At 41.2% G+C, this 60948-nt stretch overlaps 4 protein-coding genes and 1 pseudogene across 5 annotated transcripts; 4 read left to right on the forward strand and 1 right to left on the reverse strand.

The window, feature by feature from the left end:
- Positions 1-23451: 23451 nt before the first annotated feature.
- On the forward strand, positions 23452-30122 carry gch2 (GTP cyclohydrolase 2). The gene is made up of 6 exons (XM_079577283.1): positions 23452-23849; positions 25115-25224; positions 26478-26533; positions 27477-27508; positions 28595-28679; positions 29664-30122. Exons 1-6 carry the CDS (start codon positions 23561-23563, stop codon positions 29791-29793), a joined length of 702 nt encoding a protein of 233 aa, XP_079433409.1. The 5' UTR covers positions 23452-23560; the 3' UTR covers positions 29794-30122.
- A 2559-nt stretch (positions 30123-32681) lies between these two features.
- On the reverse strand, positions 32682-34451 carry cript (cysteine-rich PDZ-binding protein). The gene is made up of 5 exons (XM_079577827.1): positions 34325-34451; positions 34074-34139; positions 33741-33795; positions 33557-33660; positions 32682-33100 (listed from the first exon to the last, which is right to left on the reverse strand). The coding sequence occupies exons 1-5, from the start codon at positions 34338-34340 to the stop codon at positions 33036-33038; spliced, it is 306 nt and encodes a 101-aa protein (XP_079433953.1). The 5' UTR covers positions 34341-34451; the 3' UTR covers positions 32682-33035.
- A 1201-nt stretch (positions 34452-35652) lies between these two features.
- pigf (phosphatidylinositol glycan anchor biosynthesis, class F) lies at positions 35653-39003 on the forward strand. Its single transcript, XM_079577001.1, has 5 exons — positions 35653-36017; positions 36610-36701; positions 36798-36914; positions 37046-37154; positions 38741-39003. Exons 1-5 carry the CDS (start codon positions 35787-35789, stop codon positions 38852-38854), a joined length of 663 nt encoding a protein of 220 aa, XP_079433127.1. The 5' UTR covers positions 35653-35786; the 3' UTR covers positions 38855-39003.
- A 4350-nt stretch (positions 39004-43353) lies between these two features.
- On the forward strand, positions 43354-45434 carry LOC306978677 (E3 ubiquitin-protein ligase TRIM21-like). Its single transcript, XM_079577325.1, has 2 exons — positions 43354-43521; positions 43772-45434. The coding sequence occupies exon 2, from the start codon at positions 43778-43780 to the stop codon at positions 45380-45382; it is 1605 nt and encodes a 534-aa protein (XP_079433451.1). The 5' UTR covers positions 43354-43521; positions 43772-43777; the 3' UTR covers positions 45383-45434.
- Positions 45435-47752: 2318 nt separating this feature from the next.
- LOC306978256 (zinc-binding protein A33-like) lies at positions 47753-53374 on the forward strand (annotated as a pseudogene). Its single transcript has 2 exons — positions 47753-48906; positions 51747-53374. The product of its transcript is annotated as a zinc-binding protein A33-like (transcript).
- Positions 53375-60948: the final 7574 nt, after the last annotated feature.

A 60948-nucleotide genomic window follows, 5' to 3' on the forward strand; every position in this document is an offset into this window, starting at 1 on the left:
ATACAAAGACATAACAAAACACTTTAAAAATGTTGCGTTAGGATCAGTCTTAGCTTTCAAATGAGGCATTACACTGTTGCTTTCCAGGCTAGAAGTGTTTAGTTTTGGGTGAAGCTGAACTGGACAAAATGCTCTGGGAGTAAAAAGGTTCAATTGTGAGTACATTTAGAACAAAACCTCATTTTATTGACGCATCTAAAATGGCATTGGGGCTTCTAGTTTGCAACTTTGCTGTATTGGGAAAATACCTGCATAAAAAGCATATTCATTCAGTCTGTGTATGGTCTACATCAGGGGTTCCCAAACTGTTCAGGCCGTGACCTCCAAAATCCCTCAACATCAAGACGTCGTTCTGTAAAATGTAGCCTAATTAGTAAAACAAGGTTACTTTGGATACTGTATTTTGACATTTGGCTTAATGAAGTTTTTAATGTATTGTTTTTTCTTTTATTTCATTGTCGATTCTCACTGAAGGCATTAATTTATGAATGAACATATATAGAATTGTTTTTATGTATAGAGTCGAAATCAGACTTAGAATTACCGATGCATTTGTGTTAGACTACTGTAATGGCCTGCTCACTGTCAGACAGCTGCAGTACATCTGGAACGCTGCTGCTCGAGTCCTGACAAGAACCAGGAAATACGACCATATTAGTCCAGTGCTCTGGTCTCTGCACTCAGCTGTCCCTCAGAGAACAGCTCCGTCTTTTCATGGTTTAGCACCAAAGTAGCTACATCTCTGACATGTTAGAGCCATATGTACCATTTTGGGCTGTGAGAACTTCAGGAAGAGGTCTACTGGTGGTTCCCAGAGTCGGGACTAAACATGGTGAGGCTGCGTTTCAGTTTCATGCAGCTAAAATCTGGAGGAGTCTTCAGGAGGATGTGAGAAAGGCCTCAACTCTGACAATGTTCAAACCCATACACATGACAACTGAAAGTATTTTATCTGCACTCTTGCTTTCTACTGTAACTTTTTTTTTTGCTCTTAAAATCCGATGCCAGTATCGGTACAGTTTATGCTGATGCTACAGATTTTCCTGGTATCGGTGAGAACCTAAACCCAAACCTATCCAATATTAAGTGTTTTTTGGGCTATGCAGACTATAAAACCCCTGATAATCTTTTCCTGCCTACATAGAATCAAGCAGCATAAGTCACAGCGCACAGACTTTCTTTAATGTGCACAATGAGACATGTGCTGTATGTTTTAACATTTAAAAAAAAAAAATGTACAGGCTCCGTTACTGTTTTTATTCACTTGTAGTATCGGACTGGCACTCTGTATTGGCGACTACTCTGGACCCAAGTATCAGTATTGGATCAAAACAAAAAAGACCCAAAGCGATATTCTTCCAAAACAGTGAACATTTGGAACAAACTACTGTAAACCAATGAGGGAAATTAGGCTATTGGATACACTTGTGTATTTGCTTTATTGAACAATCGTTAAAAATCTAGTTAAAAAACAACATTACAATAGGTTAAAAAAAACACAGATTTTACACTGACACCATAATCAATGCTTCTCCAGGCTTCATTTGCACTGGATAGGTTGTTGATTTGTTAGTCTTAAACATCATGCTATCTAAAACTGATTCAAGAAACACATGTTGATAATTTCACACAAGGCACTTGAACATGATGCCTAGAAATGTAATGTGCAACACAACATTGTAATATGTTCTAACCCTCCATGAGATCAAAGGATTCAACAAATACTGCAATACCTTTGTGCACTGATAACAGAAGTTTCATTACATTGCGATATATAATTACTACTATCCATGGTTAAAATGGGACCTGTGGGGTGGTGGTGTTGGTGGTGTTGAAGGGGGTGGTGGAATTTGCAACAGGCAAATACAACTTCATAGAAAATCTGCCGATGATTAGCGCACCAAAGATGACCATCACAGAGAACAATACCGAGCCACGGCGTAGAATGAGCTGCTTTACGGACAGGACGTCTCCCACGACTGTGGTGGTTCTGACCGGGACCGGGTCTTCCACTACAGCAGCTTCAGCGCTGGGTCCTGTAAAGATAATACAACTTCATGTAATAACTAATGTTGTATGCCACTGAAGAGGCGGAGAAACAAACAATAGCATGCTTTTGCATCAATGGATTATGACCCTACTGCGCTGGATAAATGCAGAAGTGCTGAAGTAACAAACAGTTTCAAAATGGCTAAACATGTTCAGAACTCCCTTTGTCACATCCAAGTTTGGACCAATGTTGGAGGGGCTGGCTGTGGTCAGGTGGGAGACCACACTCACATATTATGGGCTTCTCCTACAACTAATTATTGGAAAGACATACAAAATGAAATTTAAAAAATGTTTAGGTGTTGAAATTCTATTGGAACCAAAAGTAATAATATTGGAAATATTCTCTTGCAAATTAAATTGCATCATTTCCCAACTAAAAATAATACTCTTAATTGCAAAGAAAATGGTTGCCATCTCTTGGCTCAAGCCTCAGCCCCCCACCATTTCTCGATGGAAAAATAAACTGAAAGAAGTGTATCGTATGGAGCAAATAACAGCAAGAACTATTGTCTTTAATTGAAAAAATGTATTGCATACGCTTTGTTTTTGATATTTTCTGTGTGTGTGTGCCCCTCAACCGCCACCTTAACGTGGTGGAGGGGTTTGAGCACCCGAATGATCCTCTGGGCTCTGTTGTCAGGGGCCTCGTGCCCTTAGTCCCAGGGCAAACGGGTCCTAGATGACGGGTCAGACAAAGAGCGGTTCAGAAGCCCCTTATGAGAAACCAACAGGCCTGTTTAATCATGAGGCCGTCCTCCCGTGGACCCAACACCTGCACGAGGAGCCACGGGGGCTGGTGCAATGTGATTTGGGCAACTCCAATGGCCGCCCCACAACCCAGAAACATGGAAGAGAATGGAAGAGAATGGAAGGAAGGAAGGAAGGAAGGAAGGAAGGAAGGAAGGAAGGAAGGAAGGAAGGAAGGAAGGAAGGAAGGAAGGAAGGAAGGAAGGAAGGAAGGAAGGAAGGAAGGAAGGAAGGAAGGAAGGAAGGAAGGAAGGAAGGAAGGAAGAATGGAAGAATGGAAGAATGGAAGGAAGGAAGGAAGGAAGGGATTTACTGTATGTTGGAAAATATTGAATATATATATTTTTAAGTTAAAAATAAAAATACAAAATAGGAAAAAAATGACTGAATGGGTGTACGTGCTTCAGTGCAGATGGACGTCTGAGAGCCATAAATTATCTCAAGCTAATTCTCCCAAGCCACAAAAATGGGAAATGGGAACTGCAGTATATTCAATTGTTACCTAAATTGTTCATCTCTATTTCATCTTTAATCAGGATGCCCGCTGTGGTCTGAGCCTGTAAAAGAACAAGTTTATGTTGAGTACGCATTTAAACACATCGTTTAGCTCAAAGAAAAACTACCAGTACTCACATTTTTAGCAGCCTTTTCCCAATCGAGTCTGCACAAGGTGACAGTGAAGACAGACAATAGCGAAGCCACACCAACAGCCATGCCAATCTGAATCCCTACAAAGGAAAAAAAATTCATTCGTAATCATTGTGCAATTCTGAACCAGTTTAGAGCATGAAATGCAACTGTGGCCAGCAGAGCGCATATGGAAGACAAGCAGGTTCAGGCACTTAACAGTTTCAAGGTATTTCTACTGAAAGGATCAAGGTACACTTCAAACCACAAACTTTCCTACCCTCTTAAAAACAAATGACTCAAAATAATAATTGTTTGGATGAGCCCATTTAGGCCATTGTGAAACTCCCACTGACTGGATGATGTCTTGAGATGCTGGTTCAGTATTTCTACTTTGAACTTCCATCTGCAGCACCAACCATGTCATTTATAATAATGAAACACACATAAATGTCATGTTTCAGCTGCAACTTTAAAATAAACTGAGGTCCGTCCCATGACAGCACATGAACAGGGAGTTTTCATGTCTGTAGAGACCGCTTTAAAAAGGGACATTTCAGGATTTTTGACATTGGATGACTAGGAAATGAGACCCTGAGTGTTGTTGATTTCTCGAGATATATATTTTTTAATTCATGCAGTCCTTTAGACTTTAGTTTAGTGCTGCTAGAAAACAACACTCTGGAAATGAGGCTCTGTCAAAAATCCTAAAATTGCTCATGTAAATATAGGCCCATAAAGAGGCAACTCCAGGTAAAGCTTACCGAGGATGCCCATTTTGCTCATTAACCAACAACAAATTGGGATTCCAATGAGGTAGTGACACACAGCGTGACTCAGGGCACCAATCCACAGTTTCCCTGCTCCTCTGATCACGCCTCCGAGCACGCACTGCAAACACAGGTTTCATTGGGAAGCGAAAGATTGTTCTTTAACTGCCCGTATTTACATAGAAAACAAACTTACCGCAATAGAGTCAACGAAAAATATGGCAGCAAAAAACAGCATATCATCAGCCGCCTTGCTTATAACTGCTCTGTAAGCAAAAGAGGGCATCTGAATCATTACAGGGTGTTGTTGCTACAAATGTTACACCCGTACTGTCCACACTGAGAGGAATTGTATCATTCTGAAACAAAAGCTTTTGTGACAAGAAATGCAACGAAAGAAAGTCTTTTCAATCCATGTGTTTTGCAGTGACGGTTAACCCTTGAGCCTTGTTAAAACAGTTGTTTTTTTTCCTTTCTTATTACAAACAATGAAAGGGGCAGCCAGTAAATTACATTCTTGTGGTCCAACATTTCACAACTTTCAGGGTCACTTTCAAAAAAATGCTAGAAAACAAGCCCACAAGTTAATGAAACTGATAAACGCTTTATAAATAGATACATTGTGTTATTTCAACAAATGTCTGACATGTACTAAAAGAGAGCAAAACAAATACTGTTTTGTATCCATAAACTGTTTCAACTCTAATACTCTCGTTATCACCTATACATTTATATAGATAAATCTATACATTTATTGGCATTTCCCCAATTTTTTCTTTATACCAATAAAAAAGTGACTAAACAGAGTAAAAAAAAAAAATTACAAAAGCGACAAAAAGATCTCCAACGCAGCAACGAGAAGAAAAATCTTAGATCCGTTTTGTAGGTCTTACCTTTGAAATGAGGCGTTACACTGGCCTATAAGCTTTTAGATTTGGGTAAAGCCGAGCCCGGGGTTAAGGTTGGTCAAGGCTGGGGTTAAGTGGATGTTTAGAAATATTTAGAGACTAATGGTGATAAGGCAAAAACTCACGTGTCTTTGGAGAAAAACTGTCCAAATTTATTCCTCAGCATAATCATGAGCGCTCCCGAGACAACTGCCGTTACAACTGGGATGAACAAAATACATGCATTATTTTCGTCTGTTAAAAACACACAAAAACATGAAATTTGACAAATGTTCTGTATTACCTCCACAAAACACGACGATCTTGGATGACAGTTTTGCTCTCTCTACATTATTAGCGCCGAGAGCGTTCCCAACACGTATGCTGGCCGCCGCAGAAAGTCCCAGTGGGACCTTTGAATTGATATTGATACTTTTCTAATCCTCAAAGCGTTTAAAAATGTTAATAAAAACACAAGGTTTGCATTTACCAGAAAAACAGCAATGTACACATTGTAGATCACAGTTTGCACTCCCAGCTCAAACTCACTGATGGAACCGGCCAGAAAAATCCACAGTTCAAACACCCAGAACTCCAGACACAGCATGGCGGTACTGCAAAGAGCCTCTAGGCTAAAGGACCCCCACTCCTGAAGACAGTCGAGGGACCAGCCTGTGTAGAAGAGAAGATTTTAAACACTTTGGAAACCCAAAATAAGCACGAGAAGCATAGGGAATAAGAAGGGGAGTATAGCTGGCCAATAGATCAATTTCCATACTGCAAGAAGTCAATATTTCTCAAACATCACTGAGGTCCTCCAGATTTTCAATGTTTGGTACAAGGAATCAACCAAAGCAACATAAAAATGTGTTCAGTTTTAGTTATTTTTCCTGATATAGCTAAATTTTAGCTTTGAAAACCCAACTATAATAAAATTCCATGATGATTGTGATTGATTAAAAGTTTGATTACCCAGCCCTAACCTGAATTTATTCAACCTCCTCCCGTTTGTCCAACAGTTCTATTGTGTGTCCTCGTCTCATTATGGTGCAAACAGTATGGACTGGGGCACCGCATGATATCAGCAGATGGGGCAAGTGTTTTGAGCTGCTAGAAAGGTTTATCATGAGGAAATAATGTTCAGCTCAGCTACGACAAAGCTGGATAACTAGATCTCCATGGAAACATGCCCGTAGCGCAAAACCTGCTCTGGACCAGGTTTACATCAGAACTTAGAAGACCAATCAGGAGAGAAAGGTAACTTGTTTACCTTAATAAATCCTTTTGTAGTCCCTCTGGGAGTAATACAAGTATTAATGGGATGATTAATACTTCACGAAGAAGACGCTAACTGTGGGCTAGCACCACTTTTAACAGTATTTACAGTTTGAGTGAAAAAATTGTGTCCATTGTGTAATTGGATGTACAATATCCCCCTCTCCCTTTGTCTTTTCTGTGTAGTATTTATTCTCATGGACAATTAATAAGTTAAAAATTGCAACTGTGGTGGAGCTTATGGCCTCTGGGGCAAGAGTTATTTCGTACTGCTTTAACTACATAAAGTGTATTACTCAATTAAATCACACTTTAGCAGATGGAACAGACACTTTTTCAGTTTCCTTTATCCTGAAAGACGTGGCTGAGGGACGAACATGCCGTAAAGCCGAAAACTATTTTATTGTCACAGTTACATTAAAGAGACTAGATGCAAGTTGGTGATTTTATGTTCACTACTGCCACCTCAGGTCTTAGGCGTAACTGCAGCGTCTATATTAAGCTCGTGCATGACGGCACTTTGGACCTGAAGTAACAACTTTTCGAGTGACAGTGCAGGATTTTAGAGGCAGTTGTGGTGAACAGGTCTGAGCTCATTCTACACATTAGGACATGGCTGGAACATGTAGGGGGAGGAAAATACTTAGTTTTAACATTTTTAAAATTCGGTATAGTCCCTTTAACTCAGGGGTGTCAAACTCATTTTGGGTCGCGGGCCGAAATTCAGCTCCCACGGCGGCTCGCGGGCCACATATAGAGAAAATGTTTCCAATAAATGAATAATAATAAGCTGTGATTGGATCAAAGCCCCAACTTGACTGTAGCTTCATTAATGATAACGGCTTACACTTGTATTGCACTTTACAAGCCTGTGTCACAAGTTCCTGAAAGTGCAGTAGTCATTATTCATTCACTTGGTGGTGGTAAACTGTTATTGAAGCCACAGCCGCCCTGGGGCAGACTGTCCATTTACCACATGGCTATATAATGTGTTGTTCATATCCTGAGCTCTTATGTCAGTGCCCTCTGCTGGACACGTGTGGAACTCTATCCTTTTTTTTTTATTTAATGCCCCCTAGTGGCTAGAATTAGCATTCTGGTTATTCTTTAAAAATTCATAACTCTGCACAGGAATGGGCTCGAGACTTCCTGTTTTTTTTTTTGACATACTCTGGAATTTATGCTCTACAGGGCAGGGTCCGGATTAAATCATCTCGCGGGCCGGATCATCATTCTCCTATGACTTGGGGCAAGATGAAAATTAAACTACAATTGTCTTTGAAGTGAAAGGCCGCTTAGCACAGACTTCTGTTTCACATGAATGCGTTCACAAATCCTCAAAAACCCAGGGTCAACTCAAAGGACTGATAACACGTTTTGTAGTACCACTCATCCAGAAGCTCCATGTCTGGGAACTAATCCAGGACATGTTCAACCAGCTTTGTAGTACAGTGTCGCCCTCTGATTAGCAAAAGGAGCATTGTTTTGACCAAACATTTACACAGAAATTATTCAATCTTTGAACAAAGAGGAATCTAGTAAATTAGCAATGATCAATGGTCTGAGAGGCCCCTCTCTGCCCAGCAGACTCATAAAACCTAGTCTTTTAAAGCATCTCACAGCTTTGGATACAACACCTCAACAACACAGTCCACTAGTTAGGGCAGCTGGGGGAGGGCTTGTTGGTTGGGCCTACTGCCCTCTCCTAACTGGCCCACTCCACACCCTGGCTTTTTAATGCACCACACTATATAGGGCAACAACAAAAAAACAATAACAACAACCAACACTTGTACATAAACATCGTAGTGGCAATAGTAAAAACAAATGTTTTATCAGGATCTCTGTGTCTAGTAAACAAGATTCCATTTAATCTCTGAATATTAAATATGCCTGTATAATAGTAAATTATTGTAATAATATTACAATAGCAATATCTAGGATGCCATCAAAAATAATAAAACAAATAATTGTAATGATGGTAATAACATTCATAATATTAATAATAATAACAAATGCATTTGTTTGTATGATCATAATTCTCATTTTGATGTATGCAATAGCATAAATGCAAATCTTAAACACAGTTGTATGTGCCTGGGTATGGAAAATTGAATACATGAATTTTCTTATTTTCTTGTTACTTGTTCAGTATCCAATAGGAAATGTAAGCAATGGAGTTCATGCGTTTCACTCATGTAATCTCATATCGTTTTTATGTGCAAACTTCTTCTTGGTTGTGGATACAGTCCTCATGTATTTCTGTAAATGGTAAATGTTTATTATGTTGCTTCAGCCTACTCCTTTTGAGCATCTGTGACTGGTTAATGTGTATTTGTAAATCAGGAAAATGTAGTTGCTCAAATAAAATTAAACTAATCTAAACTAAACAGTGGTAAATATTGACTAACCTGACCATGTTGCTCCGTGGATTTTTTTGAATCGGATGTAAAGCCACAGAAACCCGGCGAAAAAATAGTGAGAACTCATGCCGGCTAATGCTGACCCACTGCAAGTCAAGAATGTGAACAATTTATGAATGTATAGTACGACAGTAAATTATGTATTGTCCCACACTTACACAAGGCCCAGTTTCAGAACATTTAGGAAAAGATGATGGATGATCCCATTAAGAATTAAAGCAACTATTCCAATGGCAATTTGAGGGAAAACTATTTTCTGTGAAAAACGTACACAAAAAGTTATTAGATTTATGCCATTCATAAGATTTTGACCTCACCTGGTTTTGTAGACACCTCAGTTGGAGCTGATATATGAAACAGGCCTGTGAATGAATAAAAAGGTATAGCGTAATAAAATGATGTATTGGAAAGAAATGAAGTCAGAATCATCCACATAAGTTCTATGTTTCTCTATGTTGCTCTGTGCTTTTAATTATACGCATTTGAAACGTAGTACTTTAAAAAAAAATGACTTCAAATTTGATTGTACTTCAGTTGAGGTGTACTCTTTTACTCCATTTGTACTTTCAAATCAGTAACACGTGTATAAAACTTACTGGTACGGCTGGCATTAGGATATAGACGTACGTCTGAGCCATGCTGCAATAAAGAAACGCTCATCGTCATCAGAACATACAGTACTGTAGTGTTAAACAGCAAGAGAATAGAGCCACTGCACAGCTTTTGGGATACGGTTGGAACATTAGAACAATTACAATCTTTCTTTTTTTTAAAAATATTATTAAGTGAATATAAACTTCTGGTTATTAGTGTGCGGATATCAGAGAGACATCATGCATTTGTTATGGAGCGATGTTTAAACTCATTTTGTTCTTTCAGACCTGGCCACCTCTGAGGTTTGGTTGAGGAGGAGGATAACAGGTTCCGTGTAGAAAAGAACGCCACAACAGACGAAACACGCCAATAACATGAAGAGCAACGCTCTCTGCATTAACACCTTTACCCGCTCCAGGTTACCACCGCCATAGGTCTGCATGGGACAGAAAAAAAAGAACTGTGGGAGAGTTCAAGCTTTCTGAAGTAAATGAAACCAAATGAAAAAAGAAAAACTGTTTACCTGGGATATGAGCGTATCACAGGTTTGAGCAAAACCCATAGCAATGGAAAGCCCAGCGATATTGAACATCTGCCAAAGGGAGAAAACAACAACAATGAACACAAGTTTTATTGTTTGTCTGGCAAGGAAAAAAATATATAGACCAGAGCTGTCAGCAATGGAGGTACAGGAAACGAGGACTAAGGGGGGGGAGCAATAAAGCAGCATGTTTGTTGTTGCTAGGGAACATGTGAAACCTTTTAGCCCCAAGCACATCTGTCGATGGCACTGCTTGAAACCAAGTTTGTGGCATCACAATAGAGTAAAGTTGGACTTGTTGTGCATCACACACTCACACACATACACACACTCTTCATTACCGCGATAGCCAGAGCTGCACTTGAAAGTTGTTCGGCTCCAAGATGACCAGAAAATGCTGTACTGACTAAACCAATCAGGAAGGTTTCAAACTCTACCACAAACTAGAAAGGAGAAAAAAAAATTACAAATCACAAAAGGAAAAACTGCTGAACAGCCATGGTGGCATCAACAGATCTACAGGATGAGGCGTGAGAACCTTTTTTGTAAAGGTGTAGAGATATGCTCTGGTCGAGGGAGCAGTGTCCTTTTGTCAGAAAGGCGTATATTTCTAACGACCTCTTGATCATATCATCTCTTACCAGTGTGAGTCCAAGAAAGAGCACTTTCGCGAGCTCAATCAAGTAATTGGCTGGGATGTATTTGATGGGGCTGATCACTTGAGGCTGTGGGTCTTGCTCCAGGCTCTGTCCTGCAAGAGGTGGATAGAGTAGTAAAAAGTAACTAGCTAAATTACAACAATTTTACTCAAGTACAAAACAAAACAAGTAAAAAAAAAACGAGCCTAGCCCAAATTAGTGTAAATGCACATTTCCACAAAGACATATTCTAACCTCCCCGTCTTAACCAAGTGGCTTTTCTCCAGTTCGGCCTTACCTTAATCTAAAAGCTTTTCGACTCGAGAGCAACAGTGTGACGCCTCATTTGAAAGCTAAGCCCTACAAAAGTGATTGTAACTTTTTTTCAGTTTGTCAAATTTTTGTTGCTTTTTGGTCTCTTTTTCATTGCTTTGTCATTGTGTTTGTCACTTTTTCGTTGTGTTTTTGTCACTTTTTTTGTTGCCCTTCCGGCACATTTTTGTTCCATTTTAATCCTCGTTTTTGTCGCTATTTTTCTTTTAAGCTTTTAGATTTGGGTAAAGCTCGGTTAAAGAGGTTAAGGAGAAAATTGAGAGGCCAGACCGGTAGCCCTAGAGCCAGTGGCCCTTCTGTGCCCTTCCACAATGGACATATGGCCAGTCCGCCCCGAGTTCAGGGCTGTGATCATGCAATTTGTAGAAATCATGACATGGGACATTTAGCAGTAATGTCACTGAAGCATAATATTGGCAGAAGTTAAAAGTAGATTAAAGAAGTGGTAGATACAGTTGCTAAAAGGAGCATGTAGACTTTAGAAAATGATCAATTTTTTTTTTTTTTCATTATAAAACAATGAATGCCAATAATTGGCAATCTATGAGCAGCTCTATGTACTAGTTACCTGGGTCTCCGGTAGCAGATTTGTCTGCTGTCCCTTCTCCAACGTTTTCTGCAGGCTCTTGCGGTGGATAATCCTGTGCAGGCAGTTGAGATAAATCATCCTCTGCGGACAGTCGAGGTGGATCATCCTCTGCGGACAGTCGAGGTCGATCATCCTCTGCGGACAGTCGAGGTGGATCATCCTCTGCGGACTGTCGCAGTCGATCATCTTTTGAAGGCTTTTGCGGTGGATCATCCTCTGCGGACTGTCGAGGTCGATCATCCTCTGCGGACTGTCGAGGTCGATCATCCTCTGCGGACTGTCGAGGTCGATCATCCTCTGCGGACTGTCGAGGTCGATCATCCTCTGCGGACTGTCGAGGTCGATCATCCTCTGCGGACTGTCGAGGTCGATCATCCTCTGCGGACTGTCGAGGTCGATCATCCTCTGCGGACTGTCGCGGTCGATCATCCTCTGCGGACAGTCGCGGTGGATCATCCTCTGCGGACTGTCGCGGTCGATCATCCTCTGCGGACTGTCGAGGTCGATCATCCTCTGCGGACTGTCGAGGTCGATCATCCTCTGCGGACAGTCGAGGTCGATCATCCTCTGCGGACAGTCGCGGTGGATTATCCTCTGCGGACAGTCGAGGTCGATCATCCTCTGCGGACTGTCGAGGTCGATCATCATCTGCGGAGTGTCGAGGTCGATCATCCTCTGCGGACTGTCGCGGTCGATCATCCTCTGCGGACAGTCGTGGTGGATCATCCTCTGCAGGTGGTTTCTGTAGATCATCTTCGGCTGACTGTCGGCCCTCTTCCCTGATCGGCTTTTCTTCAGGCTGTGGCTCATGACAACCCCCTTCCCCAGTTCGGTTAGCGCTCCCTTCTCCAGTATTTTGTTCCTCTCCAGTCCCTTTTTTGTTTCTAGCCACTTCTCTGCTCTTTCGGTCCTCTTCCTCCACCATTTGGTTCATGATTTGATGTGGGCCTCTGTGTGAAATCTGGTCTGCAGAGCTAATACTTTTCTAGCTGTGGTCCAATCGGGCGGAGTGACACACCTGTGCCTAATCACACTCACCAGGTGTTTCTAGGCTGATGATCACGCGCAGGGCAGGGCCTGGCTGGTACTTAAATGTTGTGACTTATACATAAAAGGTAAAAAAAAATATACACTAAAAACAAATAGGCAACACAAATTCAAAAATGTCATCTTAAGGTGTACCAAACGGCAAAATAAAATGATTTATAAACAGGTATGCTGTTCATGGGATGCTGAGGAGTAGCCAGTCGACTTAAGAGACTGAGAGGGAGCGTAGGGTTTGGGGAGCTCAGAGGTACAATGGGGCAGCACCATTAAATCATTTAAAAACAAATAATTTAAAATGGATCATATTGTGCACATGCAGCCAGTGAAGCGAAGATAAATTTGGGGTGATGTGCCCGAATTTCCGTGTGCCAATTAAAAGACGTACAGCCACATTTTGCAGAAGCTGCAGTCAGGAAATGCAGGACTCACCCCAAAATAAAGTGCATTAAAGTAATCCAGCCGGGTAGTGAATGGAAGTGTCAAAGCGCCCACTTGACACGTTTCTCAGCCATAGATTTAGCCAACGTAATCGTTTTAAAATTGTCTAGCAGTTTAGCAATATAGGCCTATTCCGTAACATGGAAAAAAAAACCTTCAGTAATCATTTCTCAAACCCCAAGTCCATTTACTAAACACTGGAGAAAGTGAGACTGGTGGGGCGCAACCAAAAAGGAGACTAGGTCAGACCAGTTCTGGGCTCAAACAACTTTTTACATTATATCGTTGCCTGGTGATAACCAGTTAGCGACAAGTACAAGGAACGGAAGAAAAGGTGAAAGTGGCAAAATCCAAAGATTAGACAAATCAGGAAACTTTGTTGCACAAATGTTTTATTGAAGCATTAAAAAGTACAAAACATGATAGCTGTCACAATAAGAGTAAAACAACTTGCATCAAAAGGGTAATGTCAGAGTGTTTGTTGACATGGTGGTCATAGAAAATTTGCTATAGAGACCATCACAAATCAGTCCAAGACAATCTTTCAGGAACAGGAAAAGTATAAGACTGATCCAATCCTTTTTCTAAGCATTTGAACAATTGCTCTGAACATGTGATTGAATGGCACAGATTTACTGGGAACAAGCAAACACTGGTTCTATTGTTGTCGAGCATAACACTGATCATAAAGATCTACACATTTGTAAACACTTCTATATCACTACAAAAAAAAAAAAGCGAAAATCTAAAACTACACACCAAAATGTAAACATGCATAACACCAACACCAACTTGCAGGACTTGGCAAAGCTAACTTTGTGAATTTACCCAGTTATTAGGGTTCGGGACCTTTGCAAACTTGTCAGATTTTAAAAACATTCCAAGTCCAGTAGATTCACCAATAAAACGTTGATCACAATTGACACAGCGAGAATTGCCACCATGATCAACAATACCAGGGCACGCCGTTTGAGGAGCTGCTTTAGGGAAGGGACAGCTCTCACTGGGGGGGTGGAGACGTTGACCAGATCCTCTTGGGAGTTTGAGAGCCCCGCCCCATCAGCTTCTTGGGAGTTTGGGCTCTCTGCCGCTTTGACTTCCTGAGAGGAGCTTGGAATCTCTGCCCCATCGGCTTCTTGGGAGTTTAGGATCTCTGCCCCATCGGCTTTTGGGACATCTACCCCATCTGCTTTCTGGGAGGAGTTTGGAATCTCTGCCCCATCGGCTCCTTGGGAGGAGTTTGGGATCTCTGCCCCATCGGCTCCTTGGGAGGAGTTTGGGATCTCTGCCCAATCGGCTCCTTGTGATTCCGTGAGATGAGACAAATACCAGTTTAAATTCACCTGGAATCATCATACAGGGCAAATAAAGCACATTACCTTTAATGTTCCTCTCTTCTTCATTCCTGATCAAGACACCTGCCCTTATCCGAGCCTAGACAAGAGAACAAGTTTAATACATTTAAAAACTAACTATATTCAAGTGGACATTTTTAGGAAAGACTCACTTTAGCAGATACCACAGCCCAATCAAGTCTGCACAAGTAGCCAATTAAGAAAGTGCTTTGTACAGTCACACTTGCGATGATGGCAATCCAGAATGCTAACACAAAGATTTATTAACAGCAAAATCTACACAAGTGGGAAAATGTTACACAGACAAAACATCACAAGTGATATTTAGTCTGGGGACCATCAATTCATTTTCTCATGGGAGAGGTGTGGTGTACAATCGTCCATAGTCGTTAATTGGGCGCTATGAATGTCTCATGTGTGTCTGCAAGTAGCCATAGCCAATTGTATCCGATGACGTATGACGCACGATGCACCCGCTGTGTGAGTTATACGCCTTGGTTCCCAAATCCATGCCAAAATTTCGGCCATGGTCCCTAGGCTGTTCGAAATGATTCGAGCGCACACAGCAGCCTGGGTACTCCAAGGCTAGGAAAATGTTTATATTTTTATGCACATCACGTCCAGCAGAGGGTGCATGATAAACGGTACAATTTTAAATGCCTGAAAAGCAAATGTCAAGGCAATAGTGCTTAAGATCAAGGTATAATGATTTTACAAACCAAGCAAAGTGGAACAGGGTTTTTGGATCTTACAAAGAAGATCAAATGTGCAAGAATGATATGGCCCTGACAAAAAGACAGCTTCTGGTCAGACTAACCCATGATGCCCAAGTGCAAAAGATGATATAGGCAAAAAAGAGTGGTGAGACCAACGACCCAAAATGCCGATATATTACACCAGGCACCAATCCTCTGTTTCCCCACTCCTCGGACCAAACCTGCGGTCACGCCCTGCAAACAGTTTTATTATGAGGCCGGGATTTGTAATTGTGCCAAGCTTCAACAAGACATTACAATCTTACCGCAACTGCATCCACGATGTGCATTAAAGAGAAAACCAGCATTACCTCAGCCACCCTGTCTAATATTTCCCTAAAAGAGATTGTTAAAGATTTATAATGCAGTATTGTTGCTCCAAAATGTCAATTCAAAGCTTTACAAAAAAAAAAAATATCCAAGTTCAAACATTCTTGCAATTTGATAAAAAAATAAAAATAAAAACTCACTGGTCATAAGTGAAAATTTGTCCAATTATTTTCCTCACACAAGCCATGACTGCCGCGAAAACAATTGCAACTAGAGCTGAAAACAGAAAAAGTTACAGATTACATTTTTTTTTTTTTAAATTAACTTTACACAACTACCTCCATGAATTATTGAGACTTTCGCCGTCAGCTTTGCCTGTTCTATTTTGCCAGCTCCAAGAGCATTCCCAACAAGGATGCAGCCAGCATGACCAATTCCCAGCGGGACCTGTGAGAAGACATTTATGATTCTCCATGCATCGTGGTTTTAGCATAAATCATACTACAATGCCATGGTCCTTTTACATTTTACACAGAATTTGTTAAACCAAGGACTGTTCAGACATATCCAGTAAAGCTCACATCTGCTGTACAGAGCTGGGTAGAGTGGACAATGCATTACTTTAAAATTTACTCAAGTAGTGGTAACAAACTGATCAAGACTAAATATTTTAAGACAATGCTACGAGTACTACAATTACTGAGTAACTGAAAGTTCACTCGTGACCTATGCTACCTGTCAAATTTGGACACACCATTTACATTATACGATTCTCATTGAAGACCTTATTCACCACATGGATGTATGAATGTGGAAAAAAGGTGAAATGAAATTCGCTGTGCAATGACACTTACTAGTTGCCTAATTGCCACCCATTATTTGGCATTTTGCAATGAGCTTCAAAAGGTAGTCACCTGAGATGGTTACAGTCTTGTGAAATATATTTTGGTGACGTGAAGCACAATGTCAAGTGTGCAAAGCAGTAATCAAAAAGGCGGCCATTTTGAAGAATTTCCCCCATGTGTTTAAAGCATAATTCCATACATGTCCATTCATAAAACACCTTCAGTGAGAACTTACAAAATTAAAGGTCTTGAAATTAAAAGAAATTTGACATGTGAAAATTTAGTCACATTTTTAGGCAATACAGATACTTCGAACCATGACTCAAGTAATAGTTCAAAGTATCTGTACAAGCCTGCTGTGCAGATCCAGTTACCTTAGAGTTTGTAGTATTTGTATTTACCATAAAAATGACAACGTTTATTTGGTAGAGCACACTTTGAGCTCCCAGTTCCACTTCCCCGCTCCAACCAGCCACAATAGCCCCAAGTTCAAACACCCAGAACTCAAAACAGAGCATGAACACACTCTGCATGGCCAAGCAGCCGTAGGGCCCCCAGTTCTGCAGGCATTCAATGGACCATCCTGGGAGAAAAAGCATTTTAGAAATGCAGCATAACATACCATTAAGGTTATGGGCAACTTTTAGTCCCATAGTGCCACATTTTTACACAGAAATGTTCAGATTTATAGTCAATTTCCAATTGTCTTTTCCCCCCCCAATTATTGCATTGCAGTTGTATGCAGGTCCCATAGTAAGGCAGCCAATTTAAAAAGAGTTTTTCTGCCTTACACATGGTTCACACAAAAGCTAAAATGTATAATATATTTCTATTCTTTACTTTCAATTGTGTTTAATCATTGAATTTAACATGACTTCTGTGCAAACAGCCGTTTGTGTGCCTGGACACTGGTCTAGATTATTTTTATTAAGTGCTTCCAACCATTTAAAGTAAACAGTGGGAGTGAAGGTTCCCTGTGAAATTAGTCTGCAAAAATACTTTGCTTAATGCCTGAAGTATTGTCATGTTTGAAGTTTTTTGTCAGTAACGCAAGAAAAATAATTTGGACCAACCTGACCAGGTCTTTTTGTGTTTATCAAACACTATGATGTACGCGAACACTAAAGCAGCATACAAAATGTGAGAGATTGCCATGGCTGCTGCTGACGCACTGCAAGTAAAGAAGAAATAAATACTTCAACAAGTCAAAATTCTTGAGTAAGACACTCACAGAAGGCCCAGGTGAAAGACGAGTATGGCGAGATAGTTCATGAGTGCATTTAGGCCGTTGATAAACACTCCAATCCAAAGTATGGCGTAAGCATATTTCTGAAAACAAAAACATTGAAAACATCCATAAGTCCAATATGGGATTTTCCTAAAACCTGGGCCATTACCTGGTTTTGAAGATACTTCTTTTGAAGCTGAAACAGAAAAGTTGCCTGCAAAACAGTGGGGGGAAAAAATTACATTAACCAGGTACAAGAACTTTTGTTACCTAAATTTCCTATTGGCTACTTCATTGCAAAGTCATCCCATTACTCACGGGTAAGGCTGGCAAGAACACATTGACATATTTCTGGGCAAGGCTGAAAAACAAAAGCTACATTTAATTTAAATGTGTTTAAGTTAAAAGTGCATTAAACTTAGATCATGTCTTAAATTATGTCACAATTGGTCCTAAAGTAAACTTTGTAAAAAAAAAAAAATATATAAAAAACTACATTACTGCATATAAATGTTTCATTGAATACAGCCGTTATGGGGATCCCTTTTCAAATTAGTAAAAACTTTTGCACTTTTATTTTGATCAGACCTGGCCAGCTTGGGGTTTTGTCGAAAGAGTAACAGAATGGGTTCAGTGTTGATGAGGAGGGCCAAACAGGGGAAACAGGACAACAACGTGATGAGGATCCCTCTCTGTAGATACACCCCGGACCGCTTTAGGTTACCGCTCCCGGTGGTCTGTGGGACAAAACCTCAGGTTTGACGGTACATTTCCTTTAACTATGAAAATAAAAGTTAAACTCTCATGCACCCTGCTCTCTTCAGCTCTGGTGCTTTACTACAGAACATAGCAATAGATTTATGGCTTTTTATTCCGAGCGCTCTGGAATTGTACATTTTAGAATTGTTGATACTATATATTTTTTTTTTTTATTAAAGAAAACTGCTAAATACTCAAAACAATAGCCACATTAATTTAATTCAAATTATCCAATCTTACGAGGCATGTGAATAAAACTAGGCACCATAATAAAAGCTATAGGAAGATGCTTCTGACTAGAAGCGAAACTTCCTCAACTCCAGTTGATTTGACCTTTTCTATGAAGGATACTCCCTGGATGAAGGAGAGCCTTCACATACACATTAAAAGGTCGCAGCTGTCAGCCAAAGCATATACAACATCATAATACTGTATATAAAGCCAAAGAATAGCACAGGCTGCAAGGTCAACGCTGGAGAAATGCCCAAATTGGAGGAAAATCTACAAAGATACTTGACCAGGAAAAACGGGTTTTAAAATCTCTACTCATCTTGTTTTTTTATTATGAACGAGTCAGACTCCAATAAATAGTTGCCGTTTTGTTAACACAATCCTTAAGAGCCCTGGAAGGGAAAAATAGTGAGGGGGAAATGAGATATTAACTCAATCCCTACAACAAGGGTGTGCGCCTATAGGATTACCATCACAGTGGGTAGAACACATGTCATGTTCTTCAAAGATCTTGGACATTAAACAACATGTGTACTTTAAAAGGGGCTAGAAGCAAGTTGGCCATTTTATACTCACTACCGCCACCTCAGGTCATACCTGTAACTGCACCTTCTATATTAAGCTCATGCATGACGCCAATTCGGACCCGAAGTAGCAACGTTTGGAGTGACAGTGCAGGATTTTAGAGGCAGTTGTGAATAGGTCTGGGCTCATTCTACACATTGCTGGAACATGTAGGGGGAGGAAAATATAAAATTTAAACTCCATATAGTCACTTAAAGTATTTTAAGTGCTAAAGGATGCCTGACCAAAAGGGTTTAGGCTGAGGTCTGTATAGTGCCAAACCCCATTTACAAGTGACACTATGACCAAAGACAGAACATACGATTCCAACACACACAAAACTTCAGAAGCTCTCCTAAAACATGACTACACCAGGATTGGATACGTCTCCAGCTCGTCTCCATGGATGTGACTTAAATCAGCAGCTGAGATTTAAATTGGTTCACATCCAAATCCATTCTTCCGTCCAAAGTGTTACGCAGTGTGCCTTTAATAGCCTATTTTATACTTTGCTCTAATAGCCCATTTAACTTGTAGATTTGCGACATGAATGATTAATGTCTACAGTGTAGCGCTTTGAGATTTGAGAACCATACAGGCAAATAAGTGCTTTAAACAAGAACTTTACCTGGGATATGAGTGTATCAAACGTCTGAGACATACCAATGCCAATAGCAATCCCAAAAATATTGATCATCTGCAAAAAAAAAAAACATTGTAACTGCACATTGTAACTTTTTATTGCTAGTAACTGCATTACTAGCAATAAAAAAAATTAAAAAAAAGAGTATATAGGCCGATTACCGCAATTGCCAGGCCTGCACTTGCGAGTTCTGTTTTCCCAATGAATTGTCCACAAAATATTGTACTGCAGAGCCCGATCAGGAAGACCATAGTCTCTGTGAAGACCTAAAAGAAAAGGGTTTACATTCAATAAAAAAGTAAAAAAAAAAAAAAAAAAGTCTCAGTGAGAAAATAGGATATCTAAAATGGTGAACATCGAAACAGGCAAGAAAAAATTAACCCACGTTTACACTTTGGATGGATCAGAGGATGCTTATGTTAAGTGCCGAGACACGTTAAGCCCTCCTTGAAGAGCCTGCTGTGGAGTCTTGGAGACACATGGGGAAACTAAAATCAACGCATTTCGTAGCATAAACCGACGGGGGGAGAATTTATTAATTGCTGGGTTTCAGGTGACATCACAGCGTTCTAAAGGCCAATACTATTGTATGGAGGAAAAATTATTTTGTTTTTGAGGAAATTTTTGGTCTTGTACCGAGAGATCATGGACCCAGTGACTGATATTAATGATATACATTTTTTAAATTCATACATTTTCTTTAGCTACGACTTGTGAAAGTGTATTGCTGTTAGTAGGAAAAAATGGCTCCTGCCCCCCCTTGGGTCCGATGACATCATCATATTCTAGAGCCTGCATCCCAGCAATTGGCTAATAAGAGAGGCTATAGCTAATAATAAACTGGCCAGGCTGAGTTAACAGAGCGTTCTTACCAGCGGAACAGACAAACAGAACACCTTTCTCTGCACTCTCAGGCATGTCTTCCATGGCGCGACCTGGTCGACTGTCAGCGTGACCAGGTGATCGCCTTCTCCGGTCTGTGGATCATCACCATCATCACCCGCCCTCTTCTCGGTCTGTGGATCATCACCCGCCCTCTTCTCGGTCTGTGGATCATCACCCGCCCTCTTCTCGGTCTGTGGATCATCACCCGCCCTCTTCTCGGTCTGTGGATCATCACCCGCCCTCTTCTCGGTCTGTGGATCATCACCCGCCCTCTTCTCGGTCTGTGGATCATCACCCGCCCTCTTCTCGGTCTGTGGATCATCACCCGCCCTCTTCTCGGTCTGTGGATCATCACCATCATCACCCGCCCTCTTCTCGGTCTGTGGATCATCACCCGCCCTCTTCTCGGTCTGTGGATCATCACCCGCCCTCTTCTCGGTCTGTGGATCATCACCCGCCCTCTTCTCGGTCTGTGGATCATCACCCGCCCTCTTCTCGGTCTGTGGATCATCACCCGCCCTCTTCTCGGTCTGTGGGTCCTCACTTTGCCCCGTTTCGCTCATGTTTGGTGTCTCGCGTGCACTCAGTGAAGCTCTCCAGGGCACGCGCGCTTCTGTGAGAGCTTTGGGTTGAATCAATCAGAAAGGGGCGGGGTCACGCACCTGTCTCTTAATTAGACCTCGTTAACTGATTGGCTGTTTCTCAATTGCCAGGATCCTCGGCGTCTCGACCACTTCGGACGTCATTCACGTCATCACAGCGCCGCCAAGTGGTTACACTTCACCCTCGCAGCTCGACTCCTCCGAAACTTTATTATTTTGAACTCAGTTTCAAAAGGTTTTGTTCCACATTTGTGCAAACAAATTATTGTAATAATAAAATCATTGGTAGAAGTGTTGTAGGCAAGTAAAGATGTAAAAAAGAGGTTTATAAAAAGTTAATGAAAGGCCTCATAAATAGGCCTTATTGAGAAAATAGGCCCATGGTTCTAAGTCTGCAATTGTAGCTATGACCGATAAACTGGACCTGCTAAACATATTTAACATTTGAATGGAATTTCTTACAAATCCTTGCAGAAATGTTATTATTTTATTCAGGCCAAAATGTTCAAAGAGTAAGACATCCAACCAAAACCAATAGCTATATAAACAGTTTCCTGGCCTCTGTTATTCATAAATCAGTTATTTTTGTAAGCATTGATTCACATTGATTGAGTTCAAAGGCGGCGGATCCTCGCAATTGAGAACTCTAGGTGGAAAGTAGCCTTATTGTTGGCACAGGTGTAACGGTGTTCTATTCTTTGGTAAATAAAAAAAGTAATTTGGAACTTGTTTGAGCTGTGACATACTGCTTCAGCCCCTTTGAGTGAAGTGGCGCAGTTATGGTCTTCTCAAACTTTAAATCTAAAGGTCAGAAAATAAAATCACAGAAGTCAAAGGTCCGAAAACTTCATCCTGTGCTCATTGCATAAACATTTGAATGGTAAAACCTGTAAAATGCATTTGTCAATATAATAAAAGAAACATAATAAAATACAAAAGAAAAGAAATTAAAATAAAATAAAATACAATAGTACAAAAAATAATAACAAAAAGAAAATATTGTGCTTGGTGCCGAACCAAGAGCCACAGGCAATTACGTGGGCTACTATAAATCTGAATAGGGGGTGGGTGTAAATCAACAGGGGGTGCACTGCAGCCACAAACATTAGACCATTTCAAGAGCCCCTTTATTTTGATTTTGTATTTTAATCTTTAGTGCTTATTTCCTACTTGGTTTTCTTGTGGTGATGTACTTTGAGTTTAGGCTTTGTGGGTGCTGCTCATTGCAGGTTTGTTTAGGTCAAAAAAACATTGAACATTGAACTGAAAGGGTGACAGAGCATTTTAAATAGCTTCAAGTCAATGTAAATAGCCCATTTGAACTAAACCGCATGCTAGGGATCAAGTCCAAATCAGGACTAAGCCAGATTTAAAAAAGACCAAAACAAAAAACAAAAATGGGTGTTAAGAATAATGGATGAAGTAGTTTAAAGACTAAAGTCAAGGTTTAAAATTGCAGACTCCAGTGAAGTAGACCTATTTAAATCTATCTAATTACATGAGGATTCAAGCCTGTCAAATGCACTTTATTCTCTTAACTTCCACCTGAACTGAGCACATTTTCTGCAGTTGAGCTTTACCCAAATCTAAAAGCTTCTTGAACAAAGCGTCAAAACAGGGACGAAAACAAGGATGATAATAGGCCTACAGCAACATAGTGACCACAAAAAGCAACAAAAGAGCAACAGAAACACAATAAACAAGCAAGAAAAACACAATTAAAAAATGCAACCAAAAAGCAACAAGTTAAAAAGTGACAAAAAACTATGAAAACCAGACAAAAAGAGACAAAATTTTGACAAAATGTGACAAAAATGGAGCAACAAAAAAAAAGTCACTCCTGTAGACTCCAGGTGAGAAGCTTTTAGATTTGGGTAAAGCTGAACATAAGAAAATGTGCTCGGTTAAAGTGGGGGTTAAGAGGTTAAGGTGGAGTAACGCATTCAGCCAAACAATGCACCAAGCAACATTTTTTCGCGCTTTTGGGGGACCTACAACTTACAAAAGTGATTTTACTCCAACTTTATTGAAAGAAGTTACGCATTTTAAAGATAAAGAATGTCACGTTATACAAGCAAGACCTTCCTACGTGTAGCTCCACGAGGACACATCTTTCGTAGAAACTGTGGAGCACGCCAAGGGCAACACCCGAGCGGCAAAGTGGCGAGAAATGTCTCCAGATCACGCGTCCACGGCTCGGACTCTGATGACATCCAGCCACGGGGACGAAACGACGGGCTTTGACGTAGTGCGCGCCGTGGCCAATGGGACGCCGGTGCGCATGAAGCGGCTGCGCGCGCTATAAAAAGGCGGTGTGGACACTCGGTGAGAGCAGCACTCAGCATCTTCCTCCCAACTCGTATCGTGCGCGCAACAGGACCCATCTCTCTCTCCCTCTCTCTCCCTCTCTCTATCTCTCTCTCTCTTCTTGTCACAATCCGCTCCAAACGCACGACGACGCGATGAACGGACACTGCAACGGCAACGACGTGGCTGTGGAGGAGTTCCACCTCAACAACAGCTTCAGCGACCTCATCATCGACACCAAGAAGTCCGCCGTGCACCGCAAGCACGAGACGTCCCGCAAGGATGACGAGGACAAGTCCCGTCTGCCGGCCATCGAGGCGGCGTACACGTGCATCCTCCGGGAGCTCGGGGAGGACGCGCACCGAGAGGGGCTGCTCCGGACCCCGCTGCGAGCCGCTAAGGCCATGCAGTTCCTCACCAAGGGCTACCACGAGACCATCGACGGTGAGTCATGATCGGGGTGGGACTGGTTCGCCTCTGGTAAGAGAGACGGGGGGAGTCGGAGGATGCTTGTCAGGATTATGGTACCAAGGCTATACTATTCTATGACCTTATGCAAATACCTATTTCTGGGCGACACGACCAGATCAAGCTCAAAGTGGTGGTATCCCTGCCACTTTTAGTCCAGTCCATGGGCAAAAAGAGTAAGCAAAAATATTTACTCATGTAGGCTAACGTTTCTGTAATGTCAAAGTCATGTCAAAGTAAAAAGGCAGTGAAAATTAGTTTTTTACTCAAGTTGAAGTTAAAAAGCAAGTGGTCGAAATGAAACTTCAGTATAGGCTCACTGCCAGTCCTCCAAAGGGTAAAAGTCCGGATGTTTTGGTGTTGTAATCCAACAAGCGGAAAAAACAACACACTTTATTATACACTACCCTGATATATTGTACCAAACTAAATTTAGTGCATTGTAATCTGCTTTCTAACAATCTACAATAACGTGTATGTAGTAGATAAACAATGGAATAAAATGTATTAACCTTTGGGGAGCAACTATGGCATTAGATGAGGCCCCTCTAGTAACAGAACAAATGCCCCTATTGTATTGCTTGTTAAAAGGAATTCAACCCGCAACCTCCCAATCACTTAGGGTTAGGGCTTAAAGGGCTTAAAGGTTAGAGTTGGGGTCTTATGTCTTATTACATTATGTACCTTCAAACTACGAATACAAATGATTCTATTGTGTATGTAACAAACAGGTACAAGTTATTACACCTTGCTTCACATTACATTGTACTAAATTTGGCAGGTTCAATGTATAAAGGGTGGCGTAAAATAAAGTGTTTCCGAACTTGAGTCACTGACAGCTTTACTCTCTGGGGAAAGAGTATCCAAATGTTTTACTCAAGTAAGACTGTTACTTCAAAATAACACTAAAGGAGAAGCAAGAAGTACTGTAATAAAAGTACACCAAGAAGTGCAGTTTGTTTATGTACTTGACTTGAGTAAATGTAAAAACATTGAGAAACATGAAGAGTGATTGGGAAGTTGCGGGTTGGATTTCTTTTCACAAGATAAGGTGCTGTTTCTAGAGGGGCCTCATTTAAGGCCCATAGTTGCTCCTCAAACCTCCCCATAGGTTGAATGAGCAGCGTGAAAGGAAACAATCACCTCCATTGATCCCTCTAATTCCTATTTACAGTGTCCATGACTTGAGCGGAGCCCTTGTCGTTTGAGCAGATCGATTTATGGACCTGTTTGTTTTGCAGACATCCTAAATGATGCCATTTTTGATGAGGATCACAACGAGATGGTGATTGTGAAGGACATAGACATGTTTTCCCTCTGCGAGCATCACCTGGTGCCTTTCTTTGGCAGGGTAAGACTTTTTATTGTATTAGTCAACAATTTCACTTCTGCACACAACCAATGTAACATAAAAGCGTAATTTAGATCTTCCTTGAAGTCTTATGGCCCATGATCAAAAGTATCTTTTATTAGAAGGTTATTAAAGCTTCTTTTGCATTAAACGTTTGAATTGCATTTTTGTTTAAAATGTGGTAAAGTCGGTAAATGAATCTTTTGCCCAAGGCATGATAGATTGCATAGGGATGTCAAATGGGCGGCAGCGGTTTGCGCTCGTGCTTCACAACTAGAAGGCCCCAGGTTCAATCCCCTTCAACTAGGTGATTCTGACTATTAGCCTGACTCCACATCTGGAGATGAGTCCCCGGGCGCCTGCTGCTCCTACAGGTTGCCCCAGCGACATTGACAGATGGTCAAATGCAGAAAACAAGTTTCCCTAAGTATACCTTAATATCATTGAAGTGCCCGGTCCCTGGGCAAGAAGGCTTCACATGTCTCCCATTTTCTAATATTTCATATTGAACATGGACTCCTATCGCTGGTCCTGGGGTGTGTGGGGTAACTTACCTGGATCCCCCTCCCTGTTAACGGCCCTGGATAGCATTATACAAGGCAGATATTGAAACATCCTACCTCAAACGTACCTCAAACAACGACAATGACTCAGTGTGAGCATTTGTCCACTTATCAATAGGTCATAAGATCTGAATCTCAGCTCTGACAAGTGCAGTCTGTTGTTGTGTCGATGGGCAAGACACTTTACCCACTGACAGTGTTTGAACATGGTGTGTAAGTGAGTGGTGGTGGTCACAGGAAGCTGGGCTAGCTGTGGAGCTGTGGAGTGAATAAAAAGTAGAATGTGACACAAATGTAGACCATTATTATTATTATTATAACTATTAAGAGTGACATATTATTGTCAAACGTAGCATTTATCTGCCTTCCATTGTACCAACCGGTTAAAAAGTCTCACACTGAAGACTTAAAAATAGACGAAAACATCTATGTGACATCCTACAACTGTATTGACCACTTATTCTTATTCAACTATGCTATTCAGGGGCATCTGTTTGTTTTATTTTTGTTTTTTATGCCTAAGTGTAGCATTGTAGTTGGGTATTTCACATTGGATATCCAGTTATATCGATCCCAGTTCTTATGCAAGCCTCCTCATGTAGAAGTCACTGCCCTGAGCTGCCCGGAGAGGTTGTATTTGTACAAGCGCCTGAACTGATTCACGTTTTTGCTCCTCTCGACCCTCTTTAGGTTCACATCGGATACATCCCCAACAAAAAAGTGGTGGGACTCAGCAAACTGGCGAGGTATTGTATTTGCGATGCAGAAATGAATTGAGAACGGCCCCATGTGCACACTTTTAACGCAAAACACTGAACAAAACTTAACTCTTAAGGTTCATGTAGTCAGACAGTCAGACACTATAGAATTAGAGATGTTGAAATCTTTACCTTGATTTCAACACCTCTTATCCTAGTTATACCACAAACAAGCAGAAACAATGAACTTACTTTACAAAACAGGAGTGAAAGCAAAGAGTGGATTTGAGCTTGTATAATGTAGCTAACTCTGCAGCATTCAATCACAAATTGCAAATGTCTTTCCTTGTGTTGACATATTTGCTCTAATGTTAGCTCTAAACATTACCACTAAGTCTCCTGCACGCACTCCTCCTAAATCAGCAGGTCTATATTGTATAAGTATAAGTAGCTTACGGGAAAAAAATGTATAAACATGGCCTTGGCCTGTGCCGATTTTCTAAGGCCGAAAGTCAATATACTAAGAAGCATTAACATCTCTTGTATTTGAACTGTTTTTGAGCGTTGAAAAGTCTCTAAACTAGCCCGACCCCGCGTTAGCCTCTCTGCTGTAAATGCCTGCGCAGTTACTCCCAGTCGAATGCGTTCTTCTGTTATTTCAGTGCATTGACCTGGAGGCTTAAGTCTGATCCCGCAGCCTTCATCTAGTCACACGAGTCCAAACTTCATCATGAGAAAAACTCCCCTCACAACTGTGGGAATGACCTACTACCACCGCTACGTTTCCGCCTTTCTTTACTAAAATATCACCCTAAACTCACAGCACAAAAGCAACAGGCGGGTTGATGGGTTTTTGGACAAACTTGCAGACCAAGCCCTGTTAATAATTTGCTTTTTGTACGTTCGACGTGGTCGTGTTCGGTCTAAAACTTTCGATTAATGATTAAAGCAAATACAGTGGAATAAACCTTGATCTTATTTGTTTTTGTAGGATTGTGGAGATCTACAGCCGCAGACTGCAAGGTGAGAGGAAAAGGCCACATGTTGCCAAGATTGGATGTAACTGAGGGATGAATAGATTTTTGAAGATAGTTTCATGCTCTGAAGATAAGAGGAAACCAAGGTTGAGTAATAAATAGTAATCTTGCAAAATGGCATCATTAATCAAGAACTCTCCCAGCTCCACAATGTTTATTTTTGGAATACGCTGTACATGTAAACATAATAAGAATAATACAAAGATTATCTGTGAGTTGATCTGACACAGTTTTGTCTGTGTAGCCAAAGTACAAGTTATTAACATACAGTGAGTTCACTACAGGACAGTATATTAGCGCAACCTAATATTTGAAGAGTCAAAGTACAGATTTTTTTTACACTCTGGTCAAGCTTAAAATACCTTAAAAGTAGGTAATTTAAACATACTACGTAGTTATGTTTATCCAAACAAACCTGGGTCAGCCCCTTCGATGCCTCTGGGGCGACCCACCAGGGGCATTGGGGTCCATCTCCATGTGTTGAGCTAGGATTAGAATCACCTGACTGGAGGATTAACCTATTGTGCATGCTTTGTTTATTGTGCACCCAGAGCAAATCCACTCAGACACTGGGAGAACATACGAACATACAAACTCCTCACAGTCCAGGAATTGAACTCTGGACCCTCTTTAGAACACTAACTGCTCAGTCTGATTTATCCATTTGTTGTTTTGCACACGGTTCAAAAATGATATATTACTTTCCGGTTTAATCCTGGTTTATGCCTTGGTTTAACACCTACGTTAGCAACAAATAATTATGGTTAGAATAAATGATTTGACACGTTATGTGATGTTAATTATTTCACTGCCTTATTGAACTGATGCTGAGCCTTCACACTGTATCTATATTTCAAATCATTGTCCAGAAGTACGTCTTGGGCATGTCCAAACACCCATACACTAAGACTACCTTAGGCTGCACTACATAATGTTTCCTTAGATGAGGACCGGTAATAATTTGAAGTGAGATTTAGTTTTCTTTTATTCTTGTTTTGACACAGCTTGAAAAAAAAGCCCTAAATGGTCATAAATTTAATGGTGTGGGATTTTTGTGTTTTTTCCCCTTTAGTGCAAGAGCGACTTACCAAGCAGATCGCAATGGGGATTTCAGAGGCTCTGCAGCCTTTAGGGGTGGCTGTGGTCATTGAAGCATCGTGAGTAAAATAAATACTTTTGACAATTAACTGTAGACGCTGTGCAGAACTTCAAATCATAACTTGGTAGCCATTGTACATAAGATACCACTATGTTACTATTTAATCTTTTTTATGTTATTTTTCTCACATTTTCTGCCAATTTGCACGCCCTGAGTGTTTCTAAGAGCAGTATGCAACAAGTTAATTTCTCCATTGAAACTTCAATCCATATCTTATCCTATCTTATCGCACAAGAAGTGACTTCCTGTTTCGATCCAGCGCACCAAAATAAAAGCACCATCTTATTCATTTGTTCAACTTTTATTTTTGCCTAGCTATTAACAGACAAAACGTTTAAAATGTGTGTATTTAATTATATTCTTTTAATGTTGCAAGTGCTGAACTAATCAATGAGACGAGCTGTGTGCTTTTATTTTGGTGGGCTGGATTGAAGCAGGAAGTCACTTCTTGGGCGGCGTTGTTATGATTTTGAAGTTATGCACAGAGTCAATTAACTTAAGACGCTGTGCTTAACTTCAAATCATAACAACGCTGCCCAAGAGGTGACTTCCTGTTTCACTCAGCACGCCAAAATAAAAGCACACAGCTCGTCTCATTGAATAGTTTAGCAGGTACTTGCAACATTAAAACAATATAACTAAATACACACATTTTAAGTGTTTTGTCTGTTAATAGTTAGGCAGAAGAAAAGTTGAACAAATGAATAAGATGGTGCTTTTATTTTGGCGTGCTGGATCGAAACAGGAAGTCACTTCTTGGGCGGCGTTGTTGTGATTTGAAGTTATGCACAGAGTCAATTGTTCTCAAACATAAGTGTGATGTTTATGCTATTCTTTGTTTACAGTGTGGTTGTTTTATATTTGTTGGCCTAGCGTTCTCTCTCGTCATTTCAATCTCATCGCGATTGTTCCCGATTCGATATTTTTTGCGATATCGTCCAGCTGTTTTACATCTCTAACCAGACTTGCGTGTCATTTGCAGGCACATGTGTATGGTGATGCGTGGTGTGCAGAAGATCAACAGCCGCACAGTGACCAGTACCATGCTGGGCGTCTACCTGGAGGACCCACGGACGAGGGAGGAGTTCCTCACCCTGACACAGCGGGCCTGAAGCCGCCCCATCACAGCACTCACTTCTCCCTCCTCCGCTGTGAGGCAGCTCTGGACGGATCCTCCATACATGTCGCCCTATTATACTGTACTTTAATACATCTTGTGTCAATTGTTACACACATCGTCCCATACATGAAGGATCCTTTTCATCTAAAGAGCTGATGCCATGATGCAGATCTCCGATGTAGGATTGGAGCCATTCTGGAGGGCGTTTTTAAATCACTGTGAAATAAAAATTGGTGCCTTGAGTCCACGTTGTACAGCCTTAAAACATTACGTTTGTGTCACATCTTCATTCCTTCCTTATTGTAATAGGGAATTCAAAACTGGTGCTTTTTCAATGTTTTTTTGTTTGTTTTTTTGTTTTCACTCACAAGGTTTTTATGGTCATTGTAATATAGCCTACTGTGTGACATTTTGAAGATGAACTGTAACTGTAAAGCTCATTTCTGAAATCAAAACGACATGAAAATAAGTGGCTTGCACAAGTGATCGAGATCAAGCGTAGAGATTTGATTGAATAAAGTAATAACTTGAAATGTTTCCACTTGTCTGGTTTTTATGGTCTGATTGGACATGAGTTCAGTTCAGTTCTCTCCATCAAGTTTGCAGACGACACAACAGAGACGAGTCAAACTACTTGTGTGAGGTGAGCAGTCGGGCCATGTGGTACAGACAGAACAATCTCTCTCTAAATGTGGGGACGACAAAAGAGATCATTGTGGACTTTCGAAGAGCGCGGGTCCAGCATGCTCCTTTAACAATCAACGGTGCTGCTGTGGAGAGGGTGACCGGCACTTTAGCTTCTGGGTGTGCGCATAACCGAGGCCCATGCACATTGCATCACTGGTCAGGAAAAGTTATCAGTGTCTCTACTTTCTTCGCAAGTTGAGAAGAGCCAGAGTCCCAGCCTCCGTTATGTGCAACTTCTACAGAGGGACGATAGAAAGCATTCTGACCAGCTCCATCACTGTGTGGCACGGCACCAGACTCCTCCTCCTCCTCCTCCTCCAGCGCATCGTGAGAGCAGTGGAGAAGATCTGCGGCGCCCCTCTCCCCTCTATTAAGGACCTGTACTCCAACCATCTCACCCGCAAAGCCATCAGAATCACCAGGGACCCTTCGCACCATCACACAGTCTCCTCAAGGTAATGCCTTCAGGGAGGAGACTGCGGAATCCACAGGCCAGTTCCAGTCAACTGAAGAACAGTTTCATACACCAGGTTGCCAGGAAGCTGAACTCCATCCCTTCCCTGTCCTCCCTCTGCTTCCACCCCTCTCCCCCCAGCCCCTGCTCCACACCAAGGACGAGAGAATGAACTATTTCGATTCATTTGGAAATGAATTGACAAATAAAATCTTTGAATTTTAATGGTCCTGGTGCCATTCTATATTAGCTCAATGCCACACCAGTAACAGGCCCCTATAGGAGACAAAATGTATTATAGAGAAACTCGATCAAAACTTCTTTTTATTAAGAGTCGACATGTAAACTCTTGAGCCTTTTCAATTCAAAAGAATGCATAGTAGAAGGACTGATAGTCAAATTGAGCCTATTTTACAACCAAGTGAGATGGGTATTCTTTCTTCTATTCTAACCAGCATTCACTATAGTTTCATTATAAATATATTGGATCTTCTTCTTCCACACCCACATCCACACTGTTTTTCTTTCGACCACAAATAAACCAACATGGACCATTCAATAACGTGTAGTTTTTGTTGTTGTTGCTGTCATATCTCCTGATTTTGAGTTTACTCAGAGCAAACAAATCTTCGACCGCACGTGCGCTTATATAACACAGCAGTAAAACAAACCTGGAGACCTGAAGGTGATTTCAGGGGAACCACATAATAAACACTAAAAGAAAGAATTGATTCAAAACATAAATGACAAAGTAGAACAAAAAAATGTTGAAACTAAATTTGACTTCTATGCACCACTACCTTAGTAAACCAAGTGGGATTACAACAACGACAAATACTGGATTGATGTATGAATAGAATACTTACCTATAGCCAAAAGTTAGTGACTACTAGCATGAAGAATTAGTTGGATATTTGGCGTTTGATATAAAGTGTATTTTCAATACTCACTCTTGGATATTTCACATTTTTTACAGCCCAAAAAATACAACAAAGAACAATTTTTTGGAAATGTTTTGACTGATGAAGCAATGCTTCAAAATAAAGTATTTTTTAAGTGATATGCGACAGTAGACTAAAGGCTAAAAAATCAAGTCAAATCTGATTAACAATATGATTCATAATGCACAATAACAGTTTTTATCACTTGTTTTGATGCCTGACGTTTATGTCCAAATCAAGCTATGCTTTTAATTTGAAATCACTGCATTGTCCTTTCACAATGATCATGTCAATATTTTAGACATCCCAACTTTGTTGTTAAAAATTAATTTGGGAATTGATCATTTAAGTGAAAGCTGTCATCATTTAAAAGGAAAACTATGTCAATATATATAAAAAGAAATGTGCCAATGAATCTGCAAAACCAGATCCTATGAGAAAAGTGTTTTAGTAGGTGAGTGGTCCTAATGCGAACTGTGCTGCTCAACCCCCCACACACACACACAAACATACCCCAGTGCTGTTAAATAAGTAGCTTACATCACCTGCACCAACCCGTGACGTTCTAAATCAGTAATATAATTTAAAAAAACCCTGTGTTGTGCATGTGCAGCTCAAGCCCTGGGGCAAAACGAGGCCTTTCGAATATCAAATACCATGAACTTTGACCTTTTTTCCGAGGGGCTGCCACGATTGTACGCAATATCCAGGGGTAAACCTATTACTCCAAGCACACTGAGTGAATGAGGATTAATTGACGTAAGCAACTAAAATTAGGCATAAACAACTCAATACAGTCGTCATAATGGTTTATTCATTCAAAATAAAAACTATATAACACAGAAATCAATTCAAGAGCAAAAAAATATCTTTACAAGGTTCAAAAATGTCAAATGTACACATCATGTTAATCGGATTGGCCTCAAGGAAGTGCCATTTCAATGGATTTTAAGAGACAACAACAGTGCTTTGCCTAAGGAACTGCAGCAATTTACAGAGGCTTGAACATTTTTCAGACACAAAACAGAGATAGGCCTAATCAAGGGAAAATCTCCAGCAAGGGCAACTATTATTGAGCCATTGTGGGAAAATGCAGCCTAAGCACATGTTTCTCTCCAACATGTTGTATCCAGTCCAAGCAGATTGGCTCCCTCACACTGACGTCTGTTTGTAGTTCTTGGTGTCCAAAACCTTCTTGCCGCACATTGCACAAATTCCTGAAAAGAAACATAGAGCATTAGCATTTCTGAGATCGCATTCCAGCCTTCCTGCTAATATGGCAATCAATAGAAGAGGATTTGTTTGAAATAGGTGACTTTAATGCACATAAGATGTAAGAAAATAAAAAGGTCTGAATGCAAAACTAGATACAGATTAAGATTTTAAAGATAAATTGCCATGTACTTGGTGTGAAACATTTTACCTTATGACTTCATATTGGACTGTAATGCCGTAAAATGCAAGATAATGTAGAGAGCTACAGAATAGAAGAATGTTAAAATGTACAATAAACTGTGTCCAAGACAAAATGGAGACATCTTACAATGGGATTTTTTTTTTATTATACCTGATTTTTTTATTGTAGTTTGCAATATCATATTTCTATCCTACATCCATATAGAATCTCTTATAACTTTTGTAAAAAAAAATCTGAAGCATGTTTTATTTCTTACCCTTCTTGTAGGCACAGCCCTGACAGTAGTGTGATCCAGACTGATGGACGGAGCTCTTACAGATCCGGCAGATGGCAAAGCCTGACTTACTGTATGGATCAAATCTACATGACAAGTAAAAAATTACATAAATAAAACAAAAACAACAACAAACAAAAATGTTAAATGCATAACATTAGGTTACCTGGCTTTCTTTGATGTGAGGAGCTTGTTTTCATTGAGCCTACGACCCCCGCTCTCTGAAATATGAAAAGAAATGTGGTTATTGTAATTTATTGTTGGAAATTGCAAAACAAGGTCAAGTGCAAATAGAAAAGAAAACACAATCAAAATAGTCAAATAATTACTTGCGATGATCAGATCAGAAAGGTACTATTGTCACATTATGTACATGGATTATCAAATCAAAGAGCATAGTAAGCAGTTCCATGTTTGTACATAGAGAACTGTAATTACAGCATTAATAACGTGTCACATATCAAAACAAACAGAGTTGCTAACATTGTTGTCGTTTTACCTGTTGTATTACGGGCTCCATCCTTCCATGTATCGGGAGTAATGACCTTTCCCAGCTTCTTCTCACCTATAACAAAATCAACCATTCGTTAGACTAGGTATAAAAGTATTTTTGCTCCACAACGTAAAAGAAAACATAGGGCAGCAGCTAGTTAGCATAGCCTAGTAGTTGCGTAGTTGGCAAAATATTGGTCAAAAACGTCCACATTTATGTTAAAAAACAAACACATTTCCCAGGGTTGCTATACGTACATTTCTCGCAAACCATCTTTAAGCTTCTTTAGAGTATTAAAGGAGCAAATCAACAAGGAAATATTAGCTTGGAAAATGCTAGCTCTGAGGTGATTTTTGTAAACTTCCGGCGCTGTTTCCGCCTTTCTTAAAAACGTCATTCTTTTTCCACGACTGCCATTGGATGAATTGACAGTCAATCAAAAATACTGCCTCATGATTGGATAAAAACTGTCCATCAAGTTTTAGACCGTAAACCAACAAATTCCTTTATTATTTTGTTGCACAATAAAAAATAAAACGTCTAAATCATGTACACGCTAGTAAAAACGAATGGGCTATATGCACAGTTTCCCCACGTGACGTCTTCCTGGACAGTCAGCCAGACGCAGCACTTCCTGTCGCTGGTCGTTTACGTTCACAATTAGCAGGTTCCCACACAAAAATAGCGATAGCTCAGGATCTGGTTAAGGACAACGAGTTACTGATGGACAGTCAAAGCAACGTATTACAAACATCATGTCCGCTGTGAATCCAGCACCCAAAGGAAACGCCAGCTGTCGTAAGGGCGGAGCTTTTATCTTAGAGCTAAAGGCTAGTGTTGAAAAATGATAATATAACATGTAAACAAGTAAATATTATTTAAACTACTAACAGGACGATTCTTTTTTGCGCAGGCTCGTTCAAAACTTTGCGCTAGTTTTATTTTTTATTTTGTTAGCCGCGTTAGCTTCAAGACAAAAACATCCACCGTTATGAACACGGAGTTTCCTCCAGTGAAGTCGTTGCGTCTCACGTAATATTTTTTAACCTGCTCCAGCCACATCCGAACTTTTACTCGCTGTCCTTTACCAAATCTTAAGCTATTGCTTCATTTCTGTGGGACCTGCTAATTTTTAATGGGAAGAGATGACAGACAGGAAGGACAGCCTCTGGCTGACTGTCCAGGCGGAAATCACGTGGGGTCACTGTGCATATAGCCCATTACTTTATTATTATTATTATTATTATTATTATTATTATTATTATTATTATTATTATTATTATTATTATTATTATTATTATTATTATTATTATTATTATTATTATTATTATTATTATTATTATTATTATTATTATTATTATTATTATTATTATTATTATTATTATTATTATTATTATTATTATTTTTATTATTATTATTATTATTATTATTATTATTATTATTATTATTATTATTATTATTATTATTATTTAGTGGGTAGAATATATTTTACTTTTACTTGGTTAAAATCATACACATTTTATCTACACAAACTTTGTCATTTTATTGTGAAAGGTTTACAGGAAGTGCTCCCGTTGCCCTTGTGTTTACGGAAATAGCCGGGCTTAGCGATGGAGCAGCACACCTTCTCTCTTCGTGTATGAGTTAAATTCTGCTTTAGATCTTACATTTTTTTGTTATTCTATCAATCTAATCCTGTAGATAAACACTTTCGTCACCATGTGGGACCGGGAGATCCGAGCCATGGGGTCTTGCCACGCCATCCTCGCGGCCTCGGTCCTCTTGGCTACGGTGCTGCCCGCTGCCCTGGTCTCGGGGTTCTCGGTATACGGGACTCACCTGCTGTGGATCTACTCCGTGTCCACAGCGGTCACCGGGGTCAGCGCCGCCGTCTTCTGGCTCCTGGGAGTCACACCGAGGCCGACCAAGAAACACACGATCGGATACAAGGTGCACAGTAAAACAAATAATGGAATTTTATTTTGTAGTGGGCTATTATATCGTACACGTCAAATAGAAAGGGGAATTGTATGAGAGACAGTACTATGAAATGTGCTTCGTCTTCCCTTTGTGAGTAATAAGTAATAAATAAATAAGTGGCCAGGCAAGTTAATTTGTAGAGCTCATTACAATAAATATGTCAAAGAACAAGGATTTGTTAAGTATCTATGGTAGTAGTAATCAAGGAGTGGTACTACTGACTCAGAATACCTCACGAGATTTACCATTACAAGATATTACCAGACTGACAGACATCTGCACCAACTCTGACCACCACCATCATTCACACACAGACATCATTCATCCTGGCCTATTGTACATGTTTTTAGAGGTAGGGGAAACCGGAGTGCCCGGAGGAAACCTACGCAAACACAGGGAGAACATGCAAACTCCACACAGAAAGGCCCAGTCCAGGGGGGAATCGAACCCGGACCTTCTTGCTGTGAAGCACGAGCGCTAACCGCTGTACTACTGTGAATGTTTTAGTACACCCCAATTACTATGAAAAGTATTTAACAATTTTCTCCCCTTTCCCCCTCAGCTGTCCCGGTTGTTGCGCTCCTGCCTGTATTTCTTCCTGTCGTGCCTCTTCTTCCACACAGTGCTCGTCCTCTACGGAGCGCCCCTTATCGAGTGAGCATGAAAAGTTGCAGCCATTTGAATTCAGTGGATGACTATTTACACAATTACAGATCTCTTAACCAAAGCTGTTATTTCATTTCTCTATAGCTTTGCATTAGAAACATTTTCCCTGGCTGTGCTGCTGACTTCTCTCACCACCCTGAGGTGCCTCTGTGTCCTTGGTCCGAATGTGCAGGCCTGGATACGGGTCTTCAGTCGACACGGGTAAATACTGTATCTATGTTTCTGCTATTAGTTTGTAGATTAGTTATGCCCAGATGCCGGTGCTACGCTTATTTTAGGGTAAAAACAAGTTTTCCTTCACAATTCACCTGGTCCTTTCTTTATGTTTCCAGAGCTATGTCAGTGTGGGACACCTGTTTGCAAATCACTGTAGCCTGTACATTAGTAGGAGCCTGGTTGGGAGCGTTTCCCATTCCACTGGACTGGGACAGGCCCTGGCAGGTGAGACGAGACCACAAATAGTAGTAGCTCATTTACAGAGCGCAGACCACAAATAGAGCAAAAGATGGATATGAAATACAATTCAATCATCATTTAAACCTAGCCATCCAATTCTTGCAAACATGAAATCCAAATGAGTGAAACTTGGACTCGAAGATAGTTTTTGCGTAATCCATTATTACGCTCCCATAGGAACCAAACTGCTGCTTTTAAGCCTCTGTGAGTCGAACAGTCCTAAGAGAGGAGAAACCAATTGTCACCACGGTTAAACACAGATCTTGAAATAGGCCCGTATTGTTTAATGCATACAAAGCTTACAAATCTGATAAAATATGGCAGATACTTTACAAATAAATTGTCAAATAGTTTCCTGCGAAGAACTAAAGAGGTCAAGGTCAGACTTTCTGCCCTTGTTCTGCCGTTGCATTCATCGTGCCTCTATGTAGTTCTTATTCTGAGTGTAAAGAAAACTACTAAATCCAATCTATACAGTCTAACCTTCACATTAAGTTAAAAGGAGGCAGATAGAACTTTGGTGTTGATTAAAAGTAGGACAGACGAAAAGATGAAATGTGTTGTTTGAACAAGAAAGAACTATATCATCCAGCAATGATCCATCCTCACTCAGAGTCGGCAGAAAAGATTTTGTGCCACGCCACAGTTACTGAGGTCGCAATGCCCCGAAGCAGCTTGGTCCCAGCATTTTCTTTTCCATGTGGCTTCATCATAGAGAATTGAAATGAAAAAGCTCCAACATCCTTTGCAAATAGCTGTAATCATCCATTGCGTAACAGGTATGCCTTTTCCCCATTTAAGAATTAAGCAGTAATTAACAAACGCAATATCATCCCAGCTGAAAATTGCCTGGACTTTGATTCACTTGATTCAGTTTTTGCATAATTCAATTCCGTGGCTACTGGCAAAAACGGTAATTATAGTTTTAAAAGCATTGGGTAAACAGAGTTGTAATTGAATCATTAATCTAAGTAGGTTATCAAATTGTGGCCTGCATCCACAATGTTTCCACAGGGTTTCAAATTATGCCAAAATTAAGGCTTTAATATCACTAAAAAGGCTCTAATTGGAATACTTACTTCACTTGCAGCGTTAAATCTGCATTTCTTGCAAAATAATAACATTTATATTGCAATATTTAGTCAGAAAAACAATAATATTGGCTAAAACACATTCAGTAGCAGTTTTGGCTGAAATTTTACACTCTTCTCAAAAGTTGCCTGTTGTATCTTATTTGCTTTTGGATATTGATATTTCTCCTCACTCTTCTGTCGATTAAATATTGCACAGATTTTGTGTGTGTTAAAGGATTAAGAATATAGTATTTGGGAATAAAAATCAAAGAAATCTAACTTGCAGCTACCTGTATAACCCCTGCTTTCAATTCTTTAGCTCTACAGTTCAATGTTATTAGTGCAAAATCCCACATATTTTCATCTAAGCTCTTACTTTTTATCTGTCCATAAGGAATTTACTCAAAAGGCAAATGTTTTCAGAGATGTACGGCCTTATTCACAATGTGTTTGTCCAATTTTAAGCTCATAAACAATCAACATTTTTTCCTCTTTCAGATGTGGCCAGTGTCCTGTAGTTTTGGCGCCACATTCGGTTTTCTGACCGGACTCATTGCGGCCCCTGTTTGGATCCATTACCATCGGAAGCAGCTCACCTACAAATGCAAGTGAAGGAAAGATGTGGACCCGTAACTTTTTTACTAATATTTATTGGGGGTGTTGATGATCAATTGCTTCTGTTGGGATATACTGAATAATTTTGTAATAGTTATAGCGGACTAAATCAGTTGCTGCTGGTTGAACATATTCTGAAATTGAAATAAAATGTTTCTTTTATAAGTAAGGCTCTTTTTTCTATGTATGTAATTGCAAGTGCTTGTTCCCATTTTAGCCTCTAAGTGGCGCTGTTGCAGCACCAAACGTCCTAACTCCATTTCTAGTCTTGATTATAAAGCATGTACATTATACTTCCAATATAAAATCCAATATTCCTTTTTATTAAACCTCACGAGAAAGAAGCAGTACCTTGATGTGAAAAGACCTTTGATTGGTAAAAACTGGTAGGTTTTAATTTTAATCAATACATAGTGAATGCTGTTTTGTACAACAATAGTAGGAGTGGAAGAAGCTAGCGTTTGTAAAAGGACTAGATGCAAATTAAATAGTGTTAATAATTAATATAGCATCTAATAATCAAACATTACGTTATCTTGCATTTATTGTTGAGTCTTCAATTAAAGTTAGGAAGGATTGACAGGGTTTTGGACGCAGCAACAGGGTGGATGATATTGACAAGAGGATTGCTGTGTCGGCAAACTTGATATGTACAGAATAAACTACAAAAGTGCAGGAAAAGCATGGAATAACATGGACGACATTGCGACACTGTCAGGAACACTGTGGGGAAATGCTTTTATTTGATCATGTTTTTAGAAAAGTCCATATAACAAAGACATACAGAAGGTGGTAATGTACTACTAAGAAGAAAGAGAAACTAAACCAGTACAGAACTGGGTGTTTACCAGGTCATAACCAAGACGAGACCATCACAATGCAACACTCAAGCTGAAGCAAAAAGGAAACATCCTGGTTAAAATGAACCATGAAGTCTAACAGGAACAGGCTACCGTTTTTCCATGCTGAAATATGTTCTTACCTGAGCTTAGACGAGTTGATGAGTACCTGTCTGGTCTTTGTGCGTGCGCTCAGTCACGCAAAACGACCAAAGATCCATCCATCCATCCATCCATTTTCTTCCGTTTTATCCGGGGCCGGGTCGTGGGGGCAACAGTCTCAGCAGAGATGCCCAGACTTCCCGATCCACGCACACCTCCTCCAGCTGTTCTGGGGACCTCGAGGCGGCACCGGGCCAGCTCGGAGCGAAAGCCCCAGCGTGTCCTGGGCTTCCACAAGGCGTCCTCTCAATAGGACATGCTTGGAACACCTCCCGCGGGAGGCGACCACGAGGCATCCGAAACAGATGCCCGAGCCACCCCAGCTGGCTCCTTTCAACGACCAAAGATGTTTTTAGCATTTGGCCTCTCCCAATGTGTTCCTATAGCTCCAAACGGGGGTGAAGTTGGAAGCTACCATACTCTTCCACGGGCACAAACAAAGACCAGACAGGTACGTATCAACTTGTGTAAGCTCAGGTAAGAACATGTCTCAGTGTGGAAAAACGGTGGCCTGTTCCTTTAAATTGCAGAGAGCCCTTTGCACCAGAAGAAGTCCAAGCACCACAGTTTGAAAAGTACTTACCTGTAAGTTTTTGCATGTTTTATTTATTTATCAGTCTCTCTCCTTTCTTCCTCTTCCATCTTTCTCCACAGTTCCCGTCCTGGGGTAGCGAGCGCAGATTTATTTCCAGAGCATTAATTCTACTACTTGTATGCAGCTCATGTCTCCTTTTCTTGCCTCTCGGCCAGCAAAGGAACCTTACATTTTTGTCTACGCAGTCAAAACTAAAATGAGAAATGGACTCGGTGAACAAATTACTGGAATGGTTCTGTTACGGATTAAGGATTACATCTTTGTGTGACGTGACCTGAAGTTATATCTTGAGGCATTACATAATTACATTCAAAAGTAACATTCATTTTCCACAGCTTGAGACTGAAGTTATAGTCTCTCCTTTAAATTTTTAATGTGGGCTAGTGGTTATTGGCTCGTTTGTCCAAACAGCTTCGACCGAGGCTTATTTTATGGTACAACAGAACAGACTGTCAGGTTTGTGCAAAAGCAATATTCTTCCCTCACTTAAAGTACATAACAAACATATTTTAGATCTAAATCTGTTGTAAAACACTGGGAAAATGCCTTCAAGTGCCTGAACTGAGACGATTTATGCTGACTTGGATATGTTTTTTACTGTATTGAAGTCAGACTGCCAATGGAACCAGCATTATTTTGTATGAATTAATAAAGAGACATTAACTTGTACATTTATAATAAGACAAAAAGGTAAGAAAACACATGCTTTTTCCGTTAGCAATACTCCAAATCTGCACAAATCATGCAGAAATATCTTCACTTTGCTTTTACTGATGTTGAAGTACTCCTGGTATTATTACGCCTTACAATATAGTTCCCCTTTTTATCCGCTTAGAAAGTCCACATTGTTGAATTTTGTGTAACTATACTTTATCGTGTAACACTTCACGTAACCATATTTAAATAGGGAAAACGTGGAAGAGCTTGGTAGCTTCTATCCTCACCTCGTTTGGAGCTATAGAGGAGAGGAGGAGAGGCTAAATGCTAACGCCGTCTGTGCTGTGTTTACGTGACTGAGGGCACGCGTGAAGACCAGACAGGTACAAATGAACTCGTCTAAGCTAAGAACATCTCTCAGTATGTGAAAACGGTGGCCTATTCCTTTAACAAAGTGCATTTCCTCCAGTTCAGCTTCACCCAAATACAAAAGCTTCCCGACTGGAGCCTATAGGCCTGTGTAACGCCTCATTTGAAAGACCTACAACGGATATTTTCCCTTACGTTGGTGCCATGTTGTCATTGTTTTTTTTGTTTTTTTTTTACGCTCACATTTTTGTGGGTTCTTTGTCAAATCTTTTCCACTTTTTGGTCACTTTTCCATTGGTACTTTTGATCTTTTGTCATTTTTTGTCACTTTTTCATTCTCGTCTCGTCTTATTTTCGACACTTTTTTCAAGAAGCTCTTAGATTTGGGTAAAGCCAAACTGGAGAAAGTGTGTTCAGGTGGGGGTTAAGAGGTTAAGTCATATTGAGGCGAGGTTATTGTGGATGATTTGCATGGTCATACAGGACAACACCGCGGCCCTGACTGAGGCTTTTTCGAGTCAAATTCAATACTTACTAAACATTACACTTCCCAAGAACCTTTTTTTCTCCTCAGAAATGCTTTTGCTTTTTTCTAATCATCCGTGGTGTAGTTATTCACTGTACAAGGCACACAATCCGAATCCACAAATAAATAAATGACATTGTACAATAATTTGCAGTACTTTATATATACAACCACTGGGGAATTACGAGGTCGTTTTCACTTGTACCAGGGGTCAGCCGTTTCACAGCTCAGAGGTGTGATTCAGATTTTCCCTTTCTCCCTCATATGAAGCTAATAAAATACTTAACACCAGAGTTACCAGGGGAGCGAGGCGAGGAGTCTGCCCCCGGGCTGTACATGAAGGTGCAGGTGATAGAATTCTGCAGCAATGTCCTACAAAAGAGCCTGACAACATGAATCAGGTCAGGTTATATCTCACCACGCTCACTAAAACATGATAGTATCAGACAATGAAGTAAATGTTAATCTATTACAAATAAGCAACATATTTCATTATTTTTGGAAAGACCCACACAATAGCATCTATAAATTATTCAGTAAAATCATGACTTGCCAAAAAGAAAGTGTCTCACAATGCCAATTTGGTTACAGAGAATAGAAAAAGAAAATAATCATTGTTAAAGGTAATAAATGTTGAATGTGCTCTTTGAAATTCAAACTTGACTTTTTTGCCCACCTCTACTTCACAGTTACATACAGCTACAGGAAGGCAGATAAAATCAATCAATCCATTAAACATCAATCAATTAATGACATAAAAAGTGAAGAATGAAGATAAAATACTTCCAACTGTCATATGCACTGCGAACAAGAAATATATTCAGCCTGTTTTCGATCTTTGTGCTATACTAGCTCTACTTAGGACGCGATTGGGGACAGGTATTTGGATTGTGGAAGTATGGGAGAGCCCCTTTGTTCATTTCCACGCTGGTTTTATCCATAGGACTTCGCAACCTGGTGGAGCTCATTCTGTTTTCTGACTGGTCTATAATAAAAGTTAAAACATTAACATTTAAGCAAAGTGGATTCAGATATGAGGACACTTATAAGTCACATTCATGAAACAAACTATTTTAGTACCATAATAGGATTGCAGAACAGTATGCTTCTTTGTCAATTTCCTTTTCTTTTCTTTTACATATATTGAATTTGATGTATTTTGGAATGAAAACAGCATTAAACCAGATTTTAAATGTTTTGCACCATAAATTATTATAAAACCTACTAATATATTAGAGAGGGGGGTCTCAAGTTGTTGGTTGAGTGATCTTGGGGGTCTTTGCCTGAAAAGTTTGGGAACCCTGCCCTGGCTGCCTGTCTCTTTAAGGCCCTGCTGGATCAACCCACTTCCCTCATACGCTCCTTCCAGCAGAAAAAGTTTCCAAGTGGTTCGTCCAATCACTGAGATAGTTTCACTTTGACTTCACACAGCAGTTTCAACCAACACAAGTCCGAGAGGAACCCGAACAACACCCTTTATTATTTGCATCAAGTTGGACGCGTTTCCAAGTCAAAGGTACCTGGTGTGCACCGGAATAAGAACGACTGAAAGAGCCGCACAGAGTCTGTTTACTTTTATTTTGCTCTGAAATATTTACAACACTGTGGGCCTTGTTTTTGCCGTAGCTGCATGAGGAGTGTTTGTTAGTCACTTGTGTGTTTAATGACAATGGCTGTGGTGTTGCCACCGCACAGTTTCATTTTTAGTTCATATGGTTTTCTTGTGGACAGTATTATTATCACACCACATCTCCCTCTGTCCTCAGGTGAAAATGGCTGCCTCTGCGAGCTCTGATGACGAGTTCCTGTGCTCTATCTGTCTGGACCTGTTCACTGACCCAGTGTCCACTTCATGCGGACACAACTTCTGCAAAGGCTGCCTCGCTCAGCACTGGGACACCAGCGCCCCCTGCAGGTGCCCTCTGTGTAAAGAGCTGTTTCAGACAAAGCCAGAGCTCAAAGTGAACACACTGTTCTCAGAGATGGTTTCTCGGTTCAAAATGGAATCAGGAAGTAGCTCTGAAGTGTCCAAACCTGGAGAAGTGTCCTGTGATTTCTGCACTGGTCCCAAACTAAAGGCGGTCAAGTCCTGCCTGGTTTGCCTCTCCTCATTCTGCGAGCTGCACCTCCAGCCTCATCTGAGTGTGCCTGGACTGAGGGGCCACCAGCTGATGGAGCCTGTGGAGGACTTGCAGGACAGGATGTGCCCTCAGCATCAAAAACCTCTGGAGCTCTTCTGCCGCAGCGACCACAGCTGCGTCTGCACCATGTGTGCTCTGCTGGAGCACCAGTCCCATAAGTTTGTGTCTCTGAAGGAAGAGTTTGAGCAGAGAAAGGCCTCTCTGGTGCAGACACAGGAGGAGAGCCAGCGCATGGTGGAGCAGAGGAGGATGAAGATCCTGGAGGTGCAGAGGTCAGTGCAGCTGAGTGACAAAGCCGCAGACATAGAGAAGACCATAGGGCTGCAGGCCTTCACTGCTCTGATAGAGTCTGTGGAGAGGAGCAGAGAGCGCTTCATCCTGGAGCTGCAGGAGAAACAGAAGCAGACACAGACTCAGGCTGAAGCGCTGGTCCAGCAGCTGAAGCAGGAGATCTGTGAACTCGAACAGAGGATCACTGAGGCTGAGGAGCTTAAGCGCTCTGAAGACCACCTGCATTTCATCCAGCACTGCCCCTCGCTGCCCCCTACTGGTCTGAAGGACTGGAGCAGCGTGACGCAGGAACCACAGTTTGAGGGAACAGCAGCACGAGTTCTGTCTGAGCTGGAACAAAGCCTGAAGGAGACTTTCACTGAAGAAATAAAGAAAGTGATTAAAAGTGAACTGCAAAAAGTGCAGCTGTTTGCAGTGGAGCTGACTCTGGATCCACAAACAGCTAATATTTATCTGTCTGTGTCTGACGATTTGAAGCAGGTTCATGACACTGATGTGAAAAATTTCTTAGACAGTCCACAGAGATTTAATTGGAGCACTGTTATTGCAAAGCAGAGCATTTCTTCTGGCAGGTTTTACTTTGAGGTTCAAGTCAAAGATAAGATTGAGTGGTATTTGGGGGTCGCCAAAGAGTCTGTTGACAGAAAAAAGGTTCTGGCGAGTAAAAATGGATACTGGTCCCTGTATATGAAAAACATAGATAAGTATTATGCCTGTACTGACCCTCATGTCCCTCTGTCCCTGGACTCTGCTCCTCAGAAGGTGGGGGTGTTTGTGGACTTTGACAAGGGTCTGGTCTCTTTTTATGATGTAGATACTGAAGATCTGATCTACTCCTTCACTGGCTGCAGCTTCAATGAAAAACTGTTTCCATTTTTAAATCCTTGTTCTAACGAGGAAGGTACAAACTCTGCTCCTCTGATCCTCATCACAGTGAAGGAGTGACTCTCATTAATATAATCAACAGAAAAGATCTATGTGGTTTGTTAAAAATGACATGGGTGATTTGAAAATTACATAGTGTAAAAAATGTTCCAAAATCCTACTTTATTGATTACGTTTTTTTCCATATACTGCTGGCTGCTGTAATTATATTGTACAGTATGTTTGTTTTTCAGTATATGCTTTGTGGCTGTTTGTAGAACATTGTCACTATCAATACTTTCAATAAAGTAATTACCATACTTGTGACACCGGTTTTAGTGATCATGGGCTGTTTACTACCATCACCTTGGTACTCTTCACCATCACCAACTCACAATCCTTTTTTTGGTCAGAGAATAAATAGTGGTATATGAATATTTCCTCTACCAAGTAATAACACTTATATTAGTGAAACAAATTCAATTAACTATTTGTTTTGTATCCCCTTCCCTGTCCTATGAAGTGCATTTTTAGGCCAACATTTTAAATAAGAATTTGTTCTCAATGTTTTGCCTGATAAAATAAAGAAATAAATACATTTGAGCTGTGATATGGACCAAACAGAGACACAGCAACGTTTAGACTTTACATCAGGTCTAAACCCAGGGGCGCAGATAGGTTTTTGAAACTGGGGGGGACAAAGCTGCTCAGGCATGACAACCTATCAAACTTAATTGCCCATCATTGCAAGACAATAATGCGTATTGGTACGGTTTCTAATCACTCACCAAGCATGCCACATGACGTATGAAAAAGCAGTCCTGACGTAGGCTACACTGTCTGATAACCAAGTAAACCAACAGCTCGCGTTTCGCATTTTGACACACGCACAGCCCAGTCAACACAAACACATGAGCGCAATACCGTTTCTCGCCGCATATCAAAGTGAATGGTCAAGGGAGGCGCTGTTTCGCACATTGCAAAATGCTTGCAAGATATTTTTCTTCATAAAAGTGAGGGGGACGGATCCAGGTGAATGAAAATCTGGGTACGTCATGTCCCCCCCGTCCCCCCCGCTATCTGCGCCCATGTCTAAACCAGCACTAACCGATGCCTGTAATGTTTAACTAGGATTAAACTAACCAAGTAGAAACTAAATCTGAATTAATTGAAGAAACAGAGCCGACCTTTTCCCTTTCAATAATGAGACTGAACCAGGACAAAATCTAGTCAAACCAGCCATGTGTAATAGAGCAGTGCAAATGGCTCGAACAGGTTATTACATATATGAGTCTGATACATAGTTACTGAGTCTTGTTATCATTCATGGGTCTGATGGCGGTGGGGAAAAAACTGTTCATGTGGCGGGAGGTAAAAGTCTGTATGGACTGTAGCCTCCTGCCTGAGGGGAGAGGGGTGAATAGTCCTTGTCCAGGGTGAGAAGGGTCAGCTGTGATCCGACCTTCACGCCTCCGGGTCCTGGAATCGTACTGGTCCTCAAAAGATGAATCACCTTCTCAGCAGCACACACAATGCGCTGCAGTTCATGCTTGTCCCGGTCCGTAGCGCCGGGAACCACACGGTGATGGAGGAGGAGAGGATGGACTTGATGATGACCGTGTAGAACTGCACCAGCATCTTGGCAGCTTAAGTTTCTTCGGCTGCTGAAGGAAGAACATCCTCTGCTGGGCCATCTTGATGAGGGAGCTGGTGGTTGGATCCCATTTGAGGTCCTGGGTGATGGTGGTGCTCGGGAATGTGAGTTACTGTTCACTTTAAAACACTTGGACACCACAGTGAGTTAGATGTATTTACCAGCAGTAACTCAGCTGCTCACGGAGTTGTTCCTTTTCCCCCTCATTTTTTATGGAAAATGTATGCTACCAACTACAAACATGGCGGATCTCCATGGTAACTGTGGCACTTCTGTTTTACTCTCTCAGAAGGTGCTTGTTGATTTACTGCATTACATGTCAACCTAAAAATGAAAGTCTTTTCAATTTGGTTTCACTTTAGATTCACTGACATCCTCAGAAAGGCTGCCTGTCTCTTTAAGGCCCTGCAGGATCAACCCACTTCCCTCAAACCAGCAGCAAAAGTTTCCAAGTGGTTCGTCCAATTACTGAGACAGTTTCACTTTGACTGTACAGAACAGTTTCAACAAGTCCGAGAGGAATCTGAACAACACCCGTTATTATTGGCACCAAGTTGGACGTGTTTCCAAGAATCTGTTTACCGTAAGAGAAAATTATTTCATTTTACTCCGGAATATATACAACCCTGTGGCAAGTGCCTTGTTTCTGCTGTTGCTGGATGAGGAGTGTTTGTCAGCATGTGTGTGTTTAATGACAATGGCTGTGGTGTTTCCCATGCAATTTATTTTTTAAAGGTTTATCAGATTCATGTGGACCATATTATATTCACACCACATCTCCCTCTGTCCTCAGGTGAAAATGGCTGCCTCTGCGAGCTCTGATGACGAGTTCCTGTGCTCTATCTGTCTGGACCTGTTCACTGACCCAGTGTCCACTCCATGCGGACACAACTTCTGCAAACGCTGCCTCGCTCAGCACTGGGACACCAGCGCCCCCTGCAGGTGTCCTCTGTGTAAAGAGCTGTTTCAGACAAAGCCAGAGCTCAAAGTGAACACACTGGTCTCGGAGATGGTTTCTCGGTTCAAAATGGAATCAGGAAGAAGCTCTGAAGTGTCCAAACCTGGAGAAGTGTCCTGTGATTTCTGCACTGGTCCCAAACTAAAGGCGGTCAAGTCCTGCCTGGTTTGCCTCTCCTCATTCTGCGAGCTGCACCTCCAGCCTCATCCGAGTGTGCCTGGACTGAGGGGCCACCAGCTGATGGAGCCTGTGGAGGATATGCAGGACAGGATGTGCCCTCAGCATCAAAAGCCTCTGGAACTCTTCTGCCGCAGCGACCACAGCTGCGTCTGCACCATGTGTGCTCTGCTGGAGCACCAGTCCCATAAGTTTGTGTCTCTGAAGGAAGAGTTTGAGCAGAGAAAGGCCTCTCTGGTGCAGACACAGGAGGAGAGCCAGCACATGGTGGAGCAGAGGAGGATGAAGATCCTGGAGGTGCAGAGGTCAGTGCAGCTGAGTGACAGAGCAGCAGACACAGAGAAGACCATAGGGCTGCAGGCCTTCACTGCTCTGATAGAGTCTGTGGAGAGGAGCAGAGAGCGCTTCATCCTGGAGCTGCAGGAGAAACAGAAGCAGACACAGACTCAGGCTGAAGCGCTGGTCCAGCAGCTGAAGCAGGAGATCTGTGAACTCGAACAGAGGATCACTGAGGCTGAAGAGCTTAAGCGTTCTGAAGACCACCTGCATTTCATCCAGCACTGCCCCTCGCTGCCCCCTACTGGTCTAAAGGACTGGAGCAGCGTGACGCTGGAACCACAGATGTTTGAGGGAACAGCAGCACGAGTTCTGTCTGAGCTGGAGCGAAGCCTGAAGGAGACTTTTGCTGAAGAAATAAAGAAAGTGATTAAAAGTGTTAAAAGTGAATTTAAGGGAGTGCAGCTGTTTGCAGTAGACCTGACTCTGGATCCAGAAACAGCTCATCCCTTTATGTCTGTGTCTGACGACTTGAAGCAGGTTCATCACACTGATATGAGGAAGTTTTCAGAAAGTCCTCAGAGATTTTCTTGGTTCACTGTTATTGCAAAGCAGAGTATTTCTTCAGGCAGGTTTTACTTTGAGGTTCAAGTCAAAGATAAGATTCAGTGGTATTTGGGGGTCGCCAAAGAGTCTGTTGACAGAAAAAAGGGTCTGACTCTGACAAGTGAAAGTGGATACTGGTCCCTTCATATGAAAAACATAGATAAGTATTGTGCCTGTACTGACCCTCATGTCCCTCTGTCCCTGAACTCTGCTCCTCAGAAGGTGGGGGTGTTTGTGGACTATGATGAGGGTCTGGTCTCTTTTTATGATGTCGATACTGAAGATCTGATCTACTCTTTCACTGGCTGCAGCTTCAATGAAAAACTGTTTCCATTTTTAAATCCTTGTTCTAACAAAAGAGGTACAAACTCTGCTCCTCTGATCCTCACCACAGTGAAGAAGTGACTGCATTAAAATAATCAACAGAAACATCTATGTGGTTTGTTAGAAGTGACCTGGGTGATTTGAAAATTACATTTTTTTTTTTTTTCAATTTTCCATGTTATAATTGCTGTATATTGTCCAGTATGTTTGTTTTTCAGTGTGAACTTTGTGGCTGTTTGTAGAACATTGGCATCACTACTTTCAATAAAGTATTACTTAATGACACAGTTTTTTAGTGATCATGGGCTGTTTACTACCATCACCTTGGTTCTCTTCACCATCACCAACTCACATTCCTTTTTTTTGGTCATAAAATTCCATATTCCATAATTTGGTCAGAAAATAAATAGTGGGATATGAATATTTCCTCTACCAAGTAATAACACTTATAATAGTGAAACAAATTAAATGAACTATTTGTTTTGTATCCCCTTCCCTGTCCCCTTGAAGCGCATGTTTAGGCCAACATTGTAAATAAGAATTTGTTCTTAATGTTTTGCCTGATAAAATAAAGGAAATAAATACATTTGAGCTGTGATATGGACCAAACAGAGACACAGCAACGCTTAGACATTACATCAGGTCTAAACCAGCACTAACCGATGTCTGTAATGTTTAACTAGGATTAAACTAACCAAGTAGAAACTAAATCTGAATTAATTGAAGAAACAGAGCCGACCTTTTCCCTTTCAATAATGAGACTGAACCAGGACAAAATCTAGTCAAACCAGCCATGTGTAATAGAGCAGTGCAAATAGCTGGAACAGGTTATTACATACACGAGTCTGATACATAGCTACTGAGTCTTGTTTTCATTCATGAGTCTGATGGCGGAGGGGAAAAAACTGTTCATGTGGCGGGAGGTATGAGTCTGTATGGACCGTATCCTCCTGCCTGAGGGGAGAGGGATGAATAGTCCTTGTCCAGGGTGAGAAGGGTCAGCTGTGATCCGACCTACACGCCTCCGGGTCCTGGAATCGTACTGGTCCTCAAAAGATGAATCACCTTCTCAGCAGCACACACAATGCGCTGCAGTTCATGCTTGTCCCGGTCCGTAGCGCCGGGGAACCACACGGTGATGGAGGAGGAGAGGATGGACTCGATGATGACCGTGTAGAACTGCACCAGCATCTTGGCAGCTTAAGTTACTTCGGCTGCTGAAGGAAGAACATCCTCTGCAGGGCCTTCTTGATGAGGGAGCTGGTGGTTGGCTCCCATTTGAGGTCCTGGGTGATGGTGGTGCCCAGGAAACCGAAGGAGTCCACGATGGAGATGGGGGTGGGAGAGTCTGTCAGGGCGAGGGGGGATGGTGGGGCTGTGTCTTTCCTGAACTCCACGATCATCTCCACTGTCTTTAGGCCTTCAGCTCCAGCAGGTTGTTGTGTCTGCACGCCTTTGCCTGTTGACTGCCTACGCCTCTGGCACCATTCACTTCTTCAACACCAAGGTCATTTAAAATCCAGATGAAGACACAACAGCTACAACAGAGAACAACAGAAAACAACTGGACCAGCTGGACAGCTTCCTTAACTGTGGTGAGGCTGTTCAGAAATGTCTTGTGACTGTGCTGGTGAAAAAGGTTTAAAAGATCCTCTGATGAACCCCCTTTACTTTTTACGAACTTGTTGACATGAGTGGCATTGAATGTTTTATGCATAGCCTATTCATAACCTGAATATGTAAAGAACTGTTCGGGAATGTGAGTTACTGTTCACATTAAAACACTTGGACACCACAGTGCGTTAGATGTATTTACCAGCAATAACTCAGCTGCTCATGGAGTTGTTCCTTTTTCCCTCATTTTTTATGGAAATTGTATGCTACCAACTACAAACATGGCGGATCTCCATGGTAACTGTGGCACTTCTGTTTTACTCTCTCAGAAGGTTCTTGTAGATTTACTGCATTACATGTCAACCTAAAAATGAAAGTCTGTTCAATTTGGTTTCACTTGAGATTCACTGACGTCCTCAGAAAGGCTGCCTGTCTCTTTAAGGCCCTGCAGGATCAACCCACTTCCCTCATGCTCAAACCAGCAGCAAAAGTTTCCAAGTGGTTCGTCCAATCACTGAGACAGTTTCACTTTGACTTTACACAGCAGTTTCAACAAGTCCGAGAGGAATCTGAACAACACCCTTTATTATTGGCACCAAGTTGGACGTGTTTCCAAGAATCTGTTTACCGTAAGAGAAAATTATTTCATTTTACTCCGGAATATATACAACCCTGTGGCAAGGGCCTTTTTGCTGTAGCTGGATGAGGAGTGTTTGTCAGCATGTGTGTGTTTAATGACAATGGCTGTGGTGTTTCCCATGCAGTTTATTTTTTAAAGGTTTATCAGATTCATGTGAACCATATTATATTCACACCACATCTCCCTCTGTCCTCAGGTGAAAATGGCTGCCTCTGCGAGCTCTGATGACGAGTTCCTGTGCTCTATCTGTCTGGACCTGTTCACTGACCCAGTGTCCACTCCATGCGGACACAACTTCTGCAAACCTGCCTCGCTCAGCACTGGGACACCAGCGCCCCCTGCAGGTGCCCTCTGTGTAAAGAGCTGTTTCAGACAAAGCCAGAGCTCAAAGTGAACACACTCTTCTCGGAGATGGTTTCTCGGTTCAAAATGGAATCAGGAAGTAGCTCTGAAGTGTCCAAACCAGGAGAAGTGTCCTGTGATTTCTGCACTGGTCCCAAACTAAAGGCGGTCAAGTCCTGCCTGGTTTGCCTCTCCTCATTCTGTGAGCTGCACCTCCAACCTCATCTGAGTGTGCCTGGACTGAGGGGCCACCAGCTGATGGAGCCTGTGGAGGACTTGCAGGACAGGATGTGCCCTCAGCATCAAAAACCTCTGGAGCTCTTCTGCCGCAGCGACCACAGCTGCGTCTGTACCATGTGTGCTCTGCTGGAGCACCAGTCCCATAAGTTTGTGTCTCTGAAGGAAGAGTTTGAGCAGAGAAAGGCCTCGCTGGTGCAGACACAGGAGGAGAGCCAGCACATGGTGGAGCAGAGGAGGATGAAGATCCTGGAGCTGCAGAGCTCAGTGCAGCTGAGTGACAGAGCAGCAGACATAGAGAAGACCATAGGGCTGCAGGCCTTCACTGCTCTGATAGAGTCTGTGGAGAGGAGCAGAGAGCGCTTCATCCTGGAGCTGCAGGAGAAACAGAAGCAGACACAGACTCAGACTGAAGCGCTGGTCCAGCAGCTGAAGCAGGAGATCTGTGAACTCGAACAGAGGATCACTGAGGCTGAAGAGCTTAAGCGTTCTGAAGACCACCTGCATTTCATCCAGCACTGCCCCTCGCTGCCCCCTACTGGTCTGAAGGACTGGAGCATCGTGACGCAGGAACCACAGTTTGAGGGAACAGCAGCACGAGTTCTGTCTGAGCTGGAACAAAGCCTGAAGGAGACTTTCACTGAAGAAATAAAGAAAGTGATTAAAAGTGAACTGCAAAAAGTGCAGCTGTTTGCAGTGGAGCTGACTCTGGATCCAGAAACAGCTAATATTTATCTGTCTGTGTCTGACGATTTGAAGCAGGTTCACGACACTGATGTGAAAAATTTCTTAGACAGTCCACAGAGATTTAATTGGTGCACTGTTATTGCAAAACAGAGCATTTCTTCTGGCAGGTTTTACTTTGAGGTTCAAGTCAAAGATAAGATTGAGTGGTATTTGGGGGTCGCCAAAGAGTCTGTTGACAGAAAAAAGGTTCTGGCGAGTACAAATGGATACTGGTCCCTGTATATGAAAAACATAGATAAGTATTATGCCTGTACTGACCCTCATGTCCCTCTGTCCCTGGACTCTGCTCCTCAGAAGGTGGGGGTGTTTGTGGACTATGATGAGGGTCTGGTCTCTTTTTATGATGTAGATACTGAAGATCTGATCTACTCCTTCACTGGCTGCAGCTTCAATGAAAAACTGTTTCCATTTTTAAATCCTTGTTATAACAAAACAGGTACAAACTCTGCTCCTCTGATCCTCACCACAGTGAAGAAGTGACTGCATTAAAATAATCAACAGAAACATCCATGTGGTTTGTTAAAAGTGACATGGATGATTCGAAAATTACATAGTTGTAAATCTGTTCAAGAATGTTCCAAAATCCTATAATTAATAATTAGATTTTTACTCAATGATCCTGGCTGCTGTCATTATGTTGTACAGTGTGTTTGTTTTTCAGTGTATGCTTGTGGCTGTCACTGTCAATACTTTCAATAAAGCAACAACAGTACTTATGACACAGGTTTTAGTGCTGTTTACTTCATTCACCTGGGTACCTTTCTTAACATCATTAGTTGTTGTTTTTTCTGGTGGTGGGTCAGAAAATGCTGTCATACTGTAATTTATTATGTTAAGAATCAGGATCCTCCTTTGACTTTTTATCCAACAATGTCAATAGTTTCAAAAATATATAATGCCTTTAGAAAATTTTCAGACCTTTTTTATTATTATGAAGTATATATATTTCTAATTGGAAATAAATGCACACTGAATACCCTAGAAATTAAAAGTGTAAAAGTTTAATTGGGGAAAGACCCATCCAATCACACTGACATTTTGTCAAATTTCATTCATGGTGTCAAGCCTCTAAATCCTGAGCGTAAATATCAATTTGCAGATAAACGGTGGGATATGAATATTTCTTCTACCCCAGTAATAACACCTATAATAATGAAACAAATTCAATTATTTGTTTGTTTTGTGTCCCCTTCCCTGTCCTTTGAAGTGCACCCAAAGCACTTTCAGGCCAATATTGTAAATAAGAAATTGTTCTTAATGTTTTGCCTGATAAAATTAAGGAAATTAATACATTTGGTCTAAACCAGCACTATGCCTGTAATGTTTAACTTGGATTATACCAACCAAGTAGAAATCTGAATTATTTGAAGAAACAGAGCAAACTTTTTTTCCTTTTAATAATGAGATTGAACCTGTGTCAGTGTGCTTTGGACTTAAAGGTACACTGCGTAACATTTTGGACTATATTATTGCCGGCAAAGCAAAACATCCTCCTTATGACCAGCTCAACACAGAAAATGCTATTACTACAGTGTTTGGATGAGGACCAAACCTGTTTAAATCTCAAATTCTGCTGCCTTTCATCACAATCTCCATGGAAACGAGCTGGAGAAGCACCCACTCCTGGTAAAGTCACATCTTAGGAGGGGTGAGCCTCATAAATGTTTGTTTGTACATTTATGATATATTTTTCAATGATGAAATTATCTGTCATTAAATAAATGCGTGTATTTCAATTGTATTAATTGGGTAAAATTCTACGCGGTGTGGCTTTAAATTTATTTTAAAGAGAGAGATCCCACATACCCACATCTCACAGCCTCCTCGGTCCAACCATCGGGAGAGTCCTGATCCGGCCTGGTACAACTGACTAAATTATGCATCCTAATAATAATATAAAATGAGCAAAACTACTGCTATACACAATATAGTCTGCATATATGAATGTGAGTAACCAAGTAAGTGATCTCTCCCCTTCCTGTCCTGCCCCGTATTGTGGGTTAGAGTCTTGATTAGTGTTTTTGGCAAGTGTTTGTGAGTAGCACAATGTTAATGCACTATACATTATGTGCTTTACTTGTAGAATTAACAATAAAGCCAACTGACCTATAGCACAAAACAAGTTCAGAATGAAGACTGAACTAACTAAAGCCCAAACCCAAGTGGACTCGAGTTTAAAAATGGACTGCATTATGACAAAACCTACATGATATTCAACTTTTCTGTCAGACCAATCCAAATAACCCTGATCCAGGACTTAACCAAGTCTAGATCCGGGCCACATCAGGACTGAAACTGTTTGTATAACCATGACATTACGCCATAAATGACCTTAAATTACAGATTATAAAACCTTGTGCGAAGGAGGCCTATATATATCCTCTCAACACCAATCAGCCCGCGCCTCTTCACCGAGTCCCCTGCTGCGTCTTCCATTACCACAGCCTCTCCTCCAGACTTTTCTTTAATTCCACACCTCCAGTCTTGGGTCGCCGCGGCCTGTTGAGATCTGCAGAGGTGACGAACATGCGGGACCCCTTGACACCAGAGATGGAGGTCTGACCAGAGGCAATTCACATGTCATCAGCCCGACATGTGTGCATAGTCCATGGCTTCACATTTTAGTCCTATAGGGCACAGTAGGGCAGCAGAAAATATTTACAAATGATTTTCAATGCAATATATCCATGTCTCCTGAAACAAAACATAAATGTGTACAATTTAAACCACATTTAGCCTCGTTTTGGTTCTGATTTAGAACTCAGTAGTGTTGGGTTGCTCTACTTTTAACTTCTTAACCCCCACCTGAACCAAGCTCGTTTTCTCCAGTTTGGCTTTACCCAAATCTAGAAGCTCCTTGGTGAAAAATGGTCAAAACAGCAACGAAAAACGAGGATGAAAATGTAACAAAAAAGCAAAAAAAAAATGTGAAAAAGTGACAAAAATGTGACAAAACGCCACAAAAGAGCAACAAAAAAAGCCATGAAAGAGCCAGTGAAAATGCAACAAAAAAGCGATGAAAAAAAAGTGATAACGTGCCAATTGTGCAAAGAAGAAAAGATCAATGTAGATAAGATTTGTAGGTCTTAGCTTTCAGAAGAGAAAATAATAATAATAATGATGCATTGGTTTTATATAGCGCTTTTCTGGACACTCAAAGACGCTTTACACTGCATTATTCATTCACTCCATACTTGTTGGTGGTAAGCTACTATTGTAGCCACAGCTGCCCTAGGGTAGACTGACGGAAGTGAGGCAACCAGTCTGCGCCATCGGCCCCACCGACCACCACCAACAACTCACTCACTCACCACATTTGCTGCACTTGGTTAAAGGTAGCCTAACTGGTTATGTTGGCTTGTTACTCCCCTGGTAAATCAACTTGTTACGCCATTATGAAAGTTTTAGACAATCAGAAGAAATTTTCAAATAAGTGAAATGTTCTCGAAATAAATACTTTTGTCCTCGATTTGAGAGTCTAATTTCAAGAAATCTGTCCATGGGGCAAGATATTAACACTTAAATTAAGATAAACTGTTTTACCTTCATTTAAAGAGACTAGATGCAAGTTGGTCATTTTATACTCACTATTGCCACCTCAGGTCTTACGCGTAACTGCAGTCTCAATATTAAGCTCATGCATGACGGCACTTCAGACCGAATTAACAACTTTTTGAGTGACAGTGCAGGATTTTAGAGGCAGTTGTGGTGAACAGGTCTGGGCTCATTCTACACATTAGGACTTGGCTGGAACATGTAGGGAGAGGAAAATACATCATTTTAACATTTTTAAACATCAATAAGAGTTCATTTACAAAAGCAGATTTCTTCATTTTGAATTATTTTCAAAAACATGTTTGATTTGTGCTAATGTGCCACAGGTGGAAACTAAAGCTGCGTGGATTTGATGAAGACATTTTATGACACATGAATAGCTCTGGTCATTAAAAACACTTCTACAACAGCACACTTCAAATATTTTTCAATGGCACTTATCTGCTTTTGTAAAGTAACTCTTCTCTACTGCATGAAGCTTTTGTGTGAGCCTCTTTCTCTGCAACACCATTTCTATTGGGCAGAACCACACTGAGCTTCACAGTGTGAGCCTTGACCGAGGTCTTTCCCAATGTTTTCTCTCTGCCACCCGTCTTTGTCCATATAGATTTCCCTGCCGATTGTATACCTCATATTTTTGTGCGCGAGGCCGTTCTTTTCTTTCCTCGGCTCGCACAAAAGAAGCCGCTTCACAAATGGCTGCGCTCATTCAATTTGAGGGACTTTATTTATTCATCATGTTCCCGGGCCGTGGCTGTGTGGCTGAGGCGTTTTGTGCTCAAAGGTAATTTGTCATCTCTGCTCTCTGCACCGCCGGCCTTTGTACCAGGTTACTGTTTGTTGGCCCAGCTCTATAGGATTCCTCTATTGATTTGGATGAATGTGAGCAAAAGGTAGAGTGAAAATCAAACAATGTTTGGGAAAGTTGGCTTGGTTACTTTCATAGCCTTGATTTAAAAAGGCAACTGAAGGATGTGCTCTTATTGTGGTTTACAAAAACACTACAACTGAACTTGGGTTGCCTTAAAATGCAAATGAAGGCACAAACACCTATCACACTCTCATTTGAAAGCTAAGAACCTTCAGGATCTGGAGTTAGGACCTGATTGGTGAGAGGGGCTGGGATTGTGAAAGTGATGCAGCCCAAGGTTTTGGGACTTAAAGCAGAACTAAGTAACTCATGCCCCTAGAGGCCATAAATACCGCAGCAGGTGTCCTAGGATGTTGTAGTTATTTTCTCATTAATTGTCCTTGAGAGTAAATACTACGCTGACAGAAAAGACAGAGGGAGAGAGGGATATTGTACATCCAATTATACAATGGAGATCATTTTTTAATTCAAACTTGGCTGTAAATACTGTTTAAGTGGCGCTAGCTTTGCCCGTTAGCCTGCTAGCTTCTTCTTCGTGATTCTGCTAGTGTGTATTGGTGGCTCCGACCTGGTGGCAGCGAAGTTGCAATTGTAGTTTTCTGACAGAGACACCGGGGGGAGATGAAAGACCCCCAATCACCCCATTAACACTTGCATTACCCCAGAGGGACTACGAAAAGGATTTATTAAGGTAAACAAGTTACTTAGTGCAGCTTTAACTCAAAGTGTCAGGCTCATTCATTCTACTTTCTGACTTGATAATTGCTGAGGTGTTTAATACTCAGGTACATAACTTTTTTTTAAATTGTACTCTCACTTGTAAATGTAGTTTGTCTCATAAATGGTAAAATGGTCTCAACATATACAGTCACCCATTCACTCTCTCATTCATACACCAATGTGTGCAGACACTGAAGGCAAGGTGGGTGAAGTGTCTTGCCTATGGACACAACGACAGTGTGCAACTTCAGGAGCTGGGATTTGAACCCCCAAGCTTCTGATCACAAGACGACCCGCTCTAACTGCACCACTGTCTAAACTAAAAAATAATTTGAAAGCTACAATACTCTTAATATTTTGACTACTCCACCTGCCTCTGGATAATTGTATTGAGAACCAAAACAACATTATGTAAATTGGACTCAATCAATGTTACAATTGTTCTTAGTATAACTGATATTTGATTTGAAGTAGGTCATATCTTAAGTTTTGAGAGCTCCTCTAGGATCTGTTCTTCTCACAAAACATGAAAACTGTGCATCCTCTTCTGCAGTTGCTTCACATAAAAATCCCCCCGAGACGCCATTAACAACGCGGCCTTGTTACACCTCAGCTTTGCAGCCTCACAATCTTCTCACCTTTGTCGACTTTGCACGAGCGGAAAAAGCAGCAGGTGATCCGAACAAATGAAGAAGAAATAAATAAATAAGTGAAAGGTTTCCCAGCATGGACCACACTTCACTTCCTGCATGGAATAGTGTATAGTCCTCAAAGCGCTGCGGTTTAGTGTTGTTTGCTTGACATTTATGTTACGGTCCACTGATAATCAATGTGACGGATAGGCAGCTCGTAATTACCGTAATGTACTTCAGCTATTCAGTTTGAGTGCACTGAAATGGGTCATTTTTACATGCTAATGTATTTCCAAAGAGACCTGGGAATTGATGGTTCATAACAAGCAGAAAAATCATTCGCACATTTTTTTCCTCACGCAGCATTCTGTCATCTACCTGTCACATTTGGGGCCTGAATACTGTGCATGCAATTTTAAGTGATAAATATGCTAATTTCCAGCTTGCACCTGTCCTGATAAATTACCCTATAATTACCCTATTGCCTTTAAAGGAACAGGCCACGGTTTTTCCATACTGAGATATGTTCTTACCTGAGCATAGACGAGTTGATACGTATCTGTCTGGTCTTTGTGTGTGCCCTCAGTCATGCAAAAGATGTTGTTAGCATTTAGCCTCTCCCAGCATATTCCTATAGCTCCAAACGGGGGTGAAGTTACCACGCTCTGCCACGGGCACAAAGACCAGACAGGTACGTATCAACTCGTCTAAGCTCAGGTAAGAACATATCTCATGGAAAAACGGTGGCCTGTTCCTTTAAAGGCAAATTAAAAGTGCATTATCTTTACAAAACATTTAGTAGAATGTGCTACTATTCAAGGTAAGGCACGTTTATTTGTAGAGCACAGTTTCAAAGTGCTTCACAGCTGCATAAAATTACATGAAAGCAGAGGAATTCTATCCATAAAACATCAACATAAAGAAAACTTAATTACAGTAAAAAGCAAGAGTGCAGATAAAATACTTTCAGTTCATCATATGCACAGGTAACAAGTTTTCTGCCTGGATTTGAACATCGTCAGAGTTGAAGCCTGTCTCACATCCTCGTGAAGACTGTTCTAGATTTAAGCTGCATGAAGCTGAAACGCAGCCTCACCGAGTTTAGTCCTGACCCTGGGAACCACCAGGAGACCCCTCCCTGAAGTTCCTGTAAGTTAAGTTCACTTATTCTTTATTAATCTCTGTAGAGAATAGAGATTTGTTCTCTGCATTTGACCCAGCCTCAAAGCCGCTGGGGCAACTTGTAGGAGCAGTGATCCGCCAGCACGGGCTGGTGCTCGGGGACCCATCTCCATGATGTGGAGACGGGCTGGTGGTCAGAAACACCAGGATTAACCTAACATGTCAGAGGTGTACTATAGCTTAAATACGGTTCCTTTTTCTTATTTAAAAGTACGCTCAGAGCCACCCTATGGGTTAGCCGGGGCTGGATTGCGCTGCGCTCCTATGTGTGTACCTGGAGTCGGCCCGTACCTGGCCCAGAGGGATACATGTAGCAGTAGCAGAGTTAGGGTTTTTGTGGGATTTAGGGTTAGGATTATAGGTTCGTGTTAGGGTTTGCGCCGACGGGGGGTGGGGGTCTACAGTTCTGTATAAGCCCCGGGGCTATGGGTTCATTAAGGTGGGCCTGAGTACGCTTAGTGTCATCGATGCAGCATTAATGACAGATGGAAAAAAATAGAAATGAGAAAATGTTCTGGGTAATTTGTTGAAATTCTATTATTGAAACAATACCACTTTGATTGATAGTAACAGGGCAAATCAGGAGCAATATTTAGGCAACACCATTGACAAAAGTCTAACACCAATTACTATACATAAAACAGCCTCTACTTTATTACTAACAGTAAGATTGTACAGAAAAAATGTCCCCCTTAAATTAGAAGCAAAAGATAAGATTATTTCAGTTAAATCCATGGAGAAAACTGTCAGTACCACATGTATGGTATTTATGTTGTGGTTGAATATTCTTTTCAAAATGAAGCCCGTATGTTGACTTCTGCTTTGTGCATGTGTCAGTAAAGCTGCTTGTTGACTTGATCCAGTAGTTTAATGTTCTTAACCAAACCAGGCGCCTGTTTATAAATTGTTTTGTTGCTTTTCCATTAAAACATAATTGATGGTGTTTTCAGTTCGCGTCAGACATGGAGGAACATTAGCATCTATTATAAGGCTCGCGAATACAAAACCCACTAATGTCCCTGTGTCAGCGTTAACACAGGGGTTTCTAATGAGCCTGGGTAAATACGCATACATGCAAATTAGCTGTTGTTTATTAATTAACTGTTCACTTA

Source organism: Gobius niger, assembly GCF_951799975.1.
Source record: "Gobius niger genome assembly, chromosome: 19".
NCBI classification, from domain to species: domain Eukaryota; kingdom Metazoa; phylum Chordata; class Actinopteri; order Gobiiformes; family Gobiidae; genus Gobius; species Gobius niger.

What these genes read in the sequence shown, in the direction of transcription:
- gch2 (XM_079577283.1), top strand. Translation starts at nt 23,561, where the DNA reads ATGAACGGACACTGCAACGGCAACGACGTGGCTGTGGAGGAGTTCCAC. An exon ending in TGGTGCCTTTCTTTGGCAGG is followed by an intron (nt 25,225 to 26,477) that starts GTAAGACTTTTT and finishes GACCCTCTTTAG; the next exon opens with GTTCACATCGGATACATCCC. An exon ending in GCTGTGGTCATTGAAGCATC is followed by an intron (nt 28,680 to 29,663) that starts GTGAGTAAAATA and finishes TGTCATTTGCAG; the next exon opens with GCACATGTGTATGGTGATGC.
- cript (XM_079577827.1), bottom strand. An exon ending in TGGAGCCCGTAATACAACAG is followed by an intron (nt 33,796 to 34,073) that starts GTAAAACGACAA and finishes TTCATATTTCAG; the next exon opens with AGAGCGGGGGTCGTAGGCTC. An exon ending in CTCACATCAAAGAAAGCCAG is followed by an intron (nt 33,661 to 33,740) that starts GTAACCTAATGT and finishes CTTGTCATGTAG; the next exon opens with ATTTGATCCATACAGTAAGT.
- pigf (XM_079577001.1), top strand. Translation starts at nt 35,787, where the DNA reads ATGTGGGACCGGGAGATCCGAGCCATGGGGTCTTGCCACGCCATCCTC. An exon ending in TACGGAGCGCCCCTTATCGA is followed by an intron (nt 36,702 to 36,797) that starts GTGAGCATGAAA and finishes ATTTCTCTATAG; the next exon opens with CTTTGCATTAGAAACATTTT. An exon ending in ACTGGGACAGGCCCTGGCAG is followed by an intron (nt 37,155 to 38,740) that starts GTGAGACGAGAC and finishes TTCCTCTTTCAG; the next exon opens with ATGTGGCCAGTGTCCTGTAG.
- LOC306978677 (XM_079577325.1), top strand. Translation starts at nt 43,778, where the DNA reads ATGGCTGCCTCTGCGAGCTCTGATGACGAGTTCCTGTGCTCTATCTGT.